This window comes from Chenopodium quinoa, unplaced genomic scaffold (assembly GCF_001683475.1).
Source record: "Chenopodium quinoa cultivar QQ74 unplaced genomic scaffold, ASM168347v1, whole genome shotgun sequence".
Lineage (NCBI taxonomy): Eukaryota > Viridiplantae > Streptophyta > Magnoliopsida > Caryophyllales > Amaranthaceae > Chenopodium > Chenopodium quinoa.
Window position 1 is genome coordinate 476,455 of NW_018744591.1, and position 72,089 is coordinate 548,543.

The 72,089-nt window shown below is 40.1% G+C and overlaps 1 protein-coding gene and 1 long non-coding RNA gene across 2 annotated transcripts; one reads left to right on the forward strand and one right to left on the reverse strand.

The window, feature by feature from the left end:
- Positions 1 to 8,912: 8,912 nt before the first annotated feature.
- On the reverse strand, positions 8,913 to 11,964 carry LOC110699542. Its single transcript, XR_002506915.1, has 3 exons — positions 11,440 to 11,964; positions 9,510 to 9,788; positions 8,913 to 9,182 (listed from the first exon to the last, which is right to left on the reverse strand). It is a non-coding gene; the product is annotated as an uncharacterized LOC110699542 (long non-coding RNA).
- Positions 11,965 to 21,263: 9,299 nt separating this feature from the next.
- Positions 21,264 to 22,087, forward strand: LOC110699550. The gene is made up of 2 exons (XM_021877039.1): positions 21,264 to 21,885; positions 21,990 to 22,087. The coding sequence occupies exons 1-2, from the start codon at positions 21,264 to 21,266 to the stop codon at positions 22,085 to 22,087; spliced, it is 720 nt and encodes a 239-aa protein (XP_021732731.1).
- Positions 22,088 to 72,089: the final 50,002 nt, after the last annotated feature.

Below are 72,089 nucleotides of genomic sequence, written 5' to 3' on the forward strand. Positions count from 1 at the left end.
TTTTCACCCAGCCGGATTGGAAGATCTATGCTTCCGACCGGATGCACTACTCCACCCCCAAATCCGACTAGTGGGTGAGGAGCCTGGTGCATGTTACCAGATGTGTACTTGAGCTTGGTCAAGCACTGATAACTGATTAGGTCAGACGAGCTCCCGGTGTCTATTAGGATTCGGCCAACCTTCTGGTTGGCAACCTTGCATTCGATGACGATGGGGTCATCATGAGGCCGCCTGACCTTGCCCCGGTCCTTTTCAGAAATAAGGACCTCAGGAAAGATGTCTTTCGACGCCTGGCCCTCATCCACTGAGTTGACCAGCTTCTTGATGTTGTCTTTGGTGCCCCGGATGGTGGGACCCCCTCCGGCAAAACCGCCTGCTATGGTGAAGATGGTCTCTTCATCCGTCTCGGAGTTTACTGGGCCGGTTTTTGCCGCCTGCCCTTTCTTGGCCTGGGTATTATCCCTAGCCTTGGGTAGGTAGGATTTTAGGGCCCCCTCATCTGCCAGCCGGTCCAATAGCCGCCTGAGGCTATAGCAGCCATTGGTGTCGTGGCCAACATCCTCGTGGTATTGGCAATACTTGCTCTTGTCCCGTTTATTCACGGGGCTTTTCATTTCAGCCGGTTTGTCGAGAGACATCCGGTCTTTGATTTCCAGGAGGATGGTGGAGCAATCTTTTGTGAACTCGTATTTGGGGACATATGGTTCTGACTTCCGCCTGATCTTCTGGGCCGGATGTCCTGATCGGTCAGCTGCCCAGACCCCTTTTCTCTTTTCTTCCTTTCTTGCCGGCTGATGCTGTTGCCGGCTCTCTTTTTTGTCAGACTTTTTATTATCTGACGGCTGCTTGACAGCACAAAGCTCCGTCGCCTGTATATAGGCTTCAGCTTCAATTAACGCCTCTTGGAGGGTAGCAACCCTCTTCCGGACGAGGTCAAACTTAAAGGTCGACCCATCCTTCAGACCTCGAAAGAAGTCTGTATAGGCCACTTCGTCTGATAGTCCTGGAATCTGAATTCTCATCAGATTGAACCGTCTGACGTACGACCGGAGGCCCTCCCGGTCGCCCTGCTGTATTGCCCCTAGGTCGAGGCTAGTCTTTTTGGCAGGAATATTCATTGAGAAATTTGACGTAAACAAGTACGCCAAAGTTCGAAAGCTGTTGATGCAACCGGCTGGTAGGTTACCAAACCACCGCTGGGCTATGCCCTTGAGGGTAGCCGGGAAGCATCGACACCAGACGGCATCATCTAACCCCTGGAGGTACATGATGTTAGAGTAGGCCATTAGATGGTCTTCTGGGTTGGTGGTGCCGTCATAGGCCCCCACCAAAACATTCTTGATCTTAGGCGGCTGTGCCGCCTGGGTTATCTCTGGTGAGAACGCCGTCGGCTGTTCCCCCAAATTTAGCAGGCGCAGCTGCCAGTCCGTGGGTTGGAACGGCTGCTGCGCTTGCCCACCGAAAAGACCCGGTGACATGAAAGGGGATCCACCCAACCCATTCGGTGTGCCGAATAGGCCAGGCTGGATCACTTTGGGTCCAGACCGGGCAGAAGCTTCGCCCGTCTGGCTCCTAAGGTTCGTTCCCGTACGCCTGTGTGAGACGTCATGGAAACTGTCCGGGAAGGTCGACGTTGAGGCCGACGCAGACGCCTGACCTCGCTTCTCTTGGAGAAATGTGCGGGCGTCTGAGAAGGTTTTCTTGGAGCCATCCGGCTGTACGTGCCGGATGGCCTTTCGTAGCTCCCCTTGAGGAAAACGGAGTCTGCTTGGATCAAACCTTAAGCCCTCCCCCTCCTTTGGCTTGGGATGAGGGGTAGGAACTCGTTCTTTGACCGCCTTCTTTCCAGAAGGCTTCTTGGCCGGCTGACCCTTCTTTGGAGTAGCTGACCGGATGAGGCTCTTGATCTCACCCTTGAAACTATTCATGAAAGACATGAGTTCGTTTCTTGTAACGGGGGCTGAGCCCTCCACCGTTTGGGCAATTCCAGCCGGTTGCCCGGCTGGGTTGCTGGGAGCAGCTTGGCTGATTTCCCGTTCTCTTCTATCTTTAGCACGAGGGTGCTTCGTTCTGAAAGACCCATCCGGGGCCACATATGTTTCAATTTCGTCGCCACTTTCATGGTCCGTCTGGACCTCAGGCTCGACCACAGGACGTTTGCCCTGATTCGGTGACACAGTATCAGAAGTCATCTTAGAAGTACTCTCCCCACAGACGGCGCCAAATGTTTCGGGGTTTTTTGATGTGTCCTGCGGGAGAGTTACAATTCCAAGAATGCCCTTCGACGCCTGTGCCTGCAAAATCACGAAGACTCCTAGGGGTAGGAGCTCCGCCTCCAACGATCAAGTTAGTAAAGATATGGGAGGTAGAATGCACGTAATGTAGAAGTTACTTCTCGCGTAATGGGAGAATTCTGCAATTAATATTGCTCGGGGTAAGTGTTTTTCTTTTTGAGGAGTATTCAATGTGAACCACAAATGTTCCAACCCCCCTTAATGAGGGTCCTTCCACTATTTATAGTGGGGAAGGGATGGTTCCCCTTTTAGGGTTTAGAGGACACGTGTCAGCAGAGGATTGGAGCCCTGCTGACCAACGGCTGGATGCCACGTGTCACTAGGCCATTGGGCCACGTGTTTAGGGTATTTTTACCCCAAACACTAATTACATTCAACTTTTTTAATTGCCGCTTCATATTTTTGGGGTATTTCAGGTTTATTATTTATTAATTGGGCTAAAATAATAAATAATATGAAATCAATAAATGGTTTGGGCCAAAATAAAAATTGAACTATGCTTTGTCTAAACATTAGGACTGATCCGTTAACTATTTTATGAACTGAATTTGATTGAATATGAATTTTAAGCACTCTCAAGATTAAATACTGAACCCGACCTATAATGGCTGTATAAAATTGTTCATCATCGCGTTTGGTTTTGGGGAGACATTTTTAGGTTTCTTTAGTTGCGCCTATATAGCTCACTCACTTAATCTTTCTTATGATGCTGATTCCCCCCGGTGGCCGGATGTACAGAAGTATGCAAGGTCTATGCTTGCGCCATCCCCAAGAAGGAGAAGGACACTAATGAGTGGCATTTATGCCATGATTAAGACTTCATTCTAATAAGTTTTCCACAAACTTATAGCTTGTTTGCCCCCCTTTCTCTTACCTTTAGTTCTCCTTTCTTTTTTATTTGTCTTCTTTCCTATATTTTCCCTCTTTTGCCTACTTTCTACTTTAATTTTCTTGCTTGTGTCTTATAGGAACCAGGATTTTCAAAGAGGAGAAGGTTTTAGGTTGAAGGGAGCCAATGGATGCAAATTCAAGAAGAGGTGTGGTCGAACCTTTCAGAGGTTCAGTCGAACTGAGGTGTGACCGAACCTACTCAAGTGTCCGACCGAACATTGGAGGCAGAGACATATCAGTTTGCAGCATTTTTGGAGGAGTAGTCAAACCCCAGAAGTTTTAGCAAACCAGGACCAGGGAAGTTTGACCGAACCTACCCTTGGTCAGCCGAATATACCTAGATGTCCGACCGAACCTACCCAGAGTTCGGTCGAACCTTTTCCTAATTTTAGCCAATTTTGTACGGGCTATATAAGCCCCCTTTAGAACGTTTTAGGTAATTATATTACCTTTGTTTAATTTTTTGATTTTTAGCTTAATCTAGATAGAGAAACACCATTAGATTGGCATTTTAGAGAGAGATAGTGTGGATTACTTCATTGTTGAGCTTGCAATTTGAAGAAGAAGCTTAATCAACCTCTTTGTAGAACTTCAACTTCAATGAATGAGAATTTCCTTACTCTTTTCTTTTTACTTTGCTATTTGATTTTGTGTTAAATTGCTTTTGTTTTGTTAATTACTCAATAATCATGCTTTTTCTTGTTAATATCATGATTGACTTGATGATTGCCATGGATAATGAGTAGTTATTTAGCCAAGGGTGTGGGGATGATTTAGTTAGAGTTTGCTCATGCTTATAGTGTTAGGATTCAAGTTGATTGTGATTAAAGTCTTTACATGCTTGATTACTGTTCTTTGATCTTCTTGCAAAGTGCACGTTGTTAGTTGATTAAAGGTGAATCTTTGCTAAATGAAACGACGGTTAACTTAGCTAAGTTCATTTCTATCGATTGTTACTTGATAGCACTGATGTGTGCTATTTATGGCACTCTTAGAATAGGTTTTCTTCATATTTTTATGCTCGTTTTAAGTCGTTTAAATCGTGTTTTTGAGAATTATGATTGATTTGCGTGCTTGCGTGTAAGTTTAGAGAAATGCGTTCTTTTTATTTGACGTGTTTGCTGCACCTCAAATAAATCAATTTCGAACAATAACCTGCCGCGGGCTGGCCACGGGCGCGAATTTTAGTCGCGGGCGCGGCATCAGGCTGCTCTGTTCCAGCTTTTCTCCTCCGCAGGCGCGGCCGATTTCTCTGCGGGCGTGGCTTTCTGGGTTTTATTTGCGATTTCATTTTTTTTCTCCGTTTGTTTATATATTGCACGGCTTTCTTTAGTCTTCATAATGAAATTCTTTAGTTTCAGAATAGTTTCTCTCTCCTCTAAGGAGGATAAGGTTAGTTTAGGAGTCTCTCTCTCTAGATTAGGAGTATTTTTAGAGAGATAAAGTGTGGGATTTCAATGATGATTGAGAGATTGAAGATAAAAGGGTGACAATTGTGTCGAAGATCTTCTCTATTATCAATGATCATTTGTAACTTTATCTCACCTTAATGCTTTGTTTAATTTCATATTTGTGTGGTTTAATTTTGATGTTTGATTCTTGATAGTGTAATTGTTCTTCATATATTGTCGATTCTTGATTTCCTTAGTTGTTAGTTGATAGATGATGATATTTGAGTAGTTGTTTAGCAAAGAATTGGGTGAAACTTGTATGATTGATTGATTGTGTTTAATTTGTCAATATGTGGATTGATTATTGAGATTACAGTTATTAATGAAGGTTTTCATGTGTGTAATTTGATTAGGCCTTGAGAATATGCTAGATTGCATTATGATTGCTAATGACATGACCAATTGATTTAGGAATTGCAATTATTGATTGGTTTGGATTGTGATTCTCTTAGTTTTTTATTCATAGTAAACCATAGCTTAACAATTAGCAGATAGCTCTTTAATTCCAATTGAGTGCTCTTATCATTAGTCATCACAACCTTTAATTGGCATGCTCTTCCCAAGTTGTTGCAATTGACATGATTACTTGTTGATCCCGGTTCCTAGTGTTTTATTTCTTTGGTTACTTGTTTTGTTAGTTGTTAGTAATCGCTCTTTATCTTTGGCTTCAACCTAGCTTAGCCACCTAAATCGAAAGCATTTGAACATTACCATTCCTTTGGGTTCGACCCTTTACTTGCCTTTATACTCGTCAAAATGGCGCCGTAGTCGGGTAACGGTGTCTATAATTGAGAGTGATTGATTGCTTGAGTCTAGGTCTTTGTTATACTTTTCTTTTATTTGATTTTTGTTTGTTTTGTATAAAATGGCATATCTTTCGTTTCCTCAATTTGACGATAAGACTTTTTGTGAATATTTCAAGAGACTTGAGGGATTTTTGGACTATAATTGTTGTAATCTTTGGGACGCTTGTGAGATTTGTTATTTTGGTTTGAATGAGAAAAATAGGGATGAAATTAAAGGTATGCATAATGGTGAATTTAGAGCATTGTCAATTGATGATGCTTGGGATTTTTATGTTTGTTTTGGTAGGGATTTTTATAATAGAGGTAATCATGAGTCTAATATTTGTATGCAATGTCTTGATTCTTCAAATATTAGCATGAATTCCCATGATTTGTCACATGATCCCATAAACGAACCTAGAACGCATGATTTCAACAATATTTCCCCTTTTGTTCATGATGATGAGGTGCATGCTCAAGTTGATGCTAATGGTGTGTTTCAATATTCTTCATTATGTACCATGCCTTTTGTGATGTGCTTTTTCCCTTAATGAAGAATCTCATATGTTTGATTTTTCCACCACTCCCCAATGACATTTTTTAAATCTCTTGTTAATATATTAAGAGATAGCTCTTATCATTAGTCTTCACAACCTTTGATTGGCATGCTCTTACCAAGTTGTTGCAATTGACATGACTACTTGTTGATCCCCGTTCCTAGTGTTTTTTACTTCGTTACTTGTTTTGTTAGTTGTTAGTATTCTCTCTTTATCTTTGGCTTCGGCCTCGCTTAGGCACCCAAATCGAAAGCATTTGAACATTACCGTTCCTTTGGGTTCGACCCTTGACTTGCCTCTATACTTTTATTTAGATTTGTTAAGTGTTTATAAATTTAGTTTGACCAAGGGAAGATTAGATAACGACCTAGTTTTCCCCTTGTCAAGAACCTCCTAGTATATGGTTCTAATCTGACAACATAGAGGCTATGTTAGGAGAAGCCAATTAACCCAGACAGGTGGCTAGATTGGACCATCTATATAAATATTTATGCATGTTTAGTTCATTATCGATTCTTTTCTATGATGTTGCATGTTTAAGTGAAACCTACATCTACCCATTCCCCTTGGTGTTTTCTATATATTGTCTTAAATTCAATTTGCTCTTATAGATTAATCTCTTAGATAATTCCACTCTTTGTTCCGAGATAGCTTTATTGATTATTTGTGATTACGGTGTATAACTTCTCCCTACGGTTCGAACCTTTGCATACCTTTTACTTGATTTAGGTTGGTTTAGGTTTTATAAATATTATTACATTTAGGGATATGCATTTGACGACGTGTTTATTACTTTGTCAAATTAGAACTGTTGCCGGGGAGACGCTTTCCATTGTTATTTTATTGCTTTATTGAGACTATCTCACCTTTTATTTGCTAGTTTTGATTACTTTTGTTGTTTTTTAGTGTTCACTTTCTTCTTAGTTTTTTTTGTATGATTAGAGGTCAAACTCGTTCAAGATCTTTGGTCCCCATCGATCCCGAGCTCGAGAGGTCTTTGTCATTGCTAAGAAGAGAAGCTAGAGCAAGAAGTAGAAACTCTGATACCCCTACAAGAGAGTGAGCGAACAAAGAAGAAGATACTCTGCCTTCTTCACCCTCAAGTAAAGGTGTAGGTAGTCCTAGTTCTTCACCTAGTTTGGAAATCAATCCTTTTTCTACCTTTGACTTTGAGAGCTTGAAACCCCTAAAAATTGGGAGAGAATACGCCTTTGCGTCATCTTGGGGCTCCCGAAGACTTTAGAGCGCAAAGTGTAAGCAATGCTCCCTCTACTCAAGCCAATAATTTCAAAATCAAGCCTAATTTGATTGCCTTGATAGAGAGCAGAAACAATTTTTGGGTGGGAAGTATGAGAGCCCTCATGAACATCTAAAAGAATTCGAGAAATATTGTGACACAATAAAAGCCAATGGGGTGACTCAAGATGTTCCCGTTCTCTTTAATTGGGAAAGGTTTAGAATGGCTAGAGAAGGCGGTGCCCCCAAACTCTCTCTCAACATGGGATTAAGTTACCACGTCATTCTTGAAAAGGTTCAATAATCATAGAAAAATTGCCGAAGCTCGATCTTTGATTCAAAGCTTTCGCCAAAAGAGTGGAGAGTCCCTAAGTGCGGCATAGGAAGATAAAAAGAACTCCAACGCCAATGTCCACATTATGGAATACCCAAGTATCAACTCATTCATACTTTCTATGGTGGTCTCTCACCTTAAGGAAGAACAATCTTAGATGCCGGAGCCAGTGGCCCAATCATGAACAAAGGAGAAGATCAGGTGGAACAAGTCATAGAAGAGGCGGCAAAGCATTATGAAGATCGGTATTGTAGGCGTCGCTCGAAGTGCGCCTACGTTAGAGCATGTGTGAATATGCTTGGCACTCATAGGAAGTGGGAATTGACATATACGATTAGGGACAAGGAAAGTAGGGAGCCGCCAACAAGTTTTTAAGGAACTTGTAAACCGTTCACGGATCATAAAAGGCAACCACAATAAAGGGACAACGATAGGCAACAACGATTGACCCGTGAACGTTACACCCCATTCATAATCCATGAGATTAATAACTCCATATGGTTCGGAACCACGAAAGGAGGATCGGGGATGATGGTACGAAGTGAGTCATGGAGTCACATTCGCCCGTATTGGCTTCTACTCGATTCTTATAGTGAAAAGTAATTCCTGCGATCTCAAAGGCATACAAACAAAGATTCAATTTGCTCCAAACTATCATTAAGCTAAATTGGTTTAATATTAATGCAACATATAATTCTAAAATATTTGTGATCACTTGAATGAATAACAAGATTAAAAAGGAACCTAAACCGGTTGTCCAAATTATCTTATTAGGCCACTAGTACAAAACTAACTTCAAGTAACACCCAAAAAGTGTTACATAAAGTGGTAAAAGTGTTATTATAGACAATATGTAACACTTTATTGGGTGATACTTCCGCCCATGTTACCTAAGGTCTTATGTAACACTTTGGGTAATATATGGTAACACTTTCAATAGTGATACTATAAACCCTCTTTATGTAACACTTTTTACATTTTTAGTATCATTTTTAAAGTGTTACTTTTTATTTCTTACGTAACACTTACTTATCTTTAGTAACATTTTCAATCATATAGTATCACTTTATCCGACATTTCACTTTTTATACTAATGTAACAGTTTTGTTTATTATAAGGTAACATTTTTCGATCATCTTTTGACATATAGTAAGCACTGTATTCGACATTATGTATCACTTATTCATTAATAGGTAACATTTATTATTATTATTATTATTATTATTATTATTATTATTAAATATAAAATAAAATTAACAATAAAGAATGAGAAACTAACATATATGATAGATAATAATTTGAATTGAAATAATTTCATAATTCTTTCAAAAAAAAATCCATACACACCAATTTTAATGTTTGGCCAAACAAGATGATAATCAAAACAAAAAGAAAATTAACTTCGATCTCTATCTAAAAAAAGTGAAAAAAAATTAAAAGAAACAAATGCTAGACTAATTGCAGCAGCAGCAACAGAGCTTCTAGCAGACATCATGTAGCAGCAAATAAAAGTGGCAGGAAGCAGTGGCAGCAAACAGCACCAGCAAGAGTCAGCAACAAAGAGCAGTAGCAGCAAAAAAACAGCAGTAGCACCAAAAAGTAGCAGAATCAATAGCAAAAAACAACAGTAGCAGCTGCAAAACAGCAGTAACCGTAAGTGACAGCAGCAGAAAAACAACGCTAACAATAAGAGACTGCAACAGCAGTAACAATAAGCTTAGCGGGCAGCTCCAATCTTTTCAATCCTGGGGATAAAAAAATTCTTTTCTGTATCTCCCTAAACATCAACCACATACATATATGCAAGCATGCACACTTCTTATGGCGTCATCTCTTGCTATAAAGTATTCATTAAAAAACAATGAAAGTATTACATGATTTTTTTACAATTGGGATTCAAAAAATTTAGATGTCAGGATTAAAGAAAGAAAAAAAAAAAAAAAAAAAAAAAAAAGAACGACCTTTTTTTAATGAGACCTCAAGTTTACACTGTTTTTCCTTATCTGATTTTAATCCTCTTCACATGAGTGGTTCAATTCTCCTTTTTCATCGGGTGTATACTCGTCAGTATCTTTAGTCACCTTCTTACTTTTTTTTTTTGTTTATTTCGATCCCTTCATCGACTGTTTCAGTGTATAAAACATGAATGTAACCCCCGAATCCCTCATTCTGATTCTATTTTGTTCTATCCTTGCTTAGCTTGTCTAGCTTTCTCATAATGTCCATCTAGATCTTGATTCCTACAAAGAACACACAAAACAGTTAGTTGACGGACATCATTGATCACAAATAGATTTTTAGAGTGTCAGACCCCTAGAAATATTAGCTTGATTATCAAAGTTTACATTGCTAATTCTAGTTCATTACTTTTTAATTGTTGTAAACAAATTTTAGTAGACTCTTGACCCTAGCTATCTTCAAAGCTATTAGCAAAATGAATCTGGCTAGGGGATGCAGAAACATTTAAGTGATTGAATCATTGAATTAGGGGTAGGATAACCATTAAGAACTAATAAAAATATCGTTTGAAATAGTGTATGAATCCCCTTAACTATATGTACTATTTCATTCTGCAGATTGTCGGGAGTCAGGTCCTTGTGAAAATCCTAAAGAACAAGCATGCACCCCCTTTTAGAACTACTGAATTTTAAATCGAGTATGGCAAGGGCATACATAGGGATGCAGAGCTCATAAGTTTGGGTGTCAAGAACAAGCTAATAAATAATCAGGGTGATATTCAACTGCCATAATTTCCGTGGGAAAGATCAGTTAGAAAGTTTCTCATTGAAAATGTAAGAGAAAAAGACGAGCTTAAAACAAAGCTTACAGAAAAACTACTACATTCAACAGAGGCGGCTGTAGTGGGAGATGGCACTGAACCAGCAAAAGAAACAGTTTTGCTTGACACAACTGATGAAGATGTAGTCCCAGCCACGAAGCATAAGTCTTGCCAAAAGTTATTTTTTTGATGGGTTTTGGTGTCAGATAATTTTAGTAGCTTCTACTATAGAGTAGTTGTTATCAAACATATACAAGAGATAATATAAGGCTCTGAATACATAAAGGATTTTTGCTTGCAATTATCAGGGTATACTTCAATCTACAAGTTAATATGTCACTATATCAGTGCTTAAACTGGGATGGGTGAGTAGAGTTTTGGCGGGTCTCTAAAATTGGAGAAATTCTAAGCTATACCAAATGTATTATAGGAGTGAGGTTAGTTCTTTGAAATTTACTAGAGTGTTCAGACCTGTTTGCATCTTAATGGATTACCTAATTGTCACAATGCGGCATACCTGATCATACTCCCAGCACTTCGTACATGATTGTCTTAAAGGCAAGGGATCAATACATAGTCTGCCAATTAAGTTCTATCCCATTGTTCATAAATATTTATACCATTAGTTTTAGTAGAATGAATATCGAAATATACACATCAACAAGTCAAAACCTAGCAACAAAAACCCTCTTCTTAACCCCCTCAATCCTTCCATCCTTTTCAACCATCCATTTAGACAATCAAACAGAAGCAAATCAGTTCAAAAATATCAATAATCATTCATCAAAGTTAATTATAAACTGTGGATTAGCGGGAAAAAAAAAAGTAATATTTAACACAAAGTTTTATGGAATAATCAATTAACTGCATTTCAACATAAATCAGGACAATAAACAAAATTAGCTCATATAATTAAGAATCTAAAAAAAACATCACAAATTAGCGATATCGAACTTGCAGCAAATTCGAGCGAAAAGAGAAAATTCGATCAGTAATTACAAAATTGATATGGCAAAACTGAAAGTGACTTTCAAATCGCATGAACTCAACAAATTATCACACAATTTCTCCACTTCTATCAAAAACACAACATACAATAATAAAATTGATACCTGAAACTTTCGATTTGGGCGATTACTCAAACAAAAATTGAGCAGCAGAGAGAATTGTATCCAGCAATTCTATCGTATCAATTGGAAGCACTTCAGGCGTAAGAGAATCAAGCAGAAATGAGTAATCGAGAAATAAAAGATTCGAGCAATCAATTTGGGAGATTCGAGCAATCAATTTGGGAGTTTCGATTAATCAATTGGAGGTATGTTAGGGTTCATCATTTCTAAGTGGGAGAAAGAATCGAGCAATATAAACCTGTAAAGTTTTTATTTTGTTGTTTTTTTTTAAACAAGTTTTTATTTTGTCACTTGTAGAGTTTTTTTTTTTTTCTTTTTTTAAAGTAAAATACTTTGAGGAATTTTATTACTCGTAGAGTTGTAATACTTTTCCCCTCAAATAAAAAAAAAAAAGAGAAAAAAGAGAAAAAAGAGAGTTGAAGTACTTACAACTTAGGCTCGAATTTTTGAGCTTTTAGGCAGAGTAGATTTCAGTAGAACAGAGCAAAGAAGTGCAGAGCATGGCTTCCACACACTACAGAACATAACAAAGTTGATCAGCAGAGCGATTTTTAGTAGAGTAGAGTAGATTTCAACACAGTAGAGCAGAGCAAGGCAGAGTAGAGCAGAGTAACTCAAAAGAACAAGGCCTTAGAGAAGGCTAAAGGCAACGAGGGTAATTTACATATTTGTCCTTATTAGCGAACAAAACTAATTTTAGTTAATCAATTAGCAGATGAGAAGAGGAGTAATGCCATGTTAGAGCTTTATAGGTTAGGGATGTTATAAAATAAGGTAACACTTCTTAGGTGTTACTATAAAATGTTATCTATTCAAAAGTGTTACTCTATAATGTTACCTATGTGAAAAGTGATACTTTGTAATGTTACTTATTTTAAAAGTGTTACATTAAGTGTTACAATCTACAAAAATGTTACCAAAGTGTTACTTATAAATCTATTAATTTTGCCCTTTAATAAGTGTTACAAACACGTGTTATGTAAACTCAATTATGTACTAGTTTAGCGGCGTGATTTTCAATTACATATTCCCTTTAAACATGCGATATGGTGATCATAAATAATAATACAATAAACATTAATATTGGAAGCAATTTAACCATAATAGCGTTAGTCAAATCAAATATAAAATAACCTAATCATGATACTAGCAATAAGAAATTAAAATAAGAGTAATTAAATTAATTAATAATTACTCACATTCCGCGCGTTCCTTTAAATTGCTACATCATGAATAAACTGTTAGTAACTTCAATATAAATATAAATCAAATGGAAATTAAATTAAATAAAAAGATTTGATTTGGTCCAAACCCTTAGTTAATTATAACTTTCACGCCTTGGTTTAAGTATAGAACTTCAGGTATTGTATGGACTCCTTGGAGTGCTTAAAGGAAGAAATAGTGAAAGAATGGGGAGGCTAGTGTTTAGGCTAAAGAGGGAGAAGAGAATGATTTGATGATCAAGCTTGTTGATTGGAAAAAGGGTTTATATGACCTCTATTTATAGAGAAAAAAAAAGAAGGGTCGAAGAATTAAGAAAAGATCGAGTTCTAATCGGATTAAAACTCTTGCGATAGACAGCAGTTTTTGCGATTTTTGTTTTTATCATATCTTTTGATCCAGAAATCTGAATAAGATGAATAAGATATCGTTGAAAAGCTCTTGAAGTATACTTTCTAAAACAATTAAAATTAGATTAAAATATTTTGTAGAACAAAAGATATGGCCGAAATAGTGAGACGGTGTCAGTTTTGGATAGAGTTTGACATTTTATTCATATCTTTTCCGTTATAGCTCGGAATTGATATTATTATATATCATTGGAAAGATAATTTCAAGGGCTATCCAACCATTTAAAATTTGGATAAAAACTATGATGCAAGAAAATAATATCTGTCTATATTTGAACGTCTTTCAATTCGGATATAAATAGGATTTTCAAAAAAAGGAGTTTTATTCAATTTCAAACTCTTTAATCTTATCTTTTCAAAAAGGATAATTAAGATCTTTTAGAAACTTATAGAAGTTTCTAATTAATCCTAATTAGTTTAGGAATGGTATTAAATAATTTGGACCCTCCACATGATCATTGGGTCGTAGGTAAGGTGGGCTTAGGTTCGGTTTGGGCTCAATTTAATATTTTGGCCATAACTTATTCGTTATAACTCGGATTTGGACTTATGATATATCGTTGGAAAACTATTTTAAAGCCCCATCCAACTATTTAATCATTGAACCCAGATTATGGACCAAAATAAAATGGATTAAACGTTTTACAAAAAGGACACGAAATGAATGATTTTAAAGGACACGAAATGAATTATTTTGGGTTTAAAGGCACGAAAAGAGTAAAATAAGTTATGGTTTGGGGAAATGGGCTAGGAATTGGGTTGGTTTATGAAATCGAAATATGGATTTAAGCGCTCAAAAATTAGATACCCTACCCGACCAATAATGGCGGTGAAAGGTTGTTCATCATCGGGTTTGGTTTTGGGGAGACATTTTTAGGTGTCTACAGAAGCCCCCACTTTGACTAAGTTTGTAGAAACGTCAGTTTCGAAAACTATAGTCAAAGTAGTTGATAGGGACGGAGAATGATTTAAGACGTTCTGCGATCCTAAATCACTCTATATACGCCGATACCTGCAGAAAAATGTTAGTTCCACAGATAAAAGAGTAAAGGGATAGAATGTTTATCTGACACCAGTGTATCGGTGACAAATGAGTTTGGTAGCTTCCTATGCTTGAAGGAATCCACCGGATGACGTTTGTTGAAATGCTTTCCATGCTTGAGGAAAGCCGACAGATGAGTTTGTTAGCTTTCTAAGCCTGAAGAAACCTACCGGATGACACTTTTCATGCTTGAGGAAAGTTGACATATGAATTTGGTGTCATTCTATGGTTGAAGAATTCCACCGATAATGTCTTCCATGCTTGAGGAAAGCCAACTACTTGGCGGTTTTCTATACTTAAAGAAAAATCCACCGATAACGCTTTCTATGCTTGAGAAAAGCCGACTTGGCGGTTTTCTATACTTGAAAAAAAATCCACCAATAACGCTTTCCATGCTTGAGGAAAGCCGACTTGGCGGTTTTCTATGCTTGAAGAAATCCACCGGATAATACTTTCCATGCTTGAGGAAAGTCGACTGATGATGAGATTGCAAGTCTCTGTGTATCGAGAACCTTACGTCATGAAATGATGGTGGTTCGATTGTCCCCGAACGTGGGCTGTAGATGGTCCGCTTGTCCCCGGACGTGGGCTGTAGATGGTCCGCTTGTCCCCGGACGTAGGCTGTAGTTGGTTCGCTTGTCCCCGAACGTGGGCTGTAAATGGTTCGCTTGTCCCCGAACGTGGGTTGTAGATGGTCCGCTTGTCCCCGAACGTGGGCTGTAGATGGCCCGCTTGTCCCCGGACGTGGGCTGTAGATGGTCCGCTTGTCCCCGGACGTGGGGTGTAGATGGTCCGCTTGTCCCCGGACGTGGGTTGTAGATGGTCCGCTTGTCCCCAGACGTGGGCTGTAGATGGTCCGCTTGTCCCCGGACGTGGGTTGTAGTTGGTTCGCTTGTCCCCGAACGTGGGCTGTAGATGAGACCTGCAAAAATAAATTTGCCAATGGACTCGTATATATTGTGATTGACTTGACCAAGTTTGACTTGATGTGACATGACATGTCTATGACTTGTGAGTGTGTGTGTGTGTGTGTATATATGTGTGTGTGCAGACATAAGCAAACGATGATGCAAAAGCAAACATTTTCCGTCAATTTTTGTCATGAGTGGAAGGTACCGACTTTCTCCCGAAAAAAAAAGATGTGAAAACTGAACTTTTATTTTCGAACTTCCCTCGATGAGAAAAAATTTTGAAATTGTTTTTGAACTTCCCTAAAAGAAAAGACGCGAAAAAGGAAAGAAGTTTTGAACTTCCTCGTTGAGCAAGACAAAATGAATCTCTTGGATTGAATTGCTTTTCTTGAAAGTAATGTATGCATGATGCATGTCCTTAGGCCAGGAGGCTAAGGACAATTACATCATGTGACATGATGAATGAACTTAGATCATGGAGCTAAGCATCATATATAGTGTAAAGAAACGATCTTGAACGTCACTTAGGTCTGGAAGCTAAGCACGTATACAGATTAAGTGATTATTGCATAATGAACGTTGCTTAGGTCAAGGAGCTAAGCACAATATGCTTTGTATGATTAAAAAATGTTGCTCAGCACATTATGCGATGCGTGAAACAATGAATATTGCTCAGGTCAGGAAGCTAAGCAAGTATACAACGTTTCTTCTAATGAATGTTATCTTGAAAGATGATGAAGCATGCACAGTAGGGAAACAAGATTTCACAATAAAGGGTTCCTAAGGGAAAGATGATATGGCTATGTATGTGTGGGTAAAGTGTGTGAATGTGATACTAAGGCTGGCTGCAAAGGTTATGATGATGGAAAAAGATGTGAGAAGAGTCAAAGATGATGACTCTTTAGGCTAGGTAGGCTAAATGATGTGGGTTCAAGTCCCCAAGTCTAGCTCTAAATAGGTAGGGGTAAGCATTGGATATTCTTTGACTCGATCATGCATGGATATGAATGTGGCCGCACCTCAATGTGAGGTTGCCTACGTATCTGTTAGGAATCAGGCCGAACGTAGCTCTAACCGAACTTTGCACAAGTGTGGTACACCTCAAAGAGGTCTTTCAAGGGTTGTAATGTGGTTAAGTTGATGGTTTATAGAAGAAAGGGGTAAAAGGATCAAGACCCAAGAGAAGCCCCCAAGATATGAAATTATGTATTAGACTTTGCAAGTTTTATTTTTCATATATTTTTTTTTGTTTTGAATTTCTTTTATTTTTCTTTTTTCCATTCTTGTGAATCAATGTAGGCAATCTCAGATCATGTGGTCCATCACTCACTTAGCATTCATGTTTCTCAGGCACGGTACCAAACAGTCGATGAGAGACGCAATTTATGACATGTTCATATCGGACACATTGGAACACTTGCCTTTAGACATTGTTTTTTTTATTTACTTATTCTTTTCCCTTTTTTTTTTTTTTTTGATTTGAACTTACTTTCTGATTGTTACACAAATTGCACACCTTCCCATCCCAGGGTTAAGTGGATGTGGATTGAATAAATAAGGCCAATCGTTAGACGAGGCTCAAAGTGGTTGACGAAGAAATGGATATGTGATTAAATGGTTAATAGGGAATGACAGGGTTCCAAAGGTGCCTCAAGTCATTGGTGTACCTTGTATTTAGTTCGGCAATTTTATTTTTTTTTTTTTTAGAATGGCATGATCGAATGCAAAGGAAAGAAATGCTCATTGATGGAACATGGCATATAGACATAAGGATAAGAAGAACCTATGCTAGACTAATTATTAAGGGAAAAGGGATGAAACGAAAGAAGAGAAAAAAATGAAATCTTGTATGGGAACTTGTCTTGTGCTTCGTCTTCATGGTTGCTTATGAATTAATTGTTACCGCCAAGAGGAACAAGAATTTTGTTATTGCTGATGCTTTGATTGGAAGAAAAGAAGGAAGGAATGACGTTCCCCTTATTCTTCCAACTCTTAACTAGTGATTCTTGAACTCGAGTATCATGGAACAAAATCATCTCACTTAATGCTTTGACTCAATACTCATATTGAAAAGGAAGAGTGTATGAAAAAATTTTAAAAACTGATGGGAAATACTCCACTCATTCATATTACGAGGGAAAATGACGCATGCATGGTCCTAGTATACGATCATAAACAATATAGTGCGTTACTCGAAGATGAAGTGTGTGCAATGACTCAACATATGTGATTAGGTGAGTTTATTAAGACTCGTGGTATGATCGCATGGCTAGACATGAGGATGTTGAGAAAAACAAAAGACCCAATGACCAAATAGCACGGAAGACTAAAAGACAAACTAACTTGATTAATTTTGTCCAATTTTAATGTTTATGCTATCTACTAGGTGAAAATGGTCCATTGACAATCATTAGTCATAAATAAGATCAACCCCAATCAAAGACAGAGAACACATGTTAAGGTTAGCACAAAAAATCACAAGAAACTAGGAAGATGACTAGAATTCTAGAAGAGTTATGACTTATGGGTATAAAAAATAAATAAATAAAAATCTATAATCCTATGTTATTTGAGTTGACACGGATTAAAGGACTTGGCTATGACTAGCTTGACACAAATTTTTAATTTTTTTTTTTTTAAAAAAAAAGGTAACGCTAAAAAGACACCTAAACTGGACAGGCGGTAGTATATCGGTTATAACTTTTGATCTGTGACTCTGATTGGGATGAAACCAATTCCAAATGAAAGATAAAACTCGGGGCTACAGATCCAAAGGGGCACGACACGTAACAAGTTAACCTTTATGCAGTATACGGGAATAAAAATCCGGGTGACTCAAAAATTAAAAAAAAATCTATGGCTTGACTCTAATAATAAAAAAAAGGGGTTTTGATAAGAGAAAAAAAATTCAAAAAAAAAATGTACATATAAACACATCGTCAAGCATGATGCAATGAAGTTCGCAACCTAAAGTCAAGTTCTATCTTCGACTATGGTCCAGCTTTTGGGTGTCAAAGGGTACCATGGTTAAGAGTTTGGACGCGTTAGCAAGGCAGCCTCCCTTGAGGGTGTATGCCAACGGAGGCTCCGCAAGTTCGTGCTGAAATCAAACTCGACTCCATGGTTTGGGTGGATTTAAAAACTCGGATGAACCCTTATTGCCATGAGCGTTTTTGGGTTGATAGAGCTTATATCCCCTGGGCTAGCCACATACGTAGAACACGTACTATTGTGGCAAAATAGGTAACCTAAAAAAAATCATATGAAAATGTGACAATGCCAATTAAATCGCAGGAATACAATTCAAGAATCTTTCAAGTCTCATCCACTCATCTTAATTAAATACCGATCACTCAAATCGATAAATAACCAAGAATCCTCCCCAGTGGAGTCGCCAAATTTTAGGCGTCGCTCGAAGTGCGCCTACGTTAGAGCATGTGTGAATATGCTTGGCACTCATAGGAAGTGGGAATTGATATATACGATTAGGGACAAGGAAAGTAGGGAGCCGCCAACAAGTTTTTAAGGAACTTGTAAACTGTTCACGGATCATAAAAGACAACCACGATAAAGGGACAACGATAGGCAACAACGATTGACCCATGAAGGTTACACCCCATTCATAATCCATGAGATTAATAACTCCATATGGTTCGGAACCACTAAAGGAGGATCGGGGATGATGGTACGAAGTGAGTCATGGAGTCACATTCGCCCGTATTGGCTTCTACTCGATTCTTATAGTGAAAAGTAATTCCTGCGATCTCAAAGGCATGCAAACAAAGGTTCAATTTGCTCCAAACTATCATTAAGCTAAATTGGTTTAATATTAATGCAACATATAATTCTAAAATATTTTTGATCACTTGAATGAATAACAAGATTAAAAAGGAACCTAAACCGGTTGTCCAAATTATCTTATTAGGCGTGATTTTCAATTACATATTCCCTTTAAACATGCAATATGGTGATCATAAATAATAATAGAATAAACATTAATATTGGAAGCAATTTAACCATAATAGTGTTAGTCAAATCAAAAATAAAATAACCTAATCATTCCGCGCGTTCCTTTAAATTGCTACATCATGAATAAACTGTTAGTAACTTCAATAAAAATATAAATCAAATGGAAATTAAATTAAATAAAAATATTTGATTTGGTCCAAACCCTTAGTTAATTATAACTTTCACGCCTTGGTTTAAGTATAGAACTTCAAGTATTGTATGGACTCCTTGGAGTGCTTAAAGGAAGAAATAGTGAAAGAATGGGGAGGCTAGTGTTTAGGCTAAAGAGGGAGAAGAGAATGATTTGATGATCAAGCTTGTTGATTGGAAAAAGGGTTTATATGACCTCTATTTATAGAGAAAAAAAAAGAAGGGTTGAAGAATTAAGAAAAGATCGAATACTAATCGGATTAAAACTCTTGCGATAGACAACAGTTTTTGTGATTTTTGTTTTTATCATATCTTTTGATCCAGAAATTGGAATAAGATGAATAAGATATCTTAGAAAGCTCTTGAATTCTACTTTCTAACCCAATTAGAATCAGATTAAAATATTTTGTATAACAAAAGATATGGCCGAAATAGTGAGACGGTGTCAGTTTTGGATAGAGTTTGACATTTTATTCATATCTTTTCCGTTATAGCTCGGAATTGATATTATAATATATCATTGGAAAGATAATTTCAAGGGATATCCAACCATATAAAATTTAGATAAAAACTATGATTCACTAAAATAATATATGTCTATCTTTGAACGTCTTTCAATTCGGATATAAATAGGATTTTCAAAAACAGGAGTTTTATTCAATTTCAAACTCTTTAATCTTATCTTTTCAAAAAGGATAATTAAAATCGTTTAGTAACTTATAGAAGTTTTTAATTAATCCTAATTATTTTAGGAATGGGATTAAATAATTTGGACCCTCCACATGATCATTGGGTCGTAGGTAAGGTGAGCTTAGGTTCGGTTTGGGCTCAGTTTAATATTTTGGCCATAACTTATTCGTTATAACTCGGATTTGGACTTATAATATATCGTTGGAAAGCTATTTTAAATCCCCATCCAACTATTTAATCATTGAACCCAGATTATGGACCAAAATAAAATGGATTAAACGTTTTACAGAAAGGACACGAAATGAATTATTTTTGGTTTAAAGGCACGAAAAAAGTAAAATAAGTTATAGTTTGGGGAAATGGGCTAGGAATTGGGTTGTTTTATGAAATCTAAATATGGATTTAAGCACTCCAAAAATTAAGTATCCTACCTGACCAATAATGACGGTGAAAGGTTGTTCATCATCGGGTTTGGTTTTGGGGAGACATTTTTAGGTGTCTACAGGTATGAACGAGATGGGGATGTTACATCTAGCAAGGGTGTTTATGCTATAGAGCAAGCTAACACAATCAACAACAACTCCATCCAAATCTCCAAGATGACCATGAAAATGGATGAGCTAATGAAAGAGAGATCCAATCCTCAAAGGAACACCTCCCCTCCAACCAAGGGAGGCAATGGTATGAACGCTCCTTCTTCTTATTCTTACAATTCAATGCCTCATGGAAGTATGTTTTATGCTAATTGTTGAACCTATGATCATGATACCTCTCAATGTGTATATTCTTGTGAAGTTCAACCCCCTCCCCAAGAACATGATGATAAAGTGTAAGAACTTAATGCTATGAATTTTTCTCCTCAAATGGGGAATATGGGGAACATGAGGCCAAACCCCAACCAAATGGGGAATTGGAATCAAAGTGGAAACCGTGATTGGAACCAAAGTGGTGGTGGTTATGATAACCAATATCATGGTGGAGGGGGGCCCTCCAATTTCAATGGAAGAGGCTACTCTAACCAAAGAGGGTATGGTAATCAAAACTAACTCCCTATACTATGACCATCAAAATCAAAATTTTGGTGAAAAAAGTAACATGGGAAACAATCAACAAATCAATGTTCCTAATCAAGGCACTTGAAGCAATGGGGGTCAATATGTCGCTAACTATGCCAAACTAATAGGCCTCCGGGTTTCCATCAACCCCAACTCCCCCCCACCGCAACAACCTCTTCAACTAGAAGCTCCTCCAAAAATCCCGTGATGGCTAAACTAGATGCCTTATTGAAATTGTGCAAAGAAGATCAAAGGAGGCATGAACAGGAACAAAGGAGATATGAAGAGGATAAAAAAACGAAACAATGCTCATATAAAAATGCTTAAAACTCATATATCTCGCCTTGCTTCTAATTCATCCCCTTCTTCTTCTTCTTCTTCTTCTTCTTCCACCATTCCAAGTCAAGGAGTCAACCAAAAACCTTTGTATGAAGTGACAACTAGGAGTGGGAAGGTAGTAGGGAGTGACCCTTTAGTGAAAGAAGAGCCTCAAGAAGAAGTGGAGCTAGAGAATGAGGGTGAGAGAGCCAATGAGCCATTAAGTGTTGACAAAGAAAAGGACGTTGAGGTGCCAAAGGATAAAGTTACCCCTTTGCCCCTAAATTGCCAACCTAGAGAGGAAAAGCTACCCTTTCTACAACAATTTGTGAGAACTAAACTTGATGCCCAATTTGGGAAGTTTTTGGCTGCGATAAAGAATTTGCATGTTTCTCTTCCTTTTGTTGATGCAATGAAACAAATGCCCCACTATTACAAGTTCTTGAAAGACCTCTTGAGTGGGAGAAGGGAGTGTGAAACGGTGAACTTAACTGCAAATTGTAGTGCTATCCTTTCCAACAAGCATCCTACTAAGTTGAAAGGTCCGGGTAGCTTCTCCAATCTTTGTTCCATTAATGGTGTCAAGTTTGAAAAAGCGTTGTGTGATTTAGAAGCAAGAGTGGGTCTTATGCCCTATTCCGTTCTACCAAGTTTCCCATGGGTAAAATTAATGAAATTCCCGTTAGGGTTGGAAAGTTCACATTTCCTGTGGACTTTTATGTGCTAGCGGTGGATGAGGATGAGAGGATTCCTATAATTTTGGGTGTACCATTTCTTGCTATTTCTATAGCAATCATCGTGAAGGAGGGTAAGATGACCCTATAAATTGATAAAGATTCAATTAAATTTTATTTGAATAGTATCATGAAACAACCTTCTTCAAGTGGTGAATGTTTTAGAGTTGATGTTCTTGATACTATGCTTAATGAATTTTCTCGCTCCCATTTGCATGCTACTAATGATCCTCTTGAAAGTGTATTATTAAATGAATTCGAGATAGGTGCTCACAAGAAGGACATGCAACTTTATGAGGATTTGTTTGAGAAAGAAAAAGGGAGTGCAAGGATAAAAGCATCGAGGAAGAGACCCCTTTCACTCATGACCTCTTCCAAGTTGAAGAAAGAGAAGAGAGCTTCAATGGTAGGAGAGAACCAAAGGTAGACTTGAAACCTCTACCTTTGGGCTTGAGGTATGCATATCTTGACTTTAATGAGTCTTTCCCCATGATTATCATCAATTGTAATCTAATGGAGGAGCAAACCTCCCTCTTGATCAATGCTTCGAGAAAATACAAGAAGGCTTTGGGATATACCATTGATGACATCAAAGGTATAAGTCCATCCTTATGCATGTTCAAAATCCATCTAGAAGGAGATGCTAGACCCGTTAGACAAAGGAAAAGGAAGCATAACCCTTCAATGTAAGAGGTTGTGCGGAAGGAAGTGGCTAATCTTCTTAATGCGGGAATTATCTACCCAATTGCTCATAGTGATTGGGAATCTCCTATAAAAGTTGTGCCTGAGAAGGGTGGCATAACGGTAGTGAAAAATGATAATGATCAAATAGTTCCTACTAGGCTTATTATCAGTTGGCATATGTGTATTGAATATCGCCAACTCAACACAAGTACATGCAAAGATCATTTTCCATTACCGTTCATTGATCAAATGTTGGAGAGGCTTAAAAGTATTCTTTCTATTGTTTCCTTGACGATTACTCGAGATTTTTTCAAATTCCGATTCACCCTAAGGATAAAGTCAAGACGGCTTTCGCATGTCCCTACGGTACTTATGCGTATCGTAGAATGCCTTTTGGACTTTGTAACGCCCCCGCAACATTTTAACGTCGCATGATGTCAATATTTAGTGACATGATTGAAGACGAGATAAGAGTCTTCATTGATGACTTCTCCGTTGGAAGAGCCACTTATGAATATTGTCTATCCAATTTATCTCGTTGCCAAGAAAGATGTGAGAAAGCTAACCTCGAGTTGAATTGGAAAAAATGCCATTTTATGGTAGAGAGTGGATTTGTTCTTGGGCAAAAGATCTCCCATGCCGGCATTGAGGTTGATAAAGCCAAGGTAGAGGTCATTGAGAAACTTGCTCCCCCCACCAATGTGAGGGATGTGAGATCTTTTCTTGGCCATGCCTTGTTTTATCAGCGTTTCATTAAAGATTTTTCATTAGTTGCTAAACCTCTTACATCCCTCTTGCAATGATGCTTGCCAAGAGTCGTTTTGTAGGTTGAAAGAGGCACTTTGCACCACCCCAATTGTCCAAGGACCGGGTAGGTCTTTACCATTTGAACTCATGTATGATGCAAGAGATGAGGCTATTGGATCAAATCTTGGGCAACGAAAGGGAGGAAAAGTTCATGTGATTCAATACTTTTCCAAACTCTCAATGATGCTCAACAGAATTATACAACTAACGAGAAGGAATTCTTGGCTGTTATACACTCATTTGAGAAGTTTAGAAACTACCTCATTGGTTCTATGACTATAATGTACACCAACCACTCAACTCTCAAATATTTGATAAGCAAGAAGGAAGCTAAGCCATGATTGTTTATATAGGTTTTAGTCCTTCAAGATTTTGACTACAAAATGAGAGACAAGAAGGGGGCAAAAAATGTGGTGACAGATCACCTTTTAAGGTTGGTTGGTGCAAGGTTTCAAGACGATGGATTGCCGATAGAGGATGCCCTAAGGGATGATGTTTTAAATGCTCTTGAGGTGAAAACAAAACAATGGTATGCGGATATAGTGAATTATTTGGCTTGTAGTTCCATACCTCCGGATTTAACTTCACAACAACGTCAAAGACTCAAGCATGAGGCCAAGAGATATATGTGGGATGACCTGATTTTTTTGAAGAGAGGGGTTGACGGTTTATTGAGAAGATGCGTCCCTAATGACGAGGATCAAAGTGTTTTTCATATGTGCCACTCTCCTCCTTGTGGTGGGCGTATGAGTGTTAAAAAAACCGCCTCCAAGATCTTGCAATCTATGCTCTTTGGGCCCTCTCTATTTAGGGATGCGTGGAAGTTTGTCAAGACTTGTGATCGGTGTCAAAGGACGGGGAACATTTCTAGAAGAGACGAGATGCCACAAAACCCCATCCTTGATCTCGAGGTCTTCTATGTATGAGCTATAGACTTCATGGGACCTTTATTTCTTCTCAAGGAAACAAATACATCTTGGTAGCTATTGACTATAACTCGAAATGGGCGGAAGCCGTGGCTTCACTTAAGAATGATTCAAAGGTGGTAGTCAACTTATTCAAGAAAAGTGATTTTTCCAAAATTTGGTGTCCCAAGAGCTGTAATTAGTGATGGGGGGTCGCATTTTAAGAACCACAACTCTACCCGACTTCTCGATAAGTATGGTGTATCTCACAAGAGAGTGCTTGCTTACCACCCTCAAATGAGTGGTCAAGCGGAGATCACCAATAGGGAGCTCAAAGTGATTTTGGAGAAGACGGTGGCTAGGACAAGGAAAGATTGGTCCTCTGAGCTCAATGACTCTTTATGGGTGTATAGGACCGCTTTCAAGACTTCAATAGGGACCAATCCCTATAAGATTGTCTATGGAAAAAAATTGTCATTTGCCGGTAGAAATGGAGCGTCGAACTTATTGGGCTATCAAACAAATCAATTTCAATCTCCATAGTGCAGGTAAGAACCGACTTCTTGAGTTACATGACTTAGAAGAGTTGAGAATGGATGCCTATGATAGTGCGAGCATGTACAAGGCAAGGACAAAACACTACTACAAAAGTGATCTTAGGTAACACCAAACGGTATCACTTTGAAAGTTAGAATCTTCACTAATTTATAAGTAAAACATTTGTAACTCTTTAACATCACGTAACAATTGAGTGTAACACTTTGATATCATGTAACATTTTATTGTAACACTTTGATATTAAGCAACACATTATTGTAACACTTTGATATTAAGTATTGTATGTATTTTTTTTTTTTTTGTACTACATATTTTTTTTTCGTCCCTTAGCTTTTTTTCAATTCAAACCCTAATTCCTAAAACAATATTAATACGCACAAATTTCTCAATACCATATCCAGATCCAAAAATTTCCCTTCTTCCATTACCACCTCTGATTAGGGGATTTTGCTCCCACCAATCGAAATGCGCCACGTGGGCCAATCAGGTCCTGCCAAGTGTCCCTCAGTTGGACCTGTCAGGGCTTGCCATGTGGCACCCGCTTATTTGTCCACCTTGGACCTATTATGTCATGAAACGTGGCATACTCCATGCCTAATGGAGAAACCGGCCACCCAGGCCCAACTTCCGAGGGAAGCCCAATCAGCCCTAGGTTAACCTAAACCTAGGATTAGCACGTTTCCCAAGGTTATAAATACCTCCCTTAATCCTCATTATGGGAGATGACAGGAATAACAGGCTGATCACGCTAAAAAAGTAGATTACCTACATTAAACACTCTCACCTAGAGAGACCCAATCACTTTAATTTCCGCATTAATTACTCCTTAATCAAGTACTAACTTGACCGTTGGAGGCGGAGCTCCCACCACCAGGAGTCTCCGTTGTTTTGCAGGTACAGGCGTCCGGTTCCAGTCTCGGAATTGTAACTCTCCCGCAGGACATCAGAAAACCCCGAAACATTTGGCGCCGTCTGTGGGGAGAGTACTTCTGAGATGGCATCCACGTTTGTACTGACTCCTGAAGAGAGGCGTCCCCTAGACGACCCTCAAGTTCAGTCGGACCACGATACTGAGAATGAATTTAAAGTTGAAGCTCACACAGCTTCAGACAGGACCCTAAGGGCCCGACGTACCCGTCATACCGAAAGGAGGGAACGGGAACATCTTCATACAGGAAGCGAGCCAGCAGGCGCACTGCCTGTTCGGCAGCAGCCGACTGATGGGTCTGCTCCCATCACAAGGAACGAACTCATGACCTTCATGAGGGACTTCAAGGGAGAAATTCAAGAGTTGATCAACAAGAAGCCGCCTGCTCTGGACAAGGAGCAGTCGGCTAAGAAACCCTCCACTTCACAGAAGAGGAAGCCAGTTCAAGGGCGAGAGGCGACTCCTCATCCTAAATCTAGGAAGCGGGAGTTGACTGCCCTTGATTTCACAAAATACCGTTTTCTTACTCCAGGAAATAGGAAACCTGTTCGTCATATTCAGGCGGACGGGTCGAGGAAATCATACACAGACGCTCGGCTACTGCAAGAGCAGAAGAAGAGTGACCGATTGTCAGAGTCGGCATCTACTTCAAACTTACAAGACAGTCTGCGAAATACCTCAATGAGGCATACTCAGTCGTATCATGAGAGTCAGTCAGGCGGCACCTCCCGTCAGTCCGGCTTTCATAGCGACCAGGCGGTACCAAACTTACCGTTTGTACCGAAACAACAGTATTTTTTACAGCCACCTCCGTTTGGTGGACAAGCAGCAAAAAATGTCCAACCTATGGACTGGCAGCTACGGTTGCTTAGACTTGGTGAACAGCCGTCGGCCTTCTCCAAGGAAATTACTAAAGCCGCTCAGCCGACCAAAGTGAAAAATGTATTAGTAGGCGCCTATGACGGCACTACTAACCCAGAAGACCATCTGATGGCATTCACCAACCTGATGTACCTTCAAGGGTTGGATGATCCCACTTGGTGCAAGTGTTTCCCAGCGACTCTCAAAGGAATCGCACAACAATGGTTCGGCAACCTGCCGACTGGTTGTGTAAATAACTTCAGGACGCTTGCTTACTTATTCACCTCCAACTTCGCCACGAACATCCCTGCGAAGAAGACGACCCTTGATTTAGGAATAATTCAGCAGGGCGAGAAGGAGGGTCTTCGTTCTTACATCAGGCGGTTTAACCTGTTGAGAATACAGATTCAAGGGTTACCGGATGAAGTAGCCTATACTGACTTTTTCAGAGGTCTCAAAGACGTGTCGACCTTCAAATTTGATTTGGTCCGAAAGAGGGTGGCGACTCTTCAAGAGGCCTTGATTAAAGCGGAAGCCTATATACAGGCGACTGATCTTTGTAGTACGGGAAAACAGTCGGATGGGAAAAGGTTCGACAAAAGAGAAGGACGACAGAAACAGTCGTCAAACAAAGACGAGAAAAGAAAAGAGGTCTGGGCGGCCGATTCCTCTAAACAGCCGGCCCAGAAAAAGAAAAAAGAATTCAAACCATACTCTCCAAAGTATACGTTTAACAAGGATAGCCAGTTTATCCTAAAGGAAATCAAGGGACGGATCTCAATTGAGAAGCTGGTCCCCATGAAGGGTTCTGCAAACAACCGGAACCAAGATAAATTTTGTGCTTATCATGAAGATGTTGGTCATCACACCAATGAATGCATCAGTCTCATGCGGTATCTGGACCGCCTGGCTGAACAAGGTGATCTTGACACTTATGTCAAGAAATCTACGAGGAACACTTCCTCAAAAAAGCAGTCGACCAAAAAGAATCAACAGGCCGACAGCTCCGATACAGATGATGTAGTCGTCTACACCATTGCAGGCGGCTTCTCAGGAGGCGGCCCCACTATTAGGGGCAACAAAGACAATATCAGGCGGTTAGATGTAAATTCCGTTCACCAAGAACGGCCCTCCAAATATTCATTTCCTGAGATTGTCATTACTGAAGAAGATCTAGGAGGGGTAAGAGGGCCGCATGACGACCCTATCGTTATTGAATGTAAAGTGGCCAACCAGAGAGTTGGCCGAATCCTCATAGATACCGGAAGCTCCTCAGATCTCATCAGTAGCAAATGTCTGTCAAAACTAAAATATCAGACTGATTGCATACATCCGGCCTCCCACCCTTTAGTAGGGTTTGGAGGAGGAGTCGTCCACCCAGTGGGGCGAGTGGATTTACCCATCCGCCTGGGCGAAAAAGGGGAAGGACGACACATGGTAGTCCGGTTCCTGGTAGTAAAAGAACTCTCGGCCTACAACATGATTTTGGGACGACCAACCCTGAATAATTCTAAGGCTGTTATAATCCCATCTCTTATGTTGCTCAAGTTTGAGAGGGATAATGGAACAGTCGGGTCCCTAAGGGGAGATCAGAGGATGGCCCGAGAGTGCTATCTCTCGGATGTCAAGCCCACTGTTATGGCCACTGGGTCGAGTGGTAGAAAAATAGACCTTGACAATGTCAAGGAGAGTGCGCCTGTTCAAGAAACAGGCGGCAAGAAGAGAAAGGCATCCCAGACAAGGGCCGCAAGAAAAGACAGAAAATAGCAATCATTGGCAGAGGAGCGGCTGGATGAATTCCGCCCTCAGCCGGCTGGTGAGCATACGGACCTGATCCTAGACGACTCACGTCCTGACCGAACAGTCAAAATTGGGACGACTGCTCTGAGAGTCCTAGGTGACGACTTTCACAAACTATTGAAAGAATACAAGGACATCTTTGCATTCGAAGTCCATGAAATGCCAGGCATTAGTCCTGATCTGGCGGTACATAAACTGGCCGTGGATCCGAAAAAGAAGGCGGTACGACAGAAGAAGCGGAACCATGGCGAAGAAAGAAGTCAGGCGGCAGCCGCCGAAGTTAAAAAATTATTTGATGTAGGGTTCATTCGGCAATGTTACTTCCCAGACTGGGTTGCAAATGTGGTGCTTGTTAAAAAGCTGAATGGCACCTGGCGAATGTGTGTAGACTACACAGACTTAAACAAGGCATGCCCCAAAGACAATTACCCTCTACCTAAAATTAATAACCTGGTCGACTCAACAGCCGACCATGCTTTGATGAGCTTTATGGACGCCTACTCTGGTTTCCATCAAATTCCTTTATGGAAGAAAGATCAGGAGAAGACGGCCTTCGTCACTGATCAGGGGTTATACTGTTACACGGTCATGCCGTTTGGTCTTAAGAATGCCCCGGCTACCTTCCAGCGAATGATAAACACTGTGTTCTTTAATCAGATTGGGAGAAACGTCGAGGCATACATTGATGATATGATTGTCAAGACTAAACTTCAGAAAGATCATCTGTCGGACCTCCGAGTAACTTTCGCCACACTCAGGCGGCACCATGTCATGCTCAATCCCAAGAAATGTGTCTTTGGAGTTGAGTCTGGGAAATTTCTCGGATTCCTAATCAATCAGAGAGGAATAGAGGCGAACCCTGAGAAGGTGCAGGCGGTCATTGACATGCAGTCGCCTCGTACCATCCGAGAGGTTCAGAAGTTAACAGGTTGTCTGGCGGCCTTGGGAAGATTTCTAAGCCGATCAGGCGACAAATGCTTATACTTTTTCCAGGCAATTAAGAAAAAGGCAAGGTTTGAATGGGGGCCGGATGCTGAGGCCGCCTTCCAGAAATTGAAAGTTCACTTGCATTCCTTGCCGAGGCTGGTCAACCCTTTGCCCAAAGAAGTACTCTACATGTACCTGGCCGTCTCTGATCATGCGTTAAGCGCTGTTCTCCTTGCTGAAAGAGACGGCTGTCAGCTCCCGGTCTACTTCGTCAGTCATGTACTGAAAAATGCCGAGTTGAGGTATCCCTTAGTGGAGAAATTTGGTCTTGCACTCTTCATGGCTGTTAAAAAATTGAAGCCCTACTTTTTGGCACATGCAGTCGTCGTGTATACAGACCAACCTATCAAGCGGCCACTGACCATCATGAAGTCGTCAGGCCGAATGATCAAATGGGCCATAGAAATTCAGAGCCTCGAAGTTACTTTCGAGCCTAGAAAAGCAGTGAAGGGGCAAGCCTTTGCTGACTTTATTGTTGAGATGACTCGTCCCCCTGACTCTGAAGTTCCAGACCAAGTCTGGAAGGTATATGTGGACGGAAGCTCTACTTCAAATGGTTGTGGAGCAGGCGTCATATGTCAGTCGCCAGAGGGCGACAGGTACGAGTATGCTCTACGCTTCAGTTTTCAGGCCTCAAACAATGAGGCAGAATATGAAGCTTTACTAGCCGGAATCCGCATGTGCAAGGCGGCACGGGCAAGAAAAATAGACGCCTGTTCCGATTCACAATTGATAGTGAGTTAGTACAATGGCGAATACGAAGCAACCCATCCGGCCATGATCAAGTATTTATAGGCGGTCCGACAAGCAGTCGGCTCCCTTGAGGATTTCCATCTGATCCAAGTGCCGAGATCAGAAAACAACCAGGCGGATGCACTGTCAAAATTAGCATCATCCGCCTCCTCTGATACTCCTCGAACTGTTTTTTGGGAAGTAATGAAGAGGAGAAGCATTGAGGAAGAACCTATTGGAATCTTAGACAGAAGCTCAACCTGGATGGATCCAATCAGGGCATATATGACAAACGGTACCCTGCCGGATGATCATCGACAGGCGGCAGCACTGAAAAAATGAGCCACCAGTTTTGAAATAATAAAGGGAGAACTTCACAAAAGGGGGTACCTTCAACCCTTCTTAAAGTGTGTTACTCCAGAAAAGGGAGAAGAGATACTAGACGATCTTCACTCTGGTTACTGTGCTTCCCATATAGGCGGTAGGACGCTTGCTCAACGGGCAAGGCGACAGGGCTACTTTTGGCCTACTTTAGAAGCAGATGCAATGAAGATGGTGAAAAAATGTGACAAGTGCCAAAGGTTTGGCAAGCTAATTCACCGTCCGGCTACTGACCTCACTACCATTCATAGCCCACTACCGTTTGCTAAGTGGGGCATGGATATTCTGGGTCCATATACGCCTGCTACAGGCGGAAGGAGGTACATACTTGTTGCCGTCGACTACTTCACTAAATGGGTAGAGGCGGAGGCTGTAAAGGGAATCAAGACGAAGGATGTAATTTCATTCATTTGGAAAAATGTCATCACTCGGTTCGGAGTTCCCATGTCTATGGTTTTTGATAATGGTCCCCAATTTGAGATGCCTGTTCTCAAAAGCTGGTTGGGTGACCAAGGAATTGCACACTACTTTGCATCTGTCGGCCGTCCACAAGCAAACGGCCAGGTAGAAGCCTTTAATAAAATCATCTCAGACGGTCTCAAGAAAAAGATTGAACGAGCAGGCGGCCTATGGGCGGATGAATTACCACATGTTCTCTGGGCCATTAGGACGACTGAAAAAGGGGCGACTGGAGAAACTCCATTCCTCCTAACTTATGGTGCGGAAGCTGTTCTTCCAATAGAACACTACGAGCCGACTCTTCGAGTAATGTTATATGACGAAGAGGCAAACTAGGAAGCCATGCGCCTGGCATTAGACTCACTTCCTGAAAGGAGGGGCAATGCTGTCTTGCGCCATGAAATTTACCGCCTGAGAATGACTAGATCATACAACAAAAAAGTACACAGGCGTCCACTCAAAGTGGGGGACTTTGTACTTAGAAAAATGGAAGAAGTTGGTAGGGCTAATGAGTCTGGCAAACTAACTCCCAACTGGGAAGGACCCTACCGAATCTGTGAAGAGGTCAGGGACGGTACCTACCGTCTGGGAACACCAGACGGACAACCGTTGCCTCGAACTTGGAATGTAGATAATCTTAAGAAATATTTCTTTTGAATGATGTAAATAGTCAAGGGCTACTTAATAAAAGTTTGCGTACTTAATATTCAATTTTGTACTAAGAGGGGCACGCCTACTAACAAACAGTCGGCTACTCTCCATGTTTAATTTTCTCTTCAGAGGGGTATGCCGTCTGTACCTTTACAGTCGGCTACTCTCCATTGAGTATTTTACTCTATCTTCAGAGGGGCATGCCGTCTGTACCTTTACAGTCGGCTACTCTCCATAGAGTATTTTACTCTATCTTCAAAGGGGTATGCCGTTTGTACCTTTACAATCGGCTACTCTCCATTGAGTTTTTTTACTCTCCATAGGGGCATGCCGTCTGGACATATAGTCGGCTACTCTCCATAAAAGAGGGCCACCCCCCTTAACTAAAAATGATCAGGGCCTGACCGACCCTGTGCCTAACAGGCGGCTACCCTCCTTCTACTTAGCACCTACGTTCACCAAGAACTGACAAAGGCCACAGGCCGAATGATCAGACCAGGCGCCAAGCCAACTGATCAAATCTTCAAAACTAATACGACCTGTCCCAACATCATAGCAGGCGTCCGGCGGCATCCCTCCGGATGAAATTCGTCGCAGAGAGCAGCTTCCTTTTGGATAACTCTATCACTAACCAAACCAGTGGTAGCAGTTGACATCTGAGTCAGATGACCGCCTGTATTACTTGGGATAAATACAGGGGGTACCTCTTGAGTTAATAGCCAACAAACATTGGCGAATCAAAAGGTTCAGCCGGCCTCCGCCGCCTGGTACCTTTACTACTCAAGCAGGAGTGACGGCGACTGAGTAACACCAAAGTTAACTCATAGTCACTCTCTCAAACTTAGTATGGAGCCTAAAAGGTATGAGTCGTCCGCCTGTTTTAGCAAACAGGGGCTCTCAACCACTACTCCTGCTAGGTTAACAACCTATGAGTTAAAAGCCAACAAACATTGGCGAATAAAGGGGAACAACCGGTACCCACCGCTTGATACCTCTACTACTCAGTTACTTGGCGACTAGGTAACAATCATGTTTACTTGGTCAAACCACTTTCCTACTTGGTTAATTTTACAATAAAAGGACCGCCTGCCTAAAGGGGATCCAGTCTTTAAAATGGTTCGAATACCGATTGGATAAATGGCCGACTGATCGTCTAACCTTGAAACAGACAACCAGTCGTCCAGGGGCATAGGCGGCGTGCCTAACTATCCGTACCTGTCTGCAACTATCGGCCATGTAAAACAGTCGGTATAGTGTACAATTGGATATCAGAATATTCAATACTTGAACAAATTTGAAGCAAAAAAAAAAAAAATTCATTGAAAAGAAGCCGGTCATTAAAGACCGGCAAAATATTCAGAGCCCCGGCCCCCTGGCCGGGTAAATACAAAACAAACGGCACGAAGGCCGTGGAAAGAAGACATAAAGCTTAAGAAGGGGGCAGATCTTCAATATTAGCAGCTGCCGCCTGGTCAGCACTCTTCTTGCTGGACTCGGCTTCAGCTGCATCCTTTTTTGATGCATTACCCCCAAGCGGCACAAGCGCCACTACCGGCTCCTCCTCCTCCAACGCCTCTTCCTCAGCAGCCGCCAGGATCTCTTGATTATATATATCTGAACACTGGCGGTACGTTTTTTCCCATGAGGCAAAGTCGGCATTGGGGAAGAGGCGGCCCCAAGTCCTGCGCTGGATTTGAGCAGAGTCTTCCATCATCTCCCGGACCAGCTCTTTCTTTTCTTGCTCGGCCTTTTCCGAGAGCTCCTGAGTAAGACTCTTCTCTTGGGTCACCAGGCGTACCTTTACGCTCGCCAAGGATTTCTCCAAGGTTTCGTATGAGGACATCTTTTGGCGAAGAGGTCTCAGCTCGGCCTTGAGATTGTTGATGGTCGCCTCCAGCTCGCTATTCCTCTTCTGGGCCGCCTCTAACTGAGCACGGATAGCGGCGGTAGCCTGCGCCTGATAATAAAGAATATTAATGGTCAGAACTTCATTTTGGGCAATTTGAAACATTGCCTTATCACAGTCAGAGGCGGCCATAGCTTTTGCAGCCTTTACCTCTTTGTTCTTCCGGTCAAGCGGCTTGCGAAGGCCATTCACTCGGAGTAGGGCCTAAGTAAAAAGGGGAACATGCGTCAGTTTCCAAACAAAAAAGAAAACAGGCGTCCTGGAATTCAAATACTCAAAAATATGCTAAGTATACCTCAGCAAGGACCCCTGCAATCCCGTCTAGGTCAAGGGAGCCGATACCCCTGACCGCCTCCCTTTCAGCTGGAGGAACGGCCTTGATCATAGACTTGGCCACCTCGACCAAGTCAGGCCCCTGAGGGCCGGCTGCATCAAGCATAAACAAACGGATTAGACCTAGTAAAAAAGGGAGCAAGTCTAAAATTTACAAGGACAACTTCATACTTCTAGGCGGCCCAGCTGGAGTTTTAGAAGAAGTGGCCGGCTGTTTCTCAGCCGCCGCATGTTTCCTGGCAGAACCAGGAGAGCTCGCAACAGTCGTCCTCCGGGCCTTGGGGTCCGGCTGTTGGGAAGAAGAAGCTCTTGGAGCGCCTGTCTAAAAAAGAAGAAGTCAGTATATGCATAAACACAACTCCAAAAAGAGGGTGAAAGGTTCGAAGCCCACCAAGGGTGCCCCCTTGTTGGGGGAGTCGGTTGAAGCTTGTTGCATGATGGAGGCCCGCAACATGGCCGCCGCAGTCTTGGAGGCGGTAATTTTGCTCATGGCGTCCGCTGCAAAAACAAATAGCAAAGTTAATAAAAGTCATAACAAGAAATGCATGGAACAACAGAGTATTCGACAGGCCGACTTCCTCTTGAGCACCGACTGCTGAGGCCATAGGCGGCCAAAAAGTACTCGTCGTAGAGCCATTTGAAGCTCGGGACGCAGTGCAGGGGTACTTGCTCTCGTACCCCTGAAGTAGAGTTCACCTTCGACTCTACTTTGAAGAGTCCTTTATCTAGGATCTCTTTCTTAGCCTTGGGGGGAACAAGCGGCATGTTGCGGCCGCCTGCAAGAAGGGGCGGATTCCTGTTCCACCTGTTGAAGCGCTTGTTCAGCTCTATGTCTGAACTTTCAATGATGAGGAAGGTGCTCCGCCAGTCCTTCCATTTGTTTGCTTCACCTCTCGTCATGAGGTAGCCCCTGTGGCTCGTCAATTGATACCAGCCGGTACCGCCTGCCATAGGGGTCCGGCTGAGGTAGTTCATGTGGGCGAAAACCTCGAAGCTCGGCTCCACCCCGTGCAGTTCGCACCCGGCAACATAGCCGAGTACATTGACCTAGGAGTTCGGGGCTAACTGCCATAACCCCAACTCATACCCATCCAAGATCCGCTGAACAACCGGATGTAGTGGGAAGCGCAGCCCAGCCTTGATGGCCACTTCGTAGGAGCCAAAGCAGGCGCTATCATAACTGGTACCAGCCGGCCAGACGACTGTGTCTTCTGGATCCGGCACAAACACTAAAAAGTCGGGGCCCATTGTGTGGTTTGCGATAAAGCTCTCCACTTTCTCTTGCATGGCCGTGATCCGGCCCCGAGGTACCGTGCAGTAGTAGGGGGTATTTTGCTATCGGTAAGAGGCGGATGGCTCCGCCCAATCGTCCCCCTTCTCAACTGCGTGAGAAAGCCTCGCCTCTTGCAGGCGACTGTTTTTCTCTTCTGTGTCCAGAGAAGCATGGCCAGAAGAGCTAGACTCGGAATCGTCCTCTGACGAGTCCGAAGAGGACGACTCCTCCCCTCTCCCGGAGGGGCCCGCCTCCTCTCCTTTAAAAGGAGTAGGAGAGAATGAAGAATTGTCAACTATAAATTGGGAAGGGGTCACCTTGACTCCTCCCTCAGAATTGCCGGCTTTCAAGCCGCTTTGTTTCACTTCCAGATCTGGCGCTTGGTCAGATGTTTCACTAATCGGCACCCTGTGGGAGGAGCCGTCTGAGTTTGAGATCCTGGCAGTCTTTTTTGTTCTGGCCATCATGCTCTGCATAGACACAGATGCAGTCGGACTTTGTATAAAGGGCAAAGATGGGTCCGGAAAAGGGCAGGCGGCACTCCTAGTCTTAGATTCAGCCGTCCCCGGTGACCGGCTGATCACTAACCTAGGTCGTGTCGTGTGCTTCCGTGGTGCCATTTCAAAAAAGAATAAAATAAAGAGAAAATTAAGAGTAAGAGAACGACGGTTACCTGAACGAGTGACGTTGATGGAGTTCTGAAAATCCTGTGCAGTCGGCTTGTCAGAACAGGCGGTAGGCAGAAAGGGTCCAAATTGTCAGAGCAAGTTCAGGGGTCCGAATGTTCTCTCACAAAGTTCTCAAGTGTGAAAATGACTAAAGTCAACACTCCCTTATATAGGCGAAGTGAGAAGGCGAAGGGTCACTTCCAGAATTCATAATTTGGGCGGGAGAATCTCTCGGCCTTTCGCCGAGTGACACCTGTAGCAGGCCGTCGCCTGTTACAGTGCGACACCTGTCACAGGTAACACGTGACCAGTCACGTGCCACCTGTGAGGGGCAAATGATTAGGGGATTTTGCTCCCACCAATCGGAATGCGCCACGTGGGCCAATCAGGTCCTGCCAAGTGTCCCTCAGTTGGACCTGTCAGGGCTTGCCACGTGGCACCCGCTTATTTGTCCACCTTGGACCTATTATGTCATGACACGTGGCATACTCCATGCCTAATGGAGAAACCGGCCACCCAGGCCCAACTTCCGAGGGAAGCCCAATCAGCCCTAGGTTAACCTAAACCTAGGATTAGCACGTTTCCCAAGGTTATAAATACCTCCCTTAATCCTCATTAAGGGAGATGACAGGAATAACAGGCTGATCACGCTAAAAAAGCAGATTACCTACATTAAACACTCTCACCTAGAGAGACCCAATCACTTTAATTTCCGCATTAATTACTCCTTAATCAAGTACTAACTTGACCGTTGGAGGCGGAGCTCTCACCACCAGGAGTCTCCGTTATTTTGCAGGTACAGGCGTCCGGTTCCAGTCTCGGAATTGTAACTCTCCCGCAGGACATCAGAAAACCCCGAAACAACCTCCTTCCCCTTTTTCCATGGCTAACGCTAGCTTAGGGTTTTTAGTAGATTATTAATTAAGTTTATACAGAAATTTAATGATAGTGGAGAAGATCAGAGGGAGAGTAGAACATATTCGAATGATAGTAGAAGGGCGGTGGTGATAGCGGTGGTTCCCGATTTTATTTGTCTAGATATCTGTCTCCATTCACCTCCTCGCTCGCCTCACCTCCTTCTAGAAACTCGAACGCCGTAAAACCCAATAAAATCAATAGTAACCAGACCAACCTTCTTTGCTCAAAGTTTTATTTGATTGTTTGATTATTGAATTGAATTGGTTTTAATTGATACTTGATTCTTCTCTGTAAGTTTTAGGTGAAGTGGATCGTATTCTAAACATGGGGTTTGAACAAAATGTTTGTTCTATATTTAGCCAAACAAGCTCTGGTATGTTATGATTTCATGTCTGCCTAAAACTCTATGCTTCATGTTGAAAATTCCATTTATTCTTACACAATATTCTTTTTCTAGAACTCTGCAAATATGATGATAAAAAGAAATAGAAGCATTAAGTTAATCTTCTTTGCATATCTTTGTTCCAAGATATAGAAAAGCAATAACTTTACTGATATGAAGAATTTGTGTCATTTGAAATAATTATCAGTCTATAAAAGGGGAAAAAGAAGGATATCATTCATTGATATAGATTCTTTTCTGTTTTAAATGAAGTTGATGTTTAGTAAGTTCATGATTTTTTTGAATTTCGTGGCATCCCACCTTTAGCCGATTTCTATTATCTTGATTCATTTGTGCTTGACTATTCTTCAACTTTGTTTCTAGGACTTCAACTGTAGTAGATTATAAGATGCAAAACAATTGGTCTAATACTTAACAAGAAACATTATATAGGTTAGTAAAAAGGTTTGATAGAACCTTGGAAATGAATAACTAGATGATAAACTATGAAATTATTCCTTGAAGTAATAATATGAAGCATTTTAGTTCAAGGTTTTTACCAACTGTATATCCCTCTTTGGCTCTTCCCCTGCAAAAAACAAAAGGAGTATGTCCGAAAAATTTGGATAAACAACAATAGAATTGCTTGAATATAACGCTAGAAATGGAAGAATTTGTCGCTTTCGTATTTAATTTCGTGGAGCAAATACTTCATTATTCTTCAATTTTTAGGTTTGTTTCTCACAAAAAAAAAAAAAACTAATTTTTGCTTTTGATTCATGAATTTTATAGAGTAATTGGTGTTGAATTGTTGTTTTAATTTGGTTTTTGGGGGGATTCTGGGTAGATTTATATTCTCGATTTGCATAAGTGTTTAGCGGTTTTTTTCTTGATTATCAACGATTTCATAGTTACCAATAAGATTTCAGTAAAAAAAAAATCATTTTTTGAGTTTTTCTTTTAGTCAAATTCTAATTTCCATTGAAGTGGAAAATGGAGCAGCAATCTTTGGTGCAATCCTAATAATCATGCTATCTATGGCTACTATTTATGCCGCATGCAGACCTTGCGATATCATCCCTTTGGGTGGGATGGGTCAGTACTGGCTTGTTTGGTACCACTTTGTTTGTTTTCTCTCTCTCCTCTTCTTTCTCATTACTGGCTTGTTTTATTTTTAGTGATTGTATTTGAGTGTTGTTTGGCATCATATAGTTGGTCTTAATTTCTCTTATTTTTGTCTGTTAATTGAGAGCTAATTTCATGCCCCTATTTTTATTTATACTTTTTTTCGCTGGTTTTTGTTTGATTAATCAATCTAATTTCTTAATTTAAACAAGTATGGTGGTGAATTTATTACTTTGCTAATTTTAATGTTTCATAGGTTTTGATTCGTATTCTGAAACCAATTAGATTCACCATTGCAAATCATTATAAAATGTAAGTTAAATGTCACCTTTATTTATTGCTTTTTTTAACCTATTTTTTGTTTCTTGAGTTTTTCTGTTTGCTATTTCAATTATTAAGCATTGTTTTATAAAGTGGGATTTTGGTGAGTCTAGGCAAATCAATGAAAGAGGTCTATACTAATAAGGATCATTCTCACGAATCCTATTAGTTACAATTAAATCAAGAGAATAAAGAAGCACAATCCATAAAAACTCCACTTTAATAACTAATTCTCATGCAATCATTAAAATAGAGATGATCTTAATCTAGTTCAAATCACTTTCATGCATTTAAACTAGAAAACATCAAATAGAGTGCAACAATAGTCTCAAGCTATCAAAAATCATGTCTTTCATCAATTTATGGCATGAGTTCAATCCAATCATCATCATTCATCCAATATCAACACATATTTTCCACCCCCTTCCCCTATCTAAGAAATTAGCTTAGAGAAGGGAGATTAAATATAATATCAAAACTAGAAATAAACTCAAGAAACTCTAAACAAAACATGATTAAGAACAATGAAATCAGTAATAACTAGATGAACTAATAAGATTAACAAAAATAAGCAACAATAAAGCAAATAAATAAAGTTAAAAGAAAGGATTAGAGATTACTAAAGAAAGGATTAATGAAATATGAAAACTTGAAATGTTGCTTGATTGAAGATTAAACTTGACCAAAGTTGAATACAATAAGGAAACTTCAGTAATAATCCACCTTTCTCTCTCTAAATTAAGCTAATATTCTGAAATTAGAACTTAGTAAATCTCATTACAAACAAAATCAAAGTAAGAATCATGTTCCTTTTATTTCTATTATTTTTTTCTAACGAGTTTATGTTGTTGGAATTGTGATTAAATTGTTTCCAATATTAATGTTTGTTCTATTTATTGATCACCATATTACATGTTAAAGGGAATATGTAATTGAAAATCACGCCTAATAAGATAATTTGGACAACCGGTTTAGATTCCTTTTTAATCTTGTTAATTAATTCAAGTGATCACCAATATTTTAGAATTATGTGTTGCATTAATATTCAACCGATTTAGTTAAATAATATTTTGGAGCGAATTGAATTTTTGTTTGTATGCCTTTGAGATCGCAGGAATCACTTTTTATTATAAGAATCGAGTAGAGGCCAATACGGGCGAATGTGACTCCATGACTCACTTCGTACTATCATCCCCGATCCTCCTTTCGTGGTTCCGAACCATATGGAGTTAGTAATCTCATGGATTATGAATGGGGTGTAACCTTCACGGGTCAATCGTTGTTGCCTATCGTTGTCCCTTTAATTGTGGTTGCCTTTTATTATCCGTGAACGGTTACAAGTTCCTTAAAAACTTGTTGGCGACTCCCAACTTTCCTTGTCCCTAATTGTATATGTCAATTCCCACTTCCTATGAGTGCCAAGCATATTCACCACATGATTTTTACGCAGGCGCACTTCGAACGACGCCTACAATTTGGCGACTCCACTGGGGAGGATTATTAATTATTGATCGATTTGAGTGATCGGTATTTAATTAAGATGAGTGGATGAGACTTGAAAGATTCTTGAAAAAAATATTCCTGTGATTAGTTTGGCATTTTTGCATCTGCATAGACGTTTTAACGTCGTATTCAGGTCTGTCTCGTAGGAAAAATTGGATAACTTGGTTGCGCGCGAAGGAAAACAGGGCACCAGTCAGATCTTCTGACTGCCGTGCCACGGCAAAATCTGTCGTGACACGGTACTGTGCACCGTCTGATGGTGCACAGTACCGTGACACGGGAATTTTTGCCGTGTCACGGCAGTCCTAAAATCAGTCCGATGTCTTATTTTCTTTCCTCACAGTCGACTTCCTTCGATTTTTCTGAAAAAATGTATGTGTTCTACATGCGTCTTAGCCCCGGGGGATTTAAGCTCTATCGACCCAAAAACGCTCATGGCAATAAGGGTTCATCCGAGTTATTAAATCCACCCAAACCATGGAGTCGAGTTCGATTCCATCACGAACTTGGGAAGCCGCACGTTGGCATGTACCCTCAAGGGAGGCTGCCTTGCTAACGCGTCCAAACTCTTAACCATGGTACCCTTTTGACAGCCAAAGCTTGACCAATAGTTGAACATAGATCTTGACTCTAGGTTGCGAACTTTTTTTACATCATCGTGCTTAAATGCTATGTGGTTTTTTGGTTAAGCCATGACTGAGGGTTTTTATACTCACATAGTAGTTAGTACGGACCTAAAATCGGTTAAAATCTGGAAAAATCACAAAATTGACCTGGAACTATGCACCGTGTCACGGCATGTTCTGCCGCACCACGGTGAACAGTGCCATGACACGGGGCTTTCTACCGTCTGACGGTAGACTGCACCGTGTCACGACAGTCTGCACCGTGACACGGTGCCCAGGAAAAGTGTCTTGTCAGTCCTTTTTTCGATTTTTGTGCGTACGTATGTGGATGTTGTCCATTTGGAGTCATGTCTAGCTAGACGGTCAAAACACGCGTCCATAACCTCACCTAATCACTCACATATCGTGTTCACACACTTTTTTCTTTGAGTCGTACACTACTTTTTGACCGTATTTTTAGGGTAGTCTTGTTTTTGTGTCGTTTTTTTCCGGAGTAAGTCGGATGGTATCCTCCCATTTTTTTTTTTTTTAAAAATAAACAAGTAGAATTTCTTTTTAATTCGGATGGGTTAAGGTTAAGATTGGTCATTAAAGGTGTGTTTGTTTCGGTGTCATAACACTTGGTCAAGAAGCAGGGGTAGATTGTTACGGTTCGAGACAACACCTCAACAACCTCTTATACCAAAGAGGCGTACAAGGAAACCACCTCAATCATCTCCACAAGACCCATCTCCAGTCTACTTTCAACCAATGGCTACTAAGGAAGACATCGAGAACCTCAATAGGACAATTGAAAGCTTGTCTAACATGATGCAGACACTCACCACTAGAGTCAGCACGGTAGAACAAGACAGTCAAAACAATGTCACTACTGCTGCAATGGACAAGATTAAGGAACAAATGAGCAAGATTTCTGAAGAGTTCACTTATGTGGAACTGCCTGTCACCTCTTCGTCCATAAGAGACAAGCTTCCTGAGAAGTTTTCCACTGCTGACATTCCCAAATTCAAGCCTACTGATAATCCGCTTTTCCATTTGAAGGCTTTTTCTGCAACTATGGCTCTTAAGGGAGTAGATGTGACACTCTTCCCTACGGTGTTCCCTTTTTCCTTAGAGCATGCTTGTCAACAAGGGTTCTATTCTTTGGAATCCAAACATGTCGTGACCTGGGAGGATGTTGCTGAAAGCTTTATGAATCGTTACAAGTGTAACATCCAGGCCAAGACTTATGAACGTGAACTCTCCATTCTCAAACAGAAAGAGAATGAAGGCTTCAGTACTTACTTAAGCAGGTGGAGGGAAACAGCTGCGCTCCTGGTGGATCCCCCCAAGGAGAAAGAAATGGTTCGCTTGTTCATTGCCAATCTGACTCATAAGTACAAGAGACACTTGAAGTTTCTGCCTCTGAGTACCTTTGAAGCTGTATACGATATTGGAATCAATATCGAGGACGAACTAATGAAGTCTGTTGGTAGCAACAATAATAACAGCACTTGGAAAAACAAGAAGAACGACACTCCTTCTTCTTCGTCTTCTAAGCCCAATAATGCTACCAACAATATCAATATCAATGATGTGCTGGCCCTTAATGCTCCTCCTCAAAGATTCCAAAGGCAAAGGAGGGTTTACATGCCTTTGGGAATGACTTATGATGCTGCTTATGACCGTTTGCATGGTCAAGGACTGATTATGCCAATCGGACCATTTCCAGAACCTCGACCAGAGAATAGGACCGCTAGCTATGACCCCAATGCTTATTGCAAGTTTCATCAAGGCAAGGGTCATAACACTGAGAAATGTTGGAGGTTGAAGGATGAGATCCAAGACCTAATTGATGCTAATCAACTTCTTGTCCCTCCAGGGGCAAGAAGCCTAACATTTAAACAGGTCCTCTTTCTGATGCTTTGGCTATCACGGGAGATGAAGTCTCCTTTGATCCGTCAATACTCATTCAACCTGTGAATGAACCTCTGCCAGAAGTTGTATTTGTCTCGAGTTCTGAAGAAGTGAATGGAACTTGGGATAGCGACGATGAAGATGTTATCTCAAGGATATAGCCTGCTCATCTCTTGGCACTAGTGAAGATGTTTGGGGGGACTTTGAGGTTAAGGTTCTCACCAGAATTGGACGGTTGCAACAACCTAATCCACCTCCACCTCCACCACAATCACATCCGATAGTGGATCCCATCGACCCTGTGAACAGCGATGTGGTCAAACAACCGTAAAAGACCATGGTGGAGATGAATGTATGGAAGCTTTTGGCCACTTCCCACGAGCATCGAAAGGCTGTGATGAATGCTCTGGTGAAAATAGGAGTTGATGATGACATGACTCCTAAAGGACTGGTCAATTTTCTCACTACTAAATTGCCAAGTACTAGCAATCTGATTTCGTTTTCTGAAAAGGATCTGCCCCAGGAAGGGGACCAACATAATAAGGCCTTACACCTCACTATGGTGTGTAGGCAGATGAATGTTCCTATGATCCTTGTTGATAATGGCTCTGCAATCAATGTGTGCCCACTCCAACTGTAAAGAAGTTGGCCATAAAGAATGAAGAACTGACTCCCTCCACTCAAGGGATTCGCGCTTACGATAATACTCACCGTCAAGCTGTGGGTACTATCATACTGAATATAACTACTGGGGCCATTGAACGTCGCACCAAATTTCAGGTGGTGGACATTAAGGCCTCTTTCAATGTTAGGACGCCCTTGGCTTCATGAGCTAAAGGCGATTCCATCATCGCTGCACCAGAAAGTGAAAGCTATAGTTGGAGGGGTTTCGATTACTATTGATGCTTCTCCTATGCGCATTCAAGTTATTGATACTCCTATCATCCATTTTGAACATGACAAAGAAGATGAAGATCTTTGGGGGTTTTCACTTGATGATGTTCTCGTGATTGAAGAGGAGGAAAAGTGCCATCTCGACTTCGATCCCTATTCAAACACCAATATCAATGCCATTCTGAAGAAGCAAGGTCATTTCCCTGGAATGACCCTTGGACTCAAGAAGAAAATGGTTGAATCTTGGGGCCATCCTGGTGCACTCAAGAAGGATACTTTTAGCTTAGGATTCAAGCCAACAAAAGAAGATGTGAAACAAGCTTTATTGAAGATGAAGGCTCGCTATAATGCTCGAATCACGAAGACGGAAATGGCCATGGATCCATATCCGTTCACCCTCAATGGCCAGTACATCAAAGAAGGGGAAGACTTCCCATGCTATGAATTCCCTGAACCATTCGTCCATGATGGGATCCGTGAACTAGGATTCGAGATATTCCTCGATTGTGACTTTGTTGATGAAGACGAAGAGCTCTTCACAACCGAGAAGCCAGCTAGCCCGAACTCTGATGATCTAGGAATCAACCTGCTTTTTGGAATGGAGAAGAATGAGTCTAAGCCGGTCCGCAATGATAACTCCGAGCTCGTTCAAGCTGTCATAGCAAATAAGGATTTTGACTCCTCCGAGTTAATCGTCTAAGATGACAACATTTCAAGGGGATGGCGCAAGACATTGAGGATCACTACGCCAAGTGGAGAGAAGTTGGAAATAACCGCTGGCGAAGGTCCTATGTTTGATGAGTCAGAGTCGTCTGGGTCCGAGTCCGAGTCTGAGTCTAAGTTTGTAGATGAATCCTTAGTCTGAGGCCGACCCTCTTTCTGCTATAGAGTTCAATCCTGAGTCTCTTGTTGAGTCCCCTCTTTCTAGTCCTAATAATTCCGGTGAGGTCGCAGCCGACCTTGCCCCTCTTGATGTATTAGCCAATGAATTCAATAAAATGAGTACCTTTGCTTACGATGCGTGTCATTCCCCTAGCCCTGATCAATATTTCTTTGCTAATAATAAAAATGACAAAGAAATAATAAAAGCAATGGAAGAACACGAAAATAAAATAGCAATTATCGAAGATACAAAAACAGTTAACATTTCCAATGATACGACTGTTAAAGAAGTAAAAATTGGATTAACACTAAGTCAAGATGAACGCAAAGAGCTAATTAACTTGCTTAGTGAATTTGTTGATGTATTTGCTTGGGCATACCAAGATATGCCACGAATTGACAGGGACATAGCTTAGCATACGATACCACTCATTCCAGGTATGAAGCCTGTCAAACAAAAGCTGCGTCGTATGAAACCCGATGTGGCTCTCAAAATCAAGGAAGAAATCAGGAAGCAGTTGGCCGCAGGTTTCATAAGAGTATCCAAATATCTAGAATGGATAGCAAATGTGGTTCCAGTTCCAAAGAAGGATGGAAGGGTCAGAATGTGTGTTGATTACAGGGATCTCAATAAAGCAAGCCCAAAAGATGGGTTCCCTTTACCTCACATTGACATTCTGGTCGATAATACAACAAACCATGCACTCGTTAAGTCTAAAGATCGCCCAGGCCATATTATTGCACTTTGCAAGTTCTTTGAAAGACTCCGCAAGTACAACATGAGATTAAATCCAGCAAAATGTGCACTCGGAGTCACGTCAGGTAAATTACTTGGATATGTGATCAGTTTTTGAGGGATTGAAATAGATCCTACAAAAGTAAAGGCGATCATGTCCATGCCACCACCCAAAAATGAGAAGGAGATTCGAGGTTTCATTGGAAGGTTGCAGTATATAAGTAGGTTCATATCAAAGCTCACAGCGATATGTGAACCTATATTCAAGAAGCTCAAGAAAAATGTCCCAATCACATGGGATGACGATTGCCAAAAAGCTTTCGACAAAATCAAAGAGTACTTGGCAAACCCACCCGTGCTAGCGCCAGCAATACCTGACTTTCCTCTTCGACTCTACCTTACGGTCACAAGAGAAACGATGGGGGCAATGTTAGCGCAAGAGATCGAAAGGAAGGAGAATGCAATCTATTACTTGAGTAAGAAACTTTAAGGAAATGAGACGTGATACACACCACTTGAGAAGTTGGGTCTCGCACTTGTATGGGCCGCACAGAAACTAAGACATTGCATGCTCACTCATACAGTGCATGTCGTGTCCAAGATGGATCCTCTCAAATACTTGTTCGAAAAAGCAACACTCAATGGCAGATTATCAAGGTGGATAGTCAATCTTGCTCAGTTTGACTTGAGATTTGTGCCACAAAAAGCCATCAATGGTTCTGCGGTTTCTGACTTCTTAGCAGATTTTCTGCTAGAAAAAGCTTAAAAAGAAGAAGATGAGTACGATTTCCCTGACGAAGATTTACTCATGACCGAAGATGATAGCTGGACACTCTATTTCGATGAAGCTTCAAACCAAAAAGGTTGTGGTGTAGGAGTCTTGCTTGTATCACCCAATGAAGAGCACATCCGAATTTCCATGAAGCTCGACTTTGATGTCACCAACAATGCCGCATAATATGAAGCATGCATTTTGGGGTTAGAAACAGTTGTCGCCTTGGGAATTAAGAAACTCAGAATCTACGGTGATTCTTCACTAATCATTAACCAAATCTCCAAAAGATGGTAAGTGAGAAGTGAAAGTCTCGCTACGTATCAAGCTCATTTAGAAACTCTCACGGAGCAACTAGATGAAGTGGAATATACATATTTGCCAAGAGAAGAAAACCAATTCACCGACGCACTAGCTAAATTAGCATCAATGGTGCGAATTCCAATTGATACAATCAGAATGCCACAAACCATAGAAAGAATATATGAGCCGGCTTATGTTCACGCACTTGACGATGAACAAGAACCACAAGAAGAAGATGATGAGCCATGGTATACAGATATCCTTAATTATTTGACTAGAGGAGAATACCCTCCTAATACTGATAAAAGGGCACGCCGTGCTTTGAGGCTCCTGGCCTCACAGTATGTGCTCATCAGGGGAGAACTGCACAAGAGAACTGCAATGGGAAGAAATCTCTTATGCATAGCCAAGAAAGAAGCATATAAAACCATGGAAAACCTGCATGCCTGTATATGTGGAACACACATGAATGCAAAGATGTTAGTCCAAAAGATTCAACGACAAGGTTACTATTGGACTACCATGGAGAGAGATTGTCACAAATACGTCAAGAAATTATGAAGTGTCAAGTCTACGCAAATTTACAGCATGTTCCACATTCGCTTCTCTACACATATACTTCTCCATGGCCTTTCTCCACTTGGGGAATCGACATCATTGGAAAAATAACACCACCAGGACAAGGAGGGCATGAATTCATTCTCGTAGCAATTGACTATTTCACCAAATGGGTCGAAGCTGCCTCATATGCTAAGCTGACGGCGAAACATGTAGCTCAATTCATTGAGAAAAATATCATATGCCGCTATGGGGTACCACATGAGATGATCAATGATAATGGAACACATTTCCAAGCCGAATGTGCGGAATTATTACAGAAATATCATATCAAGCATCACAGATCATCATCTTACAGACCACAAACAAATGGTGCAGTCGAATCGGCCAACAAAAATGTGAAAACTATCAGCGAAAAGGTGACAGAAAATTACAAGGATTGGCCAAGTAAGCTACATTTCGCCCTTTTGGGATATCGAACCTCTGTTCGTACATCAACGGGGGCTACTCCTTTCTCTTTGGTCTATGGAGTTGAAGCTGTACAACCAATAGAACTCGAAATCCCTTCTCTTCGAATCGCATTGGAAAGCCAATTAGATGAAGTCGACTGGATTAGAGCAAGATATGATGAACTAGTCTTACTTGATGAAAAACTCTTGGTAGCTTTGCATCATGTCCAAACCTACCAACATCGTATGGCGCGACATTTTAATAAAAAAGGAAAGACCAGGAAATTCAAAGAGGGTGACCTAGTGCTTAAGGCACTTCGTAAAAATGTGTTAGATCCAAGAGGAAAATTCAGACCGAATTGGTCAGGCCCGTACATTGTTAAAGCCATCTTGCCTGGCGGAGCGGCACAATTGGTAGACATGGACGGTAATGGTTTCCACAATTTAACCAACTTGGATCAACTCAAGAAATTCTATGCCTAGTCGCATGGGTTCATGACCCAATAGAGCTACGTTTGGCCTGATTCCTTTTTAGGATACGTAGGCAACCCCTAAAGGGGGCCCGACCACTTTAAAAAATAAAAATCCTCCCTGTGTTGATCAAATATGCGCGTCAGTTTAGCATTGTGTCACGACAAAAAAAAACGGGGGGGGGGGGGGGGGGTTACCGCGACACGGGACATTCCACCGTGTCACGGTACAGTTCACCATGGCGCGGTAGACCTGAGTGCAAAAAAAAAAAAAAAGGGAATTGCCGTAACGTGTCACGGGATTTTTCACCGTGACACGGTGGAATTTCAGGTTTTTCATTTTTTTAGTGACGCATTCGTTGCGAATTCATTGTTTGTTCGAGGTTATTTTATTTTCGTTCTTCCATTGCGTCCGACTCCTTGACTCGGATAAATAAATAATAAATAAAAGTCATTGTAATTTTTATTTTTAAGGCTGAAATAAATATGCTATTATTATTGAAACAAATGCGACTACAATTATTGGCATCATATGCGTTATTTTAAATAAAAATTATAAATCATAAAAAGCAAAGCACTATTGATCTAATCTCTCTTCACTTTAGGAACATCCTTCTCTTAGTCAATTAGGTCGGCCTTCACCATTAATGTGTCTTTCGTAGCCCGAACCGTCACACCCTTAGTCGAACTTTCATCCCTTTCACCTTTCTTGAATTTTTTCGGTTGTTTCTCCCTATAGACCATCTTTTCTTTACCCTTCCCTTTCACATAATTCTTCTTTCTCGGCATTATAGGAGTCTTAAACTCAATCCCTTGCGTTCTTGGACCTAGACGATCTTTAGGAGGGGCTTTCTTATTTCCAAGACGACTGTTCACATCAGACTTACGTGATCCGAATCGTTCCCTCCTACTTCTAGGGTTCAACCATGCCTTGTATGCACTAGATAAAGGAGGAGGAGCTTGGTCACTTGCAGAAAAGGTCCACAAAGGTCTTCCAATCCAATAAGTCTCGTACTTGTGAACGTTACTTTCATGCAACGATACTTCACGAGGACTATCGTTATAGCGTGGAACTACTTGTTCAAGTCCATACTGCCGCATTTGTCGAGAAGGACAATAAAAGGTTAGTTTTGAGATACTAGGAACAAGGCAATATGGAGTATTATTCGTTCCAACCATCGTAGTAAGCCTCCACCAAGGCACCACCCAACGAATGGAAAATTCCCACTTTGCAAAGAAATTTTTCCAATCTTCATACGACATGTTCGCAGAGTAATTCTTTTTCCTGTGGACTAGGTCGTTAGGGTCATATTTTTCAACATCGTCGGGGGCTTCAAATAGTTCTAATCGCTCCATCAACCAAATCTGCAAAAAAAAAAAAAAAAAAACAAAAACAAAAAAAACAAAAGTTAGTCGTTGATAAAAAAAAGGGTACAGATTCCCGTGACACGGCAGATCTCAACGTGTTACGGCAGACATCCACCGTGACACGGTGCCTATTTTGTGTCACGGGGGCTACTCGGAGCGTATTTTTACGTGCAGCAGTACCAGAGAGCCCTTCTCGATGGCTTTCCAGTCAGCTTTTGCTTCGTCAAGGCCACGAAATGTTTTTCCAAGGCACGTTGGCATAGGAGATCTTCCAGATTCGACATGTTCAAGCACAGACGCTAGACAAGCATTCCTACCCTACTGTTTGCAAATAAAAGCTTGCTAAACATGCAAAAAATATATGCCCTTCTACGATATACATGATAAGACTCAGAGATAGGGCGATTAAAATATAAATTTGCAAGTTTTTCTAAGTCTACCTCATTTCCACACACAATTCTATTTATTAGATTCAGATGGCGTTCAAAATCTTGGTAATAATATTCACGTAGGGTAGGCATGGCAATAAGATTTCTAGCAAGAAATCCAAAGATTGCATCGAATTCCTCCGACAGGGGACATATTTCATCATAATCAAATTTAAAACAGTGTGTTTCTGGACTCCAATAATCTAATGCTTCCCTAAGAAAATCATGTTCAATAGCTACATGTCGCAGGGCTAGCAAACCCTTGACATGAAATAATTCTAACTCTCTTTTTTCAGCATTGGTCAAAGAATAAGACCAGTCGCGCAATGTATTATCAAAATTCTTAGACATGATTATTGAAATATGAAATTCTAAATTATTTTGTGTTTCGTAATTATGCATATCATGAATATACTGGTCTTATTTTATAGCCAAAGCGCTCGAAACTGCCCAGAAATTATCTTTTCATACACGTAAAACACACCGCTGAGGAATACGCGTACCGTGACACGAGAAGTCCCACCATGTCACGGGAACTTTTGCCGCGACACGACAATTTTTGCCGTGACAAGGTGTACAGTGCCGTGTCACGGCACCTCACGCGCTTTCTTTTTTCATCTTTTTCCGTATCTATCTGGATTTATTTTAATATTTTATCTTCACCGTTTATTTTTCAATTTTCTAAGAGTTTTATTTATAATAAAATTCTCAAGTTTTTTATTTATCTTTATTATTATTATCTTTATTTTATTTATTTATTTTATTTACTTATTCTATTTTTTTCACTTGTCTTTTTATTTCTTTTTCTTTTGGGGAAGGTCGGTACCCTCCATTACTCCACTTACGTTTTTTGTTGCATCATTAATAAATACACGATCACACACAATGAGTTTCAAACACACACTAACACACAATAATAAATACATAAACTATGAATAATGTACAAAAGAGTCATAATAAATAAACATGTCAAGTGTCATCATAGTATGTACAAATAAAAACCCTCGGTCAGAAATCTCTAGAGCCAGAATCAGTATCATCTCCACCCTGTGAATATGGGAACGGTGAGCCAAAGAGTCCCTCCATCATCCGAGTACGGGGAGTAGTGTCCCTACTAGTCCCTATGACCCCAGCAGTAGTCAAACTCAAGACAGGACCCGTCCAGCCGGAAAACGGTGTAGACTGGCTCAAAGACGCGGGAATCCTCGGTGGAGGCATCGTCCCATACATCGGCACTGAGAACAAGCCCGACACCGGTGGAGGAATCCCAGACAATGGAGCTGAAAATGAACCAGGATAGACCCAATCTCAGGCTGTGGAGGCTGTGAAAACGACTGCCGCTGCCCCTAACTCTTGCCCGGAAAGCGCTGGGAAGACTGAGGCTGCTGCCACTGAGCCTCCTGAAACGGCTGAGTAATCTGAGGCTCTCGATGAGAATGAGAACGCAGGTGAATCTCAGGAGATCGTCTACCACGACCAAGCTCCTCCTCGTCCGAGCCTCTATGCCTCGAGCGCGAGCGGGACCTCTGTTGCTCCTGAAAGATACAAAATCAAAAGGTGTCAACAATGCAAAATAAAACAAATGGTAGAAGTGAAAAAAAAATGAATGATACCTCAAGAACGTCGCTACAGCTCCGAAAACTCGCACCACGCCGAAGCTTGATGATGCAGTACTTCAGGGCGTCAACCAGCTTCATGAGTCCCATTATCTCTGGGCGGTTAGGCTGAGGATAAAACAAAGAAAAGTCAATAACAAGCAGTGTTAAAAGGATGAATAATGCATCAAAAAACTTACTGGCTCAAAGACCTCGGGCAGAGACTCTTGCGCCTGTCTGTAACCCTCTGGCGCGTCAGCAATATGGTCCTCGGTAATACCAATCGGCCTCGGGTAGCAGACAGACTGAGGTGGAATCTCGATCCTCCCCACAGGGCGAATAGTCGTCTGAAAATATGATCGAATAATCAAGTTATTCGACTATTTAAAACAGAGACTAGTAACAAAGATCCTCAAAAAGAAATCATACCTCAGGAAGACGGGGTGGAGGAGCCAGAGAGGGAAGCAAGTCCTGCGCATAATCACCCTCCATGTGCACAAGCTCCTGCCATGGAAAAGTATAGCGCTCTCCCCTGTTTATCAACTCTCTAATCAAGCGTGAGTCCAGCATCGACTCAGGTGGAGATGAGGGCACCACAAAGCGATCACTGCTGTGCTGACGAACAACACACTCCCCAAAGTACCAGACAAAGCGTCCGGTACCAACCAAAATGGTGCTGTGCGCTGAAAGACGCAAGGCCTCAGGAATATCAGTCATCCCGCCCAAGGACGATACTGGACATCAATGGCAACCTGAAAACCATAAAAAGTTGGCGTGAAACAATGGAAACAACGTTAGAGGAAAAAAATAACAGGCAACAAAACTAATTCTTACGCCAACAGAAGAGGTGCCTCGGCGTAGCAGCCCACGCAACGCAGGGACAGACTCCACTCGCGACTCTCCTCGATCACGCCAGCTGGCCCCGACAGGGAAATCATGGACCGCTCCACGACGCCGGCGAGGAGCCAAGCCTGGGAAGTACTCGTAGAACCATAGCTGCAATGAAAAGTAATCTTTAGCACATCAGTCGAACAAGTTAAAGTGAAACCAAAAGAGGAAAAGATCATCACCTCTACGACTCTCCACAGACCATAGACAGTGATGGTAGACTCGTCGTTCAGCTGACGACACCCATGACGTAGCAATAAGAGAAGGTCGGCGTATCCGAGGCTGGCCCAGCTATAGGATCCTATCTCATGGATCCTGACCAAAGAGGGGAGGTAGCAAAGGAGTACGCTTGAACTCCTATCAGGAGAAAGGGTCATGGAGATCAGAATCAGGATGAAGATCCGCACTCGCTGCTCAACCGATGTATCCTCCATGTCGAAGCCACGAGCTAAAACTGAAGCCAGCTCCGATCGCCGGCTCCTAGGACCACCTCGATACACTGGTCGGGTCCTGATATGCTGAACGATCGGACCTAACAAATCAGCTGCCTCAGCTGATCCCCAAGACAGATCAGACATCTGAGCTACGGCCCGGTCGGTGAAGCGCAGCCCGCTAATCATACTAAATTCCAGAGGGGTCACTGTCATCTCCCCCCAAGCAAAATGAAAAGTGTTGGTAGTATCCCAAAAATACTCCAACAATGCGCGAACGACCGTCGCACCGCAACCCCGGGGGCTGCGAAACCCTACAACCGCCGTATAAAAATCTACTAGACCAGCAGATTTCCATAGGGCGTTCGTATCAGGATCCCTCGTAATCATCTGGTGAAGTCGAGGAATCAAATCGTCGGCTCCAGAACCATGGTGGCGAAGCATGCCATCAACTATGCCGGAGAGTGGGCGATGAGAAACATGGTTTCCACGGCAGAAAACCAACTGGTCTGGAGTCCACAGAGGTGGAACCCACCTACCTCTACTCGTAGAAGCCCGAGGCTCGGCCTCTAAGGCATCGTCGTCCATACCCTCATGAATAGTGGGAGTGTCCTCCCAAAAAGCCTGACGTCGGCCGTGGGTAGAAAGATCGCGATCCCGTCGCCTAGGCATGCTATTATAAAGATCTAAATGCTTAGCATCATTTCCTAAGACATTTAATTCAAGTTGCATTTTTATAAAAATAAAGATCTAAATACTTAGCATCATTTCCTAAGTTATGTAGTTATTTATCGAATTATACGCTAATTTTTTATCTCCAAGCTAAAAATTGGCAAAATTATGGTATTTAGTTTCTCCATGACAAACTAATACTACAGTTCTCCTTGCCGCATGATACTATGTTCTTCATGACAATATAGTACATACGCAAAATATTTTTCGAAGTTGCACAAAAACAATGAATCAACACATCATGAAATATTTTACAAAGTCTACCACAATATTTTCACCATTTCAAGTGCAAAGAAGTAACATGAACATCATTTCACAAAAGTAGTACCCAAAAATGGTGATTTGCTCAATTCTTCATCAAATCATGCAATTTTTGTCTCAAATTTCACACAAACACACATACATACATATACAAGTAAATTCATGGCAAGAATTTCAACATAAAACCTCAAAATCAAAATTCCCCAAATTAATTTTTTTCAAGGTTTTTACATGAAATTACTTATTTGAAGCAAATTCGAGACAAAATCAAAGGAAACTTACATGGGTCCTCGTAGAGAAACAAAAATGAGGAAAGTAGCAAGAAATTAGAGCAGAATTGGTGAGGATTTGAGCTCCAAAAGCTCGAAAAAACCTCGGAGATCAGCGCAGCCGCCGTGACATGGTTGAGCTTGGCCGCGGGTCGGTGGGAGATTGACGTGTCACGGGGATTAATTCCCGTGTCATGGCAATTACAAAGGTCGCCGGAGCTCCGGCAGCAGCAACGGAGTGTAGGCGGCGGAAGCAGTCAGCAGCAACAGAACACAGAAGCTGGAATGCGAAGAACACCGCCGTGTCACGGTTGCCGTTCCCGTGTCACGGTCACGCCGGACGAGCGTCGGTTGTTTTAATCGTGGCGCGGTTATTTGTGTGAGCAAGAAAATGAAAATGGAGAAGATAGAGAGAGGAGATGAATTCAATTCGCTGGGATTTGGTAAAAAGCATAATAGTCCACGCGTTGACCAATTCAAACAGCAAAAATAATAAAAAAAAATATATATAAAATACCCCCGTGACACGGGGTTTTATCCCGTCTGACGGGGATGTTAACGTGTCACCGCAAAAAGCCACGTGGCACGGTAGCTCTGTGCGTTGTCAGCGAATATTCCTGGCGTTTTTTACTAGTTTGAATGATTTTTTGAGGTTTTTGGGCTGTTATTTTTTCGCTGGAATTACGCAAAAAATTCTAACTGATACTTAAAGGGGAATAAAATTACCATTTTACCCCTAGCAAGCATCAAAGACTATTTTTCGGCATTTTAAAACACCTAATATGGTTGGATAATCGACTTAAAGGTGTGAATCATCTGTGGCCCACGTTCGGGGATAATCGAACCATCATACACTTGCAAATTTCAGCAATCGTCGGCTTTCCTCAGGCATGGAAAGCGTTATCGGTGGATTTTTCTTCGAGTATAGAAAACCGCCAAGTCGGCTTTCCTCAGGCATGGAAAGCGTTATCGGTGGATTTTTCTTCGAGTATAGAAAACCACCAAGTCGGCTTTCCTCGGGCATGGAAAGCGTTATTGGTGGATTTTTCTTCAAGTATAGAAAACCGCCAAGTCGGCTTTGTCAGGCATGGAAAGCGTTATCGGTGGATTTTTCTTCAAGTATAGAAAATCGCCAAATATCTTTGTAGGCTTTCCTCAAGCATGGAAGGCATTATCGGTGGATTTCTTCAAGCATAGAATGACACCAAATTCATTCGTTGACTTTCCTCATGCATGGAAAGTATTATCCGGTAGCTTTCTTCAGGCTTAGAAAGCTACCAAGCTCTTCAGTCGGCTTTCCTCAAGCATGGAAAGCGTTTCAACAAATGTCATTCGGTGGATTCCTTCAAGCATAGGAAGCTGCCAAATTCGTTCGTCGCCGATACACTGGTGCCAGATACGTATTCTATCCTTTTACCCTTTTATCTGTAGAACTAACATTTTTCTGCAGGTATCGGCGTATACAGAATGATTTAGGATCGCAGAACGTGTTAAATCATTCTGCATCCCTATCGGCTACTTTGACTATCGTTTTCGAAACTGACGTTTCTACAAACTCAGTCAAAGTGGGGGCTTCTGTAGACACCTAAAAATGTCTCCCCAAAATCAAACCCGATGATGAACAACCTTTCACCGCCACTATTGGTCGGGTTTAGTATTTAATCCCGAGAGTGCTTAAAAAAATCGTATTTAATTAAATTCATATTTTTAATTAAATTCATATTCATAGTTTTTTATTTCAGCCCAAACTTATTATTCAATTTTAGTCCAAACCCTTTTTTATTTTATTTTTGGCCCAAACCTTTTGTTTATTTTTATTTAATTATTTTCTTATTTTAGCCCAAATAATAATAAGTCAGAAAAGGCCCGAAATTATCAATCCGCACTTAAAATGCCAAATAAAATTAGGGTTAAAAATGTATTTAGACGGAAAAGTGGGCTGGAAATTCCCGCGCCACGGTAGACAGCCACCGTGTCACGGGAATCCTTCCCGTCTGACGGTGGGTTTTCCCGTGACACGGAAATTCCGCCGTGACACGGGACATTCCGTGTCTTTTCCGCGTAAACCCTTAACGCGTTTTTTTCCCGTTTTCTGAAAATTTCCCGCGTCACAATAAAAATGTACCGTGTCACGGGAAAGTTTGCCGTCTGACGGTGGGACTTCCCGTGTCACGGTACAGTTTGCCATGTCACGGGGTATTTTTTTAGGGTTTTTATCATTTTAGGGTTCTGTGTGCTACCTCAGCACATTTTCCCTATAAATACCCCCTCATTTCTGATGTACGGGGCATCAATTAATTCTCGGATTTATTTCTCTCTTCTATGCTTTAGCCTTAAACACTAGCCTACCCTTCTCATTTCAAAATTCCTTCTTCAAGTGCTCAAAGGAGTCCATACTTTAATCGTGGTTCCATACTTAAGCCAAGGCGTGAAAGGTAGAACTGTTTGAGGGTTTGGCCCCAAATCAACTCTACTTTATTTGATTTAATTTAATTATTGTTTTATTATTTCCTTGAAGTTACTAACTCGTTTATTTTTTGGTAGTTGCAAACAAACAGAATCAAAGTAAGAATCATGTTCCTTTTATTTCTATTATTTTTTTCTAACGATTTTATGTTGTTGGAATTGTGATTAAATTGTTTCCAATATTAATGTTTGTTCTATTTATTGATCTCCATATTACATGTTAAAGGGAATATGTAATTGAAAATCACGCCTAATAAGATAATTTGGACAACCGGTTTAGTTCCTTTTTAATCTTTGTTAATTAATTCAAGTGATCACCAATATTTTAGAATTATGAGTTGCATTAATATTCAACCGATTTAGTTAAATAATAGTTTGGAGCGAAATGAATTTTTGTTTGTATGCCTTTGAGATCGCAGGAATCACTTTTCATTATAAGAATCGAGTAGAGGCCAATACGGGCGAATGTGACACCCTGACTCACTTCGTACCATCATCCCCGATCCTCCTTTTGTGGTTCCGAACCATATGGAGTTAGTAATCTCATGGATTATGAATGGGGTGTAACCTTCACGGGTCAATCGTTGTTGCCTATCGTTGTCCCTTAAATTGTGGTTGCATTTTATGATCCGTGAACGGTTACAAGTTCCTTAAAAACTTGTTGGCGGCTCCCTACTTTCCTTGTCCCTAATTGTATATGTCTATTCCCACTTCCTATGAGTGCCAAGCATATTCTTCACATGCTTTTTACGTAGGCGCACTTCGAACGACGCCTACACTAGGGTTGTAATGTCATGGATAAGGGTTAAGGTTGGGAAGAAAAAGAGTGGCCATCTCTCATGAAAAACCTACGAATTGAACCTAAACTCAAACTACCACCTTCGATACAAACCTCACAACATTACTTCATCCCTTTTCATCATCCATTCATTTTTCATCATCATTTTTTTTAACTTGGACTTCTTGAATTGCATATTTCTTCTCAAGCCTTGGCATATTCTTTTCATGTTCAACTTTCAAAATTATACCTAAACCAATTTACACATTTTTCTTGTTCATATTCAACAATCTCTAACTCAAACCTCACAAGCGAATGCTTCACTAACTACAAGGGTCGGTAAGACATAGGCCGATAGGTTTGTAATATGGTTAAGTCAAGAAAGGGAAATAAGGCTTAAATTGGTTAGCAAGTAAGTTGATGCAAAAATGAAAACCAAATTTGAAACAAAACACAAGGAAAACAAAGAAAAACGAAAAACGCTCTATTCCTCCTCTAGAGTTTCTTGGTCACGATCTCGGGAGCTAGAGGCCAACACAAGGATTAAGATACGCATTGTCAAGGATCCTAAATGCCGCTCAACAAAAATGATGATGGCTTGAACAATATTAGACCTCACAAGGGGTGGGAAGTAAGCAAATACCAACTAAAGGTAATCTTATCCACTGTAGAGAGCAACACCATCTTACCACTTTCCTGTGAGATAGGGGTTCAAACGTCCACAAAAGTTCTTAACTGTGCTACCTTAGCTTAAAATGTGTCTAACTCAACCCCAAGCATTCTCAAATCGTGAAAACCCTCATCAACTAGGAAGATAAGCATTCAAAGACACATCATCAAGAGAGGCAAACCAATCTAAATGAATAAGCAAATTCCAAATCAAAAATCATTTCAAATTGTCATAGTTATGCTTGTAACACAAAAAGGGGGAAACAAAAGAAAAGAAGGAGGAAGAAATAAAAAAGGTTCACAAACGAGGCATATGATCCAAATAAATCCCAATCGTCATACAAGTGATTGTTCGATAACAAAACCAACAATCCCAGGTTCAAACATACTCGAACCAAAAGAGAAAGATAATAAAAGAGAGGAAAAGAGAGGACCAAAAGCAAACATCCTCGAACCATTCAACTTCTTCCTAAGCTAACCTAAACTAAACACCCAAAGAGAAAGAAAATAAAAGAGAGGAAAAGTCTCACCAAACGCCGCTTGAAATGGAAGAGAAGATAAATTATACCATCTCACAGAGGGAGCTCGAGTTGCCCCAAAACTTCCTTCATCTCCATTTCTAAGCTGGAAAAGCGAGCCAAAACAAAAGAAACTACTAAGATAAAACAAAAATAAATTAAAAAAGTTGAATATCAAAGAAAGAGACTAAAACTTTAAACAAAAGGAAGAAAGAGAAGTAAAAAACTATCTACAAAGTTTAGATTAGGGGAAATTTGGATTATCGGGAGTTTGGATTTTACTTCTTAGGAGCTCCATCACCTACACAAACACTCAAATTTTCTTTGAAAATTTATTAGAAAAAGCTCATAAAAATCACCCTGAAACATCATCATCACAATCAAGAAAATCAATCAACATCAAAACATGTTAGAACCAACCAAACCATGCCAGCTCTACCACCTACAATGGAGTCCCCCCCCCCCTACACTAGCATGATGATAAACCTTCCCCTGCACTACCAAAAACACATCCCTTTGCTTCTTACACCCCCTCACACTAAAACAAAGCACCGTCCGTGGTGCGCCAAATTAAAACTATGGGAGGGGGCAAAGGGGAGAAATAAAAAACGAGGGAGGCTAGTGGCCACTAGGGCCGGCTTCGTTATTATCCCCATCATCCTCGGGGTCAAAATAGAATTCCATGTGGGTCCCAACCACCAGTGAAACCCGGGTGCCAACCATAGTGACTTCGATAGAGGTCTTGTTGCTATTGATGCAACGGGTCGAATGGGGCGGGAAGTAAAAGAGGGGAAGGTTAGGTAGGGTCGACATAAGGATAGTTGGGGTCACCACTAAAATCACTCCCTCCCGAGGCACGATAATCGTACCCGGTTTTCGTCGAGTAGTGTACCCGGGGAACGCCGTGGGAGGAGGGCCCTTGCCAATAGGGCCAAGTAGGTTGCGATCTCTACTATTAAGGGATCGGGCCTTGCTGAGGCGGCCAATAAGGGTAATTGACTGGGGGGCTTATCTCACCTCTATCCACGGCCGCACCAAAGAGAGCTTGGGTTTGCATTAACATACCTTGCTGGTTCTCCATCAAGCTTTGCATGCCAAGTTGCATGCTCATTATTTGCTGCTCAAGCCTACTCATGCCTTGTTGTTGTTGTTGTTGATGATGTTGTTGTTGGTGTTGTTGTTCGACTACCATATTCCTTGCGCCACCCAAAACAGTGGGTAACATACCATTGTGTTGCGGAATTTTTCATACATTCTTAGCATTCCGCTCCAATGATGTGCGAATGGGGTAAGGCAAGATGCAATGGTGTTCGCGCTTAACATACCAAGCATGAAAATTGTTGGCATCGGCAGTACTTTGGATGAACCCCCAACCTTCTCATTTGCTTGATATCAACGAATAGATGATTATCAGACCCAACATGAGTACATGCGAGAAAGAAGCATTCATAATTAAGCTTCTTAGAATTCCTAGTGATCATATCACCAAGGGTGATTTCACCCGTCTTGTTGCCCGACTTGATTGCCTCGCAGCATAGGACAAACCAATACCCCATGTTCAGCCGCCATCCTCAACTTCTCTTCTAGTAGCAACCCATAGAGTAAAGAGCTCTTCATGTTGATAGGTTGCTCAAATCTTGCTTAGTAAACACCGCATACCCCAAGATGCGGTGAAGGATAAGGAGAGCAGGGTGGATGATTTGGTTTGCAACCGAATACCTTGTATTGAGCTCGTCAAAATCGGTAATCGTTCACCAACAACTAAATGCATCATACTCGGGGAAAAGGCTCAAGCATGGGACAAGGAGATCCGCATCGAGGTTGAAGTCCAAGAAGGCATTGAGATCACTAAGATTCATGGTATGTTGGTTGTTGAATAATTGGAAGGAAATTTGAAATTTGTTGTTCCCATATGGTTCTTTTTCAAAAGGAGGCTAGGAATTTAAAAGTGGGTTCTTTGTATGTTCGATGTTGGTGTTTAATGAACTCACTCGTCCCTAGGTTATCAAGGAGTGACCTTAAGTCATCATCTATCCCTAAACCTCTCATAGATCGTTGATCATAGTGCCTTTTGGGATTAAGCTTTCGGCTTTGAAGGTCATTGTAGAAGATAGAATGGAGCTCGTTTAATAATTTCAATCGAGGGGGGGAACATTGGGTGTTTTCGGAGCTTGGGCACTAGGCTCCTCAACTCTCAGCCGGGGCTCCTTTCTACTCTTTCTTTTGTTCATTGCGGCCTCAAGCAATACAAATATCTCAAAGAACACACCGACAACCAAACCAAGTAGGAACTCACTTCGAACTCAACCAAATTTGAACCACAACAATAACAACAAACCGAGCTTTAACAATCAGCAAAAGGTTAGTACCATCAACTAACCAGACAAATATAGCTCCAAGAACAATTAGGATCAACAACAATGCACACAATCACACACATTATGATAACAAGAAATTTTCATGTAAATATTTGCATTATCATCAATACTGACAATAACACAAAATTACTCAAATAAATTCCATGAAAATAGCTTCAAAATCAATAATGAAAACAACAATGTAGGCGAAAACAGAAGATGTTTGATGGCTAAGATGAAGATCGCTAAGAAAAAAGCTTTTGACATCAAGGCTACGCTTAAACATGATTAGGGGAACCTCTAACTCTTGAGGAAGTTGACAAAAAGAAGACTAATCTTTGAGCATACTTCCACAGCCTAAAGAATGAGATGGCCCAGGCCCAAGCAAACTTCAAGGTAACACTGGAAGCGGAGCAGGACCGGATCGTAGAAGAGAACGAGTCCGACTACACTGTCCGTAAGAAGATAGCATTGGAGGCCATACACCTGGGGAAGGAGTACGGTATTTTGGCCTTGGTATATCAGTATGTTGATGAGGTTATCAACTGATGGTGTCATAAATGGCACCCATTTGATGAGCATTTAGGTTGTTTCTACCTTCTTTTCATAGCTTCCCTTCTTAATAAATGCATAGTTTTGTGCTTTTGCTCTTTCTTTTACCTTTTCTATCTTATTTTGTGGTTTTGTGCATTTTTGATGGTTTTCTAGTGTTTTCTCCTTTATTTGTTCTCTATTCATGGTTGTAGGTATTTTACAAGGTTTGGGTCTTGATATGGATGTATTACTAAGGTGGAAGATACTTTTGGAGCAAGTTCATGGCAATAGAAAAGCTCAAGATGCAAGGAAGTTGGTTCTCCAATTTCTAGCTCTTGCGCTTTCAAGCTGTGCTCTCATGAAGATGGGGTGTTGAACCCACTATCAAGTGCTTTTTGGGACTGGCACTCTTGGCATCCATCATCATCAATCGGTGCACTCATTTGAAGACCTTAGCGAACGCACGAACCCTTGAGAAGAACCGAAGAAACCCACAAGTGTGTGGGCGCGCAGCACAATGGCGCTGCCGAGCGAAACAGTGGCACGGTCGCGCCCCTCAGGGTCCCTGTTTTGCTCGTCTTCATTTCATGCCTCCTATAAATACCTATTTGTAACCTGATTTTTTTAAGAAGATTTAGATTGAATTTAGATCATAATTTTAGCTTAGTTGAGAGCTTCTCTCTATAGTTTTAGGGTTAGTTTAGGAGTAGATTATAGAGAGAGAAAGTGAATAATTTCAATGGTGATTAAGAGATTTAAGATTCAATGGTGAAAATTGTGTTGAAGATCTTCACTATTATCAATGAGCATTTGTAACAATATCTCATTCTATTACTTTGTTTAATATTCAAGTTTGTTTGGATTGATTTTGATGTTTGATGCTTGATTAGTGCAGTTGTTCTTCTGATATTGTTGGTTCTTAATTTCTGTATTTTTTTGTTGATTAGATAATGATGTAAAAGTAGTTGTTCGGTTAGGGATTGGGTGAAACTTGTATTATTGATTGATTGTGCTTAATTTGTGGATTGTGTTGATTAATTTGCATGTGTGTCATTCGATAGGCCTTGAGAATTATGCTAGATTGCATTGTGAGTCTACATTGATACGGACCATTGATTTGTCGCTTTAAATTATCGATTGAGTTTGATTTGTGATATTCCTAGTTAGTGTCTCTCGTAGTTGGCGCTACTTAGACCTCTAGGAGATAGCTTGTCGAGCTCTTTTGGTTGCTCTTGCCATTAGTCTTTACAACCATTGATTATCATCTTCTTCCCGAATTGCTACAATTGTCATGATTACTTGTTGATCCCCGTTCCTAGGGCTTTATTAGTTTAATTTCTTTATTTGGTAGTTGGTTAGTGTTCTTTGTTTATCTTTGTCTTCGACCTGGCTTAGGTGCATAATTGAGAGCGCTTGAACATTACCGTTCCTTTGGGTTCGACCCTTTACTTGCCTCTATACTATTACTTAGGTTGGTGAAGTGTTTATAAATTTAGTTTGACCGACAGAGGATTAGTTTCAACAACCTAGTTCACCCCTCGTCAAAATGGCGCCGTTGCCGGGGAACGGTGTCTATATTTGAGTGTTTTTTATTTCTTGAGTCTAGGTCTTTGTATATACTTCTTTTTTAATTAATTTTTGTTTGTTTTGTGAAAAAAAATGGCATGTCTTTCATTTTCTCGATATGACAATGAGCCTTTTGTGAATATTTCCATACACTTGAGGAATTCCTTTATTATAATTGTTGTAATCATTGGGAAGCTTGTGAGATTTTTTATTTTGGTTTGAATGTGTAAACTAGGGACATAGTTGAAAGCATGCATAATGGTGACTTTAGAGCGTTGTTAATTGATGATGCTTAGGATTTCTATGTTTGGTTTGCTAGGATTGTTTATAATAAGAGTAATCATGGTTCTTATATTGATGTGAAATTCTTGATTCTTTTAATGTTAGCATGATTTCCAATGATTTGTCACATGATCCCATTAGTGAACCTAGAACAAATGTTTTCAATTCTATTTTCCCTTTTGTTCATGAGAATGAGATGCATGCTACAGTTGACAAATCTCATATGATTGATTGTGCCCCCACTCCCCTATTTAATGAAAATGCTCATGTGTTGTAATGATGATGATCCTTGTAATGAGGGTGATCCCGTCGTAAGGGGTCCTTCCTTAGATGCCCATGGTCATTTAAAATCCTAGGACTTTATACTTGTTAGGGTGTATTAAGATTTGAATTCCTGACTGTTTGGGAGACCTTGAATTAGAAATAATACTCTCATCAGTTTTTTTGTAAGAAACAAGTAGGAGTCGCCAATGAGTTTTAGAAAAACTCATAAACCTCGTTCATGCCTTTCTTCCATGAGGAGTTCATGAAATAATTTGCATGAATCGTAAGTTTACCCATGCTCAAATTGGTCTATATAAACCAGAAATGAGTTCGGGAGAGAGGATACTAAAATAACATTCCTTTTAGGGAGGAATCGCGATTCTAGCCCTAGTACGGCCTCTATTAGATCTTTCTTTTTCACAAATTCATTACCAAACAATATATGCGATGTGATACCTAAAGACTAAGTTAGTTGATTTTATTTACAATCATTAATCATGTAGGAATTACATTGCAAAAGTCGTTATTCTTTGTTTGATCAATATTCGTGAAAAGAACAAAATAAACAATATCCGTCTTGTCATAAATGATAAAACAACAATTAATTATCAAATTCTATTCTTGATTAACAAAAGAATATTATGTGAATTAATTAATTAAAAGTTTGCTAAAAATGATCAAACAACAATATTTATTCAATTAAAGTTATTTAAACAATAAAGGAAAAGTGATTTATCTAAGTGCTCAGGAAACTAACCGTTCTTCTTTTAGTTAAATCTCCGTTTAATGTGTTTATGGATATTTTTTCTTCTTTGTACCTTAAAGAGCTTCAATGGATGAATTAGGGTTAAAGAGTAGTTTGTAAGAAAGAGGGAAAAGTAGTATGATAGTAAGATAAGTAGAGAGATTAGGGTTTTGAGAATAATAGGGTTTAAATTCTGATTTTTCCGGTCCTCGTAATGCTGAACGAAGACCCCTATTTATAGGCATAGGGATCTAGGTTTAGGGTTTTAGAGCCACACCGTCAGGTGGCGCGTGCAACTCTTTGAGTCGCGCGGGGTGCCACGCGCATCTCAATTACTCGTGCACGCCAGGCGGGCAAAACTGATTGAGTTGCATTTGTTAGCGGTTTGCCTGATACGAAAGCGCGTTTTTAAAACTTCCATAAATTTTTATAGCAGAGTTGGATTAAAAAGTTTGAGATATCATTGGAAATATCTGAATGTCTACTTTAGAATGATGTTAGAATTAGGTTAAAATATGTTATTTATCAAAAGTTATGGCCGTTGGGGTGCAAGGGTGTTGGTTTTAGGGCCCGGTTTAGTGTTTTTATCATAACTTCTTCGTTTTGACTCGGAACTGGGCTTATAATATACCGTTGGAAAGCTCTTTGAAAGGGATATCCATTTTTATAGTCCTTTTATGGGAATTTTATGGTTGGTTTATCTGTTTGGCTCAGTTTTCAACAATGTAGGTTACATTGGATGCAATCATTGCATTTGACGCATTTAGGTACGTTATTAATCAAGTTTAAACATGTATGAACACGTTTTAGGCCAAATTAGTAATTGGACAAGTCTCTACGATAAATTGGTCTCAAATATGGGTTTTAAATTGCTTCATAATGCTTTTCGTATTCCATAAACACTTTAGTTTTGATCTAACATGAAGAACGGATTTTTGTAACATCATCGCACTTCCTTTTGGGAGAAGAGGCCAAAAGCGGGTGTCAACATTTAGCCCCCACTTTTATCGAGTCTAGAATAGATAATGATCAAAGTAGTCAAGGAAATAAATCCGAGACTCATTCCGCAAAGTTCTTAAAGAATATAGAATCTTTCAGAAATGTTTGGGATGTGGAAACAATCCTTGGTTCGCTAAGTGTTCGAAACAAGTAGATGTTAAGGCTAGGGAATTTTTTTTCCTATTCTTAACACGCTAAAGAATCTAGATTGATCTTTTGCAATTGTAGAACGCTTTTACAAGTAAAAGTGTTCTGGGTGATGTCAAGTCATGAGAAGAGATCGGTTTTAAAAAGGAACAAAAGTGGATGATTTCCTCTCAATCGTGTCATCGTTGGTCTAAATTACCTCGATATGTCATTAAAACTTTATCCTAACTTTAACAAAGTAAAAAGATAAAAAAGGTGTTTTCGGTATTCGAGCCGAAATGGTCCGGTATTCGAGCCGGTTGTCCACAAGATAGAAATACATGTCTCAGGACTAGAGGCATATATCAAAATCCAGTGAGAGGAAAGAAAGTCAACAACTCTCTCAGCAGTTTTGTCAATAAGATGAGTACACGTGTCTCAGGACTGGGGGCACGTGACTACATAAGTGCGACATCGTCTCGTCGGTTCTTTATACAAGGGGTGGACGGACACCCTAACTGTCCAGTAAGCTAGTAAACTCACTAACTATCGCATTTTCTTCCAATCAAGAAGTGTCTGTTCCTGGTGGTTTGGCGCGCCTGTCGACTCGTGAGCTAACTCCTAAAGTAATCCTCTACCTTTTAGTTCCAAGAGGTAGATCTCACAAAGCTTGGGCTGAAGTGAAATTTTATGCAACACCTACGCCGCACAATTCGCGCATTATACGTCTAACAACGTACAAAACCGTTGGGAAAAATTCAAAACGGGATTAAAATATGTGTATAAGTCTTTAAAGTGACCAGTGTCCACGCCCAATATAGTAATTCGCGCTGGCCACACGGAACTTGATGAGTTGCGCACAACATTTGAATTATTAAAAAGATTTGGAGAAGTGCAATCTGCAACTCACAATCTTCTTCTCCTCCTTCTCTAATTTTGATCTCTTTCCATTATGGTTGTTTTAAAGCTAAGGAAAGTAAATCTTGCTCCTTCTATTCTACCAGGCTTTGATCTTGGTCAATAAAAGGGAGAAATCGAATGAAGAATCCTAACAAAAGTTGGGGTTTTTGATTCGATTTCTTGTCATGAATTTGTTTGTTGGTTGTTGTGACATGTTTAAGCAATATATTGCAACAAATTTTATGTTAAGTGATAAAGTATTTATCCTGTATGAGCATGTCAAGAATATAGGTGTTTTTTTTTTCATTCTAATTTTGACGTTGTGCTTGATCGTTATTTCTCTCTTTTTTTGCTCACATAGACTATACTTGTTAATTTTAAGGTAAATTTAAGTGTTTAGAACAAAAATTATGCATCATAATTTTAAATGGAACTTTGAACTTTTATAATAGCATGAACTTGTTCTTGCGACTCATATTTTTTTCATGCGTAAGTTGCAAAAATGGCTTTATCAATAATAAAAATAACCGATGGTTATTATTATTCACTTATAAAACTATGATTTCAAGATATGCACAAAACTAGTTAGTTTAGGAAATTCTTAAAGAGATCATCGAACTGGTGTAGCTTGGTTATATTTTGGGTTCGTAAGCCCTCATTTTATATTTTCGAATGTTGTAGCCCCCAGTGTTGGGTGACTTTGATGACTTGCTTATTGTCAATTATTAGACCCGTTGATGTTGCTTAAAATAAGTTTATTAATACTGTGTTTCGTCTTATTATGATAACAACTAGGATCTTGGAAATGATTAAACTAGTGTTTTAAAACCGTTTTTTGACTATTCATAGTTTTAACAAAGAAATTTTCTAAGTCTAGTAATATTGGTCATTCATTAAAACAAGGGGAAAAATGAAATGTTGTTCAAATTTTTCGTCTATTCTTGCTACTTTTGAATTCTTTCTTTTGAGTTCAAATTTTGTCACTATTTTGAAGCTCGAGAAAGTAGATGTTATCCTCCTTGCGAAATTCCAATGTGTGCAACAATGGAGAATAATTTAGAATGAAGACTCCTTAATTTTGAATTTGGGAGTCTTTTCTTTACATTCTAACTCATGAAATTGTTTGTCTTATGTTAATAATGTGTCTTGATATAATTTCATGATGAATGATTGAGTACTAAAATTTCGTATGAGCAAGTATCATGATTTTTTTGCTCTATACTAGTCATACTCTCTAATCTCTAGAGTAAATTGAAGTATTGAAACAACAATTATGCACTAAGATTAGTTCTTGAAGTTGAACTTGAAAATGGCTCGAATATGTAACTTGTTTCATGGCCAAGTTCAGTTGCAAACTTAGATTTCAAAGGAATAAAATTATTATTAAATCATTGTGATGCATTTGAAAATTATAAGGCTCGAGATCTAAAACTATTTAGGCGATTCTCAAAAGTAGCTCCAATGGCATGAATTTCTTATTTTGTTTCTTTGTGGATATTGGAGCCCCCATGTGTCCGGTTATACGCATTCTTTCTATTTCTCAAGTCTTGGAGCCCCTAATTTGAGGTAGTTCTGATGACTTGCTATTATTTAGGCTATTCATATAATCATGATATTTAGATGGACCTATGTATATTCCCTATTTTTGTTTTGATATATTTAGGACAATGACATGGCTTTCACATTTTAGTTAAAGTCATGTTCAAGAAAGCAAGTTAGTTCATCGCTTGTTTATAAACCAAAACAATTGTGTTTAAGGTTTATTATATCATACCTAATGTCTAAACGTTTGTAAATATCATTGTGGTGATTTTATTCTAAAATTTGATTTAGAACATCAAATATTTTCTTTGTTCCTGTCAACCATTGATTTTGGTCTTGCAAATGGTTTGTTTACCATCCCTAAGACAATTAGAACAAGTTCTAGCCAAGATGTTGAATCTAAGTTCATTCCTTTTGAAAATATAAATGTACATATACATATTATCAAAATGGTTATTGAGAATCTGAAAATTTATTTATTTAAGGAAATAAAACAAAAATTCGGAAAGAATTTTGAATACTATTTTTTATTAGAGACAGGTTATTTCAAACAAGAATTCAAAATTTTGAGAGGGTTCAATAATTTAAATAAAAGTTTGCTTTGAAAAGCAACTTTTTATAGTTGGCAAAATACATAATATTTTTTTTCAAAATAGAACCCAAAATGGAAAGAAAAGTCTAGCTAGCTCGTAATTGAGTGTAACTTTTTTTGTCCAAGATTGATGAAGGTAAGTTGTAATTTGAAACTTATTTCAAAAAAGATATGAAAATGTGAGCAAACTTTCATATATCTGATTTTGTTTAAGTTTTACTTTTTGTCATCATTATCATATTTTGCTAATTGAAAGTGAATTTCTTTCAATTAAATAAGCACCGTAGTTTGAAACGAATGTTTATCAAACCTAGGTTTGGTAAAGTTTTAGAATAATTTATAAAATCATTCGAATCAATTTCCAAAATATGGTCTCATTTTACAATGAATGTTAAGGTGAGACTTATATTTTTAATTTGAAGCCCCCAAGTGTAGACTTAAGTGGCTTTTGGAATTCATGTATACATCGCTAGGAGATGTTTCTCATGTTTATTTAAGGCCCCAAGATTTGTATTTCAATTTGCGGAATATTGCATATGTTTATCATAAATTGTTTGATCAAGTAATATAATTAATTATCTTGGCCAAATAATATGAAGTGGTATTCTTCCCTTTGTCATTTAAAGCTATTAAGATGGTTTGTGATAATCTTTGCATGAGATTGATTTCGCAGCATAAATAGCGTGTTTAAATATGTAGATAGAGAAAAGTAGGGATGTCCTGGCTTTTTTAAGCCCCCAATTTGAGGCAAAGAGCGGAAAAATTATACTATTTTCGAGTATTATATTTGCCAAATAGGAGGGATCATCCCGACTTACCCCCTAAAAAAAGAAATGAACAAAAAAGAGGGATTTTTATTAAAAGGAAGGGGAATCCAACTTTCCCATAGAAGAATAAAGAAACAAAATTAGACATGTTTTCGAAAAGCAAGGATTATTGACTTAGTATTTGAATCATCGTGATGACTTGGCGGTGAGGTATACGCGTGATAGCGATAACGATCATTTTTTTCATGTAGCGATCATGTTCAATCAATATTCCTCTCTTAGAAAAGATGGAGATATCCCACGTAGACGGACGTTTTAGTTGCTCATGACAAGTGAACATGCCAATTCTCAAGAGTTGTAAAAGACATCTAAAGTTGACGTAGAGGTTGTCGATATATCAAATCAATTTATTGTATTAACTCTTTTTCTTTTTAGGTAATGTATATAGAACCAAAATTACCTTGGTAATAAATAGGCATATTATTAAAAAAAAAGTTAGATGATTGTGTTTTTTTGAAGTGATAGTCATCTCATTTTTCTTTGGTAAACGATATGGAAAACAACAAATTTAGTTTGATTCGATTGCTTTACTAACATGATGGCTATCAAATCATCCAAATCATTTTAATTTTTTTTTATATGATCTTGTAATCATAACTCAACACTTCATGCATTTTATATATGGGCATGACTATTCAATAGTAGGTTCATATGTGCAAAGGCATAAGGTTGGCCATATTTTCATGGAATGAGGATTTTGGTATATGGTTATGGTCTACCTCAAGGAGGGCCTTTCCAAGGTTGTAACGTGGCTAGGCTTGATGTTATGAACAATAGACATGCTCAAGTATATGTTGGGGCTTGGTGAGTCCGACTCACCGCGGAAACAACCCCGACCCAAAGAACCACTCGCGATTAATAAAACCATAAAGCATAACAAATAAATATTAAAGGATAAAATCGGAATTTGCCTTTGAAGCGTGCTTCGCCTTCAAAGTCGGGCTCTTACTTGAAAGATTAAGCTCCGAAAATACGCGAGCCTCCTACGGAAATAAACCAAGGAACAAGTAACAAGTGTCACATGGTTAGGTGAGGACCACTTTCCCACTTGGTCCCCAAGGCATTTCACATGCATTTTGAACTAACCATGTGTCACCCAACCTTGAGCCCCAATCAAGTTGGGTTCGGTTGGGCCATTTTATTTTGGCCCATGTCCATGACGCATCGCCCCGGGTACACGGCCCTTGCCACATGTGTTGCCACAGTGGCGCGTTGTCACCATGGCGCGCTGCCACGTAGCACGCTTCCACTTGGTGGCTGCAAACGTGGCTACCACGTGTGCTGCCACATGACGCTCGGTTTCGACGCTCCAAGCCCGAATTACCAACGTCTAAATATTTAATACTCGGGTGACAAATTAATTTCTTCCAAATTAATTTGTCAAATCGGTTCGTTTACTGCTAAGGGTGTGACCCGAAGGGTTCAGTCAAAATTAAGTTGTAATATTAATTATGCATTAATATTATTGATTAGAAGCGGCCACCACCTAGGCATTCTGATCACTTGACCTTATGGAATATATTATCTTTCTTATAATTCTAAACCCACTAACGGAATAGTACACTTCTTCGAAGGACACCATTCCTTTAAATCTCCCACTTGTCCTTCTGGACAAGTGCGCATTTAGTGTATAACCTTTTTCCTATGTCGCTTAATGTCTCTTCATGAACTATGAGGAAATATTATTTTGTAATCCTTATTACGTGCAGAAGTGTTTCTTGATTTCAAGTCTGACTATCAATAAACTAATGATTTTTAAAATCCATCCAAGCACGGCCACGCATTTTCACAGTATCGCTCTACGAGAGGCTTGTATAAAACAAAGACATCTTCCCTATTTTAGTAAGGGGACATTCCCAGTCTTGTAATGTAGCTCCTCTTACTTAGAGGAACTAGCCGCCCAAGTGTTGCCGTTATAATCCCCTATTACGGCAGACGTTTGATAACATCAAAGCGGACTAGAACTCAAATGAGAGAACTCACAATACTCATGGTCGAGGAAATAGGTTCCGATAGCCATAATGAGAAGTATACTTATGACGATTTTAATCTCATAAAGTATTCTCATAGGTCGATCAAGTATGGTTCTAAACCAATACTTGTGCAAATAATTTATGACAACCATGTCCTCGTAGCAAAAGAAACGGTGCTATAAATCAGACTACACACTAATCTCAATTGATCATTAATCGTCCATCATTTAAATAACCTCGATTAGGGATAATTTTCGATTATTAATATTCAACGTTCAATTAATAGGTGTTCTTTGCCAAGACCGGTCTTGATACCTGTAGACACCCATTTGTGTCTCCCCAAAAAAAAAAACCCGGTGATGAGTAATGAAGTGAAGGTGTGAAAGGTTTAGTGTTGCGGATAGTTTTAATTTCTTTTCTTATTTTCTCTGTGTTTTTGAAAACCTATTTTAAGAAAACACCCAATACAGTTTGTTTTAGTCCATATTAGGGGTTTAATAATGGTGTAGTTGGATGGGGATTGAAAAGATCTTTCCATTGATATATTATAAGCCTAATTCCGATGAATAATGAGGAAGTTATAACAAAATTACTAAACTGGGCCCGATTTGATCCTTATATGCGGCCCAATGATCTAGAGGAGGGCCTAGTATTGATTTATCATTCCTAATGCAATTAGGATTGGTTTTAGTCTTCTATATTCTTCTAGAAGGTTCTTGTCATTCCTAATTCAATTAGCATTGATAAATTGACTTTTATTGACTTTTCGGAGTTTTAATTAGAATAAAAGAGGGTTTTAAAGGAAAATACGATTTTGCCTTTCTGTACGGCTAAATTTTATCAGAATTAAGAAAACGCGTGAAATAATTAATTAGCGCATGATGACAGACATTAGCGCCCGGCGCTAATTGTCAGCGCCTGGCGCTAACTTCTTTTTTCCTCGTCGAAACTCTAATTTGTTTTTCTATCCGTTTGGTTGATTTTCTCTATAAATAGCCTCCTAAAATCTTCGTTTTTCATCATCAACAATCACCAATTCTCATTAACTCTCTAATCCTCTTCTCTCTCTAAGCTAACACTTTTTTTCTCTTTCTTTTCTAAACTAGCATTTTACATACAAAATTCTGCATTCACAAGATTTAGAAACACCTAGCATAATTCAAAGTTGTCTTCGCTCTAGACGTGAAAGATTTTAATTTCTGAGTGTTTGGTCCC

Bases quoted from the DNA above. Each gene is read 5' to 3' on its own strand.
- LOC110699550 (XM_021877039.1), top strand. From the start codon at position 21,264: ATGCTTAAAACTCATATATCTCGCCTTGCTTCTAATTCATCCCCTTCT. The intron at 21,886-21,989 runs GTCTTATGCCCT...TTTATGTGCTAG, and splicing joins TGATTTAGAAGCAAGAGTGG to CGGTGGATGAGGATGAGAGG.